Source organism: Leptosomus discolor, unplaced genomic scaffold (assembly GCF_034619465.1).
Source record: "Leptosomus discolor isolate bLepDis1 unplaced genomic scaffold, bLepDis1.hap2 HAP2_SCAFFOLD_27, whole genome shotgun sequence".
Lineage (NCBI taxonomy): Eukaryota > Metazoa > Chordata > Aves > Leptosomiformes > Leptosomidae > Leptosomus > Leptosomus discolor.
The window spans coordinates 3,912,033-3,984,121 of record NW_028237782.1 but is presented as its reverse complement, the minus strand read 5'-3'; positions in this window follow the sequence as shown (position 1 = coordinate 3,984,121).

Genomic DNA, 72,089 nt, shown 5'->3' with positions numbered 1-72,089 from the left:
AAACCCAACATCTAGAGGTAAAGCCCAACGTCTGGAGGTAAAGCCCAGCTTCTAGAGAGAAGCCAAAAATCCAGATGGAAAACCCAAAATCTAGAAGTAAAGCTCAACATCTAGAGGTAAAGCCCAGAATCTAGACGTAAAGCCTAACATCTAGAGGTGAATTCCAAATCCAATGTTAAGACCCAACACCTAAAGATAAGACAGACATCTAGAGGTAAATCCCAAAATCTAGAGGTAAGGCCCAATATCTAGAGGAAAAACCCAACATCTAGAGGTAAATCCCAAAATCTAGAGGTAAAGCCCAACATCTAAATATAAAGCCCCACATATAGAGGAGAAGCCCAACCTCTAGATATGAATCCCACATCTAGAGGAAAAAACAACATCTAGAAGAAAAACCCAACATCTAGAGGTAAAGCCAAATATCTAGAGATGAAGCCCAACATCTAGAGGTAAAAAACAAGCGATGTAAGGCCCAAAGTCTAGAGCTAAAGCAGAAAATCTAGATTTAAAGCCCAATATCTAGAGGTAAAGTAGAATGTATTGACGGAAAGCCAAACATCTAGATGTAAAGCCCAACATCTAGAGGTAAAGCCAAAAATCTAGATGTATAACCCAAAAACTTGAGGTAAAGAAAAACATCAAGAGGTAAAGCAGGACATCTAGAGGTAAAGACGAAGCAGTGCAATGCCCAAAATCTAGAGGTAAACCCCAACGTCTAGATTTAAAGCCCAAAGCCTAGATTTAAAGCCCAACATCTGGAGGTTATGACAAACATCTAGAGGTAAAGAAGAACATGTAGAGCTAAAGCCGAAGCAATGTAAAGCCCAACATCTAGAGTTAAAGCCCTACGTCTAGATTTAAAACCCAAAGTCTAGATATAAAGCCCAACATCTATTTGTAAATCCCAACATCTGGAGGTAAAGCCTAACATCTAGAGGTAAAGCCCAACATCTAGAGCTAAAGCCAAAAATTTAGATTTAAAACTCAAAATCTAGAGGTAAAGCCCAATATCTAGAGGTAAATCCCAAAATCTAGAGGTAAAGCCCAACATCTAGGGGTAAAGCCCAAAATCTAGAGGTAAAGCCCAACTTCGGATGTAAAGCTGAACATCTAGTCGTAAAGCCAAATGTCTATAGGGAAAGCCCAACTTCTAGAGGTAAAGGCAAACATCTAGATATAAAACCCAAAATCGAGAGGTAAAGCCTAACAATTAGAAGTATAGCCCAAATTCTAGAGATAAATTCCGAAGTCTAGATAAAAAGCCCAACATCTAGAGGTTAGAGCCCAACATCTAGAGGTGAAGCAAAACATATAGAGGTATATCCCAACATCTAGAGATAAAGCCCAACATCTAAATGTAAATCAAAACATCTAGATGTAAACCCCTACATCTAGAGGTAAAGTCCAATATCTAGACTTAAAGACCAACATCTAGAGGTAAAGCCCAACGTCCAGAGGTAATGACCAACTTCTAGAGGAAAAGCCAAAAATCTAGATTTAAAACCCAAAATCAAAAGGTAAAGCCCAAAATCTAGTTTTAAAGCCCACAATCTACATGTAAATCCCACCATCTAGAGGTAAAACCCACCATCCAGAGGTAAAACCCAACGTCTAGAGGTAAAACCCAACATCTAGAGGTAAAGCCCAGAATCTAGACGTAAAGCCTAACATCTAGAGGTGAATTCCAAATCCAATGTTAAGACCCAACATCTAAAGTTAAAGACAGACATCTAGATCTAAAACCCAACATCTAGAGGTAAAGCCCAACATCTAGACGTAAAGCCTTACATCTAGAGGTGAATTCCAAAATCTAACTTTAAGGCCCAACATCTAAAGATAAGACAGACATCTAGCGGTAAATCCCAAAATCTAGAGGTAAGGCCCAATATCTAGAGGAAAAACCCAACATCTAGAGGTAAATCCCAAAATCTAGAGGTAAAGCCCAACATCTAAATATAAAGCCCCACATCTAGAGGAGAAGCCCAACCTCTAGATATGAATCCCACATCTAGAGGAAAAAACCCAACATCTAGAAGGAAAACCCAACATCTAGAGGTAAAGCCCAATATCTAGAGATAAAGCCCAACATCTAGAGGTAACAACCAAGTGATGTAAGGCCCAAAGTCTAGAGCTAAAGCAGAAAATCTAGATTTAAAGCCCAACATCTAGAGGTAAAGCAGAATGTATTGAGGGGAAGCCAAACATCTAGATGTAAAGCCCAACATCTAGAGGTAAAGCCAAAAATCTAGATGTAAAACCCAACATCTTGTGGTAAAGACAAACATCTAGAGGTAAAGCAGGACATCTAGAGGTAAAGACGAAGCAATGCAAAGCCCAAAATCTAGAGGTAAATCTCAACATCTAGAGATAAAGCCGAAAATCTAGATGTAATCCCAATTTCTAGATCTAAAGCCAAACATCTAGAGGTAAAGACCAAAATCTAGATGTAAAGCCCAACTTCTAGATCTAAAGCCCAACATCTCGAGGTAAAGGCCAGCATCTAGAGGTAAAGCCTAACAACTAGAGGTGAATTCCAAAATCTAGTGTTAAAGCCCGACACCTACAGTTAAAGCCAAACACCTAGATGTAAAACCCAAACTTCTAGAGGTAAAGCCCAATATCTAAAGTTAAAGCGCATCATTTAGAGTTAAAGCCCAAAGTCTAGAGGTAAAGCTTAAAATCTAGAGGTAAAGCCCAAACATCTAGATGTAAAGCTCAACGTCTAGAGGTAAGGACCAACTTCTAGAGGAAAAGCCAAAGATTTATATTTAAAACCCAAAATCTAAAGGTAAAGCCCAAAATCTAGATTTAAAGCCCAACACCTAGAGTTAGAGCCCAAAATACAGAGGTAAAGCCCAACATCTAGAGGTAAAGACAGATATCTAGAGTTAAAACGCAACATCTAGAGTAAAAGCCAAATATATAGATTTAAAAACCAAAATCTAGAGGTAAAGCCCAACATCTAGAGCTAAAGCCCACAATCTACATGTAAATCCCAAATTCTAGATCTAAAGCCAATATCTAGAGGTATAGCCCAACATCTAGACGTAAAGCCCAATGTCTACATATAAATATCAACTTCTAGAGGTAAAGTCCAACGTCTAGATGTAAAGCCCAACATCTAGAGGTGAAGCCCAAAATCTAAATGTAAAGCAAAACATCTAGATGTAAACCCCTACATCTAGCGGTAAAGTCCAATATCTAGACTTAAAGACCAACATCTAGAGGTAAAGCCCAATGTCCAGAGGTAATGACCAACTTCTAGAGGAAAAGCCAAAATCTAGATTTAAAACCCAAAATCAAAAGGTAAAGCCCAAAATCTAGATTTAAAGCCCACAATCTACATGTAAATCCCACCATCTAGAGGTAAAACCCACCATCCAGAGGTAAAACCCAACGTCTAGAGGTAAAACCCAACATCTAGAGGTAAAGCCCAACGTCTGGAGGTAAAGCCCAGCTTCTAGAGAGAAGCCAAAAATCCAGATGGAAAACCCAAAATCTAGAAGTAAAGCTCAACATCTAGAGGTAAAGCCCAGAATCTAGACGTAAAGCCTAACATCTAGAGGTGAATTCCAAATCCAATGTTAAGACCCAACACCTAAAGATAAGACAGACATCTAGAGGTAAATCCCAAAATCTAGAGGTAAGGCCCAATATCTAGAGGAAAAACCCAACATCTAGAGGTAAATCCCAAAATCTAGAGGTAAAGCCCAACATCTAAATATAAAGCCCCACATCTAGAGGAGAAGCCCAACCTCTAGATATGAATCCCACATCTAGAGGAAAAAACCCAACATCTAGAAGTAAAACCCAACATCTAGAGGTAAAGCCCAATATCTAGAGATAAAGCCCAATATCTAGAGATGAAGCCCAACATCTAGAGGTAACAACCAAGTGATGTAAGGCCCAAAGTCTAGAGCTAAAGCAGAAAATCTAGATTTAAAGCCCAACATCTACAGGTAAAGCAGAATGTATTGAGGGCAAGCCAAACATCTAGATGTAAAGCCCAACATCTAGAGGTAAAGCCAAAAATCTAGATCTAAATCCCAACATCTTGAGGTAAAGACAAACATCTAGAGGTAAAGCAGGACATCTAGAGGTAAAGACGAAGCAATGCAATGCCCAAAATCTAGAGGTAAACCCCAACGTCTAGATTTAAAGCCCAAAGCCTAGATATAAAGCCCAACATCTGGAGGTTATGACAAACACCTAGAGGTAAAGAAGAACATGTAGAGCTACAGCCGAAGCAATGTAAAGCCCAACATCTAGAGTTAAAGCCCTACGTCTAGATTTAAAGCCCAAAGTCTAGATATAAAGCCCAACATCTATTTGTAAATCCCAAAATCTGGAGGTAAAGCCTAACATCTAGAGGTAAAGCCCAACATCTAGAGCTAAAACCAAAAATTTAGATTTAAAACTCAAAATCTAGAGGTAAAGCCCAATATCTAGAGGTAAATCCCAAAATCTAGAGGTAAAGCCCAACATCTAGGGGTAAAGCCCAAAATCTAGAGGTAAAGCCCAACTTCGGATGTAAAGCTGAACATCTAGTCGTAAAGCCAAATGTCTATAGGGAAAGCCCAACTTCTAGAGGTAAAGGCAAACATCTAGATATAAAACCCAAAATCGAGAGGTAAAGCCCAACATATAGAAGTATAGCCCAAATTCTAGAGATAAATTCCGAAGTCTAGATAAAAAGCCCAACATCTAGAGGTTAGAGCCCAACATCTAGAGGTGAAGCAAAACATATAGAGGTATATCCCAACATCTAGAGATAAAGCCCAAAATCTAAATGTAAAGCAAAACATCTAGATGTAAACCCCTACATCTAGAGGTAAAGTCCAATATCTAGACTTAAAGACCAACATCTAGAGGTAAAGCCCAACGTCCAGAGGTAATGACCAACTTCTAGAGGAAAAGCCAAAAATCTAGATTTAAAACCCAAAATCAAAAGGTAAAGCCCAAAATCTAGATTTAAAGCCCACAATCTGCATGTAAATCCCACCATCTAGAGGTAAAACCCACCATCCAGAGGTAAAACCCAACGTCTAGAGGTAAAACCCAACATCTAGAGGTAAAGCCCAACATCTGGAGGTAAAGCCCAGCTTCTAGAGAGAAGCCAAAAATCCAGATGGAAAACCCAAAATCTAGAAGTAAAGCTCAACATCTAGAGGTAAAGCCCAGAATCTAGACGTAAAGCCTAACATCTAGAGGTGAATTCCAAATCCAATGTTAAGACCCAACATCTAAAGTTAAAGACAGACATCTAGATCTAAAACCCAACATCTAGAGGTAAAGCCCAACATCTAGACGTAAAGCCTTACATCTAGAGGTGAATTGCAAAATCTAACTTTAAGGCCCAACATCTAAAGATAAGACAGACATCTAGCGGTAAATCCCCAAATCTAGAGGTAAGGCCCAATATCTAGAGGAAAAACCCAACATCTAGAGGTAAATCCCAAAATCTAGAGGTAAAGCCCAACATCTAAATATAAAGCCCCACATCTAGAGGAGAAGCCCAACCTCTAGATATGAATCCCACATCTAGAGGAAAAAACCCAACATCTAGAAGTAAAACCCAACATCTAGAGGTAAAGCCCAATATCTAGAGATAAAGCCCAATATCTAGAGATGAAGCCCAACATCTAGAGGTAACAACCAAGTGATGTAAGGCCCAAAGTCTAGAGCTAAAGCAGAAAATCTAGATTTAAAGCCCAACATCTACAGGTAAAGCAGAATGTATTGAGGGCAAGCCAAACATCTAGATGTAAAGCCCAACATCTAGAGGTAAAGCCAAAAATCTAGATCTAAATCCCAACATCTTGAGGTAAAGACAAACATCTAGACGTAAAGCAGGACATCTAGAGGTAAAGACGAAGCAATGCAAAGCCCAAAATCTAGAGGTAAATCTCAACATCTAGAGATAAAGCCGAAAATCTAGATGTAATCCCAATTTCTAGATCTAAAGCCAAACATCTACAGGTAAAGCCCAATATCTAGAGGTAAAGCCCAACTTCTAGATCTAAAGCCCAACATCTCGAGGTAAAGACCAGCATCTAGAGGTAAAGCCTAACAACTAGAGGTGAATTCCAAAATCTAGTGTTAAAGCCCGACACCTACAGTTAAAGCCAAACACCTAGATGTAAAACCCAAACTTCTAGAGGTAAAGCCCAATATCTAAAGTTAAAGCGCATCATTTAGAGTTAAAGCCCAAAGTCTAGAGGTAAAGCTTAAAATCTAGTCGTAAAGACCAACATCTAGAGGTAAAGCCCAACGTCCAGAGGTAATGACCAACTTCTAGAGGAAAAGCCAAAATCTAGATTTAAAACCCAAAATCAAAAGGTAAAGCCCAAAATGTAGATTTAAAGCCCACAATCTACATGTAAATCCCACCATCTAGAGGTAAAACCCACCATCCAGAGGTAAAACCCAACGTCTAGAGGTAAAACCCAACATCTAGAGGTAAAGCCCAACGTCTGGAGGTAAAGCCCAGCTTCTAGAGAGAAGCCAAAAATCCAGATGGAAAACCCAAAATCTAGAAGTAAAGCTCAACATCTAGAGGTAAAGCCCAGAATCTAGACGTAAAGCCTAACATCTAGAGGTGAATTCCAAATCCAATGTTAAGACCCAACACCTAAAGATAAGACAGACATCTAGAGGTAAATCCCAAAATCTAGAGGTAAGGCCCAATATCTAGAGGAAAAACCCAACATCTAGAGGTAAATCCCAAAATCTAGAGGTAAAGCCCAACATCTAAATATAAAGCCCCACATATAGAGGAGAAGCCCAACCTCTAGATATGAATCCCACATCTAGAGGAAAAAACAACATCTAGAAGAAAAACCCAACATCTAGAGGTAAAGCCAAATATCTAGAGATGAAGCCCAACATCTAGAGGTAAAAAACAAGCGATGTAAGGCCCAAAGTCTAGAGCTAAAGCAGAAAATCTAGATTTAAAGCCCAATATCTAGAGGTAAAGTAGAATGTATTGACGGAAAGCCAAACATCTAGATGTAAAGCCCAACATCTAGAGGTAAAGCCAAAAATCTAGATGTATAACCCAAAAACTTGAGGTAAAGAAAAACATCAAGAGGTAAAGCAGGACATCTAGAGGTAAAGACGAAGCAGTGCAATGCCCAAAATCTAGAGGTAAACCCCAACGTCTAGATTTAAAGCCCAAAGCCTAGATTTAAAGCCCAACATCTGGAGGTTATGACAAACATCTAGAGGTAAAGAAGAACATGTAGAGCTAAAGCCGAAGCAATGTAAAGCCCAACATCTAGAGTTAAAGCCCTACGTCTAGATTTAAAACCCAAAGTCTAGATATAAAGCCCAACATCTATTTGTAAATCCCAACATCTGGAGGTAAAGCCTAACATCTAGAGGTAAAGCCCAACATCTAGAGCTAAAGCCAAAAATTTAGATTTAAAACTCAAAATCTAGAGGTAAAGCCCAATATCTAGAGGTAAATCCCAAAATCTAGAGGTAAAGCCCAACATCTAGGGGTAAAGCCCAAAATCTAGAGGTAAAGCCCAACTTCGGATGTAAAGCTGAACATCTAGTCGTAAAGCCAAATGTCTATAGGGAAAGCCCAACTTCTAGAGGTAAAGGCAAACATCTAGATATAAAACCCAAAATCGAGAGGTAAAGCCTAACAATTAGAAGTATAGCCCAAATTCTAGAGATAAATTCCGAAGTCTAGATAAAAAGCCCAACATCTAGAGGTTAGAGCCCAACATCTAGAGGTGAAGCAAAACATATAGAGGTATATCCCAACATCTAGAGATAAAGCCCAACATCTAAATGTAAATCAAAACATCTAGATGTAAACCCCTACATCTAGAGGTAAAGTCCAATATCTAGACTTAAAGACCAACATCTAGAGGTAAAGCCCAACGTCCAGAGGTAATGACCAACTTCTAGAGGAAAAGCCAAAAATCTAGATTTAAAACCCAAAATCAAAAGGTAAAGCCCAAAATCTAGTTTTAAAGCCCACAATCTACATGTAAATCCCACCATCTAGAGGTAAAACCCACCATCCAGAGGTAAAACCCAACGTCTAGAGGTAAAACCCAACATCTAGAGGTAAAGCCCAGAATCTAGACGTAAAGCCTAACATCTAGAGGTGAATTCCAAATCCAATGTTAAGACCCAACATCTAAAGTTAAAGACAGACATCTAGATCTAAAACCCAACATCTAGAGGTAAAGCCCAACATCTAGACGTAAAGCCTTACATCTAGAGGTGAATTCCAAAATCTAACTTTAAGGCCCAACATCTAAAGATAAGACAGACATCTAGCGGTAAATCCCAAAATCTAGAGGTAAGGCCCAATATCTAGAGGAAAAACCCAACATCTAGAGGTAAATCCCAAAATCTAGAGGTAAAGCCCAACATCTAAATATAAAGCCCCACATCTAGAGGAGAAGCCCAACCTCTAGATATGAATCCCACATCTAGAGGAAAAAACCCAACATCTAGAAGGAAAACCCAACATCTAGAGGTAAAGCCCAATATCTAGAGATAAAGCCCAACATCTAGAGGTAACAACCAAGTGATGTAAGGCCCAAAGTCTAGAGCTAAAGCAGAAAATCTAGATTTAAAGCCCAACATCTAGAGGTAAAGCAGAATGTATTGAGGGGAAGCCAAACATCTAGATGTAAAGCCCAACATCTAGAGGTAAAGCCAAAAATCTAGATGTAAAACCCAACATCTTGTGGTAAAGACAAACATCTAGAGGTAAAGCAGGACATCTAGAGGTAAAGACGAAGCAATGCAAAGCCCAAAATCTAGAGGTAAATCTCAACATCTAGAGATAAAGCCGAAAATCTAGATGTAATCCCAATTTCTAGATCTAAAGCCAAACATCTAGAGGTAAAGACCAAAATCTAGATGTAAAGCCCAACTTCTAGATCTAAAGCCCAACATCTCGAGGTAAAGGCCAGCATCTAGAGGTAAAGCCTAACAACTAGAGGTGAATTCCAAAATCTAGTGTTAAAGCCCGACACCTACAGTTAAAGCCAAACACCTAGATGTAAAACCCAAACTTCTAGAGGTAAAGCCCAATATCTAAAGTTAAAGCGCATCATTTAGAGTTAAAGCCCAAAGTCTAGAGGTAAAGCTTAAAATCTAGAGGTAAAGCCCAAACATCTAGATGTAAAGCTCAACGTCTAGAGGTAAGGACCAACTTCTAGAGGAAAAGCCAAAGATTTATATTTAAAACCCAAAATCTAAAGGTAAAGCCCAAAATCTAGATTTAAAGCCCAACACCTAGAGTTAGAGCCCAAAATACAGAGGTAAAGCCCAACATCTAGAGGTAAAGACAGATATCTAGAGTTAAAACGCAACATCTAGAGTAAAAGCCAAATATATAGATTTAAAAACCAAAATCTAGAGGTAAAGCCCAACATCTAGAGCTAAAGCCCACAATCTACATGTAAATCCCAAATTCTAGATCTAAAGCCAATATCTAGAGGTATAGCCCAACATCTAGACGTAAAGCCCAATGTCTACATATAAATATCAACTTCTAGAGGTAAAGTCCAACGTCTAGATGTAAAGCCCAACATCTAGAGGTGAAGCCCAAAATCTAAATGTAAAGCAAAACATCTAGATGTAAACCCCTACATCTAGCGGTAAAGTCCAATATCTAGACTTAAAGACCAACATCTAGAGGTAAAGCCCAATGTCCAGAGGTAATGACCAACTTCTAGAGGAAAAGCCAAAATCTAGATTTAAAACCCAAAATCAAAAGGTAAAGCCCAAAATCTAGATTTAAAGCCCACAATCTACATGTAAATCCCACCATCTAGAGGTAAAACCCACCATCCAGAGGTAAAACCCAACGTCTAGAGGTAAAACCCAACATCTAGAGGTAAAGCCCAACGTCTGGAGGTAAAGCCCAGCTTCTAGAGAGAAGCCAAAAATCCAGATGGAAAACCCAAAATCTAGAAGTAAAGCTCAACATCTAGAGGTAAAGCCCAGAATCTAGACGTAAAGCCTAACATCTAGAGGTGAATTCCAAATCCAATGTTAAGACCCAACACCTAAAGATAAGACAGACATCTAGAGGTAAATCCCAAAATCTAGAGGTAAGGCCCAATATCTAGAGGAAAAACCCAACATCTAGAGGTAAATCCCAAAATCTAGAGGTAAAGCCCAACATCTAAATATAAAGCCCCACATCTAGAGGAGAAGCCCAACCTCTAGATATGAATCCCACATCTAGAGGAAAAAACCCAACATCTAGAAGTAAAACCCAACATCTAGAGGTAAAGCCCAATATCTAGAGATAAAGCCCAATATCTAGAGATGAAGCCCAACATCTAGAGGTAACAACCAAGTGATGTAAGGCCCAAAGTCTAGAGCTAAAGCAGAAAATCTAGATTTAAAGCCCAACATCTACAGGTAAAGCAGAATGTATTGAGGGCAAGCCAAACATCTAGATGTAAAGCCCAACATCTAGAGGTAAAGCCAAAAATCTAGATCTAAATCCCAACATCTTGAGGTAAAGACAAACATCTAGACGTAAAGCAGGACATCTAGAGGTAAAGACGAAGCAATGCAAAGCCCAAAATCTAGAGGTAAATCTCAACATCTAGAGATAAAGCCGAAAATCTAGATGTAATCCCAATTTCTAGATCTAAAGCCAAACATCTAGAGGTAAAGACCAAAATCTAGATGTAAAGCCCAACTTCTAGATCTAAAGCCCAACATCTCGAGGTAAAGACCAGCATCTAGAGGTAAAGCCTAACAACTAGAGGTGAATTCCAAAATCTAGTGTTAAAGCCCGACACCTACAGTTAAAGCCAAACACCTAGATGTAAAACCCAAACTTCTAGAGGTAAAGCCCAATATCTAAAGTTAAAGCGCATCATTTAGAGTTAAAGCCCAAAGTCTAGAGGTAAAGCTTAAAATCTAGAGGTAAAGACCAACATCTAGAGGTAAAGCCCAACGTCCAGAGGTAATGACCAACTTCTAGAGGAAAAGCCAAAAATCTGGATTTAAAACCCAAAATCAAAAGGTAAAGCCCAAAATCTAGATTTAAAGCCCACAATCTACATGTAAATCCCACCATCTAGAGGTAAAACCCACCATCCAGAGGTAAAACCCAACGTCTAGAGGTAAAACCCAACATCTAGAGGTAAAGCCCAACGTCTGGAGGTAAAGCCCAGCTTCTAGAGAGAAGCCAAAAATCCAGATGGAAAACCCAAAATCTAGAAGTAAAGCTCAACATCTAGAGGTAAAGCCCAGAATCTAGACGTAAAGCCTAACATCTAGAGGTGAATTCCAAATCCAATGTTAAGACCCAACACCTAAAGATAAGACAGACATCTAGAGGTAAATCCCAAAATCTAGAGGTAAGGCCCAATATCTAGAGGAAAAACCCAACATCTAGAGGTAAATCCCAAAATCTAGAGGTAAAGCCCAACATCTAAATATAAAGCCCCACATCTAGAGGAGAAGCCCAACCTCTAGATATGAATCCCACATCTAGAGGAAAAAAACAACATCTAGAAGAAAAACCCAACATCTAGAGGTAAAGCCAAATATCTAGAGATGAAGCCCAACATCTAGAGGTAAAAAACAAGCGATGTAAGGCCCAAAGTCTAGAGCTAAAGCAGAAAATCTAGATTTAAAGCCCAATATCTAGAGGTAAAGTAGAATGTATTGAGGGAAAGCCAAACATCTAGATGTAAAGCCCAACATCTAGAGGTAAAGCCAAAAATCTAGATGTATAACCCAAAAACTTGAGGTAAAGAAAAACATCAAGAGGTAAAGCAGGACATCTAGAGGTAAAGACGAAGCAGTGCAATGCCCAAAATCTAGAGGTAAACCCGAACGTCTAGATTTAAAGCCCAAAGCCTAGATATAAAGCCCAACATCTGGAGGTTATGACAAACATCTAGAGGTAAAGAAGAACATGTAGAGCTAAAGCCGAAGCAATGTAAAGCCCAACATCTAGAGTTAAAGCCCTACGTCTAGATTTAAAGCCCAAAGTCTAGATATAAAGCCCAACATCTATTTGTAAATCCCAAAATCTGGAGGTAAAGCCTAACATCTAGAGGTAAAGCCCAACATCTAGAGCTAAAACCAAAAATTTAGATTTAAAACTCAAAATCTAGAGGTAAAGCCCAATATCTAGAGGTAAATCCCAAAATCTAGAGGTAAAGCCCAACATCTAGGGGTAAAGCCCAAAATCTAGAGGTAAAGCCCAACTTCGGATGTAAAGCTGAACATCTAGTCGTAAAGCCAAATGTCTATAGGGAAAGCCCAACTTCTAGAGGTAAAGGCAAACATCTAGATATAAAACCCAAAATCGAGAGGTAAAGCCTAACAATTAGAAGTATAGCCCAAATTCTAGAGATAAATTCCGAAGTCTAGATAAAAAGCCCAACATCTAGAGGTTAGAGCCCAACATCTAGAGGTGAAGCAAAACATATAGAGGTATATCCCAACATCTAGAGATAAAGCCCAAAATCTAAATGTAAAGCAAAACATCTAGATGTAAACCCCTACATCTAGAGGTAAAGTCCAATATCTAGACTTAAAGACCAACATCTAGAGGTAAAGCCCAACGTCCAGAGGTAATGACCAACTTCTAGAGGAAAAGCCAAAAATCTAGATTTAAAACCCAAAATCAAAAGGTAAAGCCCAAAATCTAGATTTAAAGCCCACAATCTACATGTAAATCCCACCATCTAGAGGTAAAACCCACCATCCAGAGGTAAAACCCAACGTCTAGAGGTAAAACCCAACATCTAGAGGTAAAGCCCAGAATCTAGACGTAAAGCCTAACATCTAGAGGTGAATTCCAAATCCAATGTTAAGACCCAACATCTAAAGTTAAAGACAGACATCTAGATCTAAAACCCAACATCTAGAGGTAAAGCCCAACATCTAGACGTAAAGCCTTACATCTAGAGGTGAATTCCAAAATCTAACTTTAAGGCCCAACATCTAAAGATAAGACAGACATCTAGCGGTAAATCCCAAAATCTAGAGGTAAGGCCCAATATCTAGAGGAAAAACCCAACATCTAGAGGTAAATCCCAAAATCTAGAGGTAAAGCCCAACATCTAAATATAAAGCCCCACATCTAGAGGAGAAGCCCAACCTCTAGATATGAATCCCACATCTAGAGGAAAAAACCCAACATCTAGAAGGAAAACCCAACATCTAGAGGTAAAGCCCAATATCTAGAGATAAAGCCCAACATCTAGAGGTAACAACCAAGTGATGTAAGGCCCAAAGTCTAGAGCTAAAGCAGAAAATCTAGATTTAAAGCCCAACATCTAGAGGTAAAGCAGAATGTATTGAGGGGAAGCCAAACATCTAGATGTAAAGCCCAACATCTAGAGGTAAAGCCAAATATCTAGATGTAAAACCCAACATCTTGTGGTAAAGACAAACATCTAGAGGTAAAGCAGGACATCTAGAGGTAAAGCCGAAAATCTAGATGTAATCCCAATTTCTAGATCTAAAGCCAAACATCTAGAGGTAAAGACCAAAATCTAGATGTAAAGCCCAACTTCTAGATCTAAAGCCCAACATCTCGAGGTAAAGGCCAGCATCTAGAGGTAAAGCCTAACAACTAGAGGTGAATTCCAAAATCTAGTGTTAAAGCCCGACACCTACAGTTAAAGCCAAACACCTAGATGTAAAACCCAAACTTCTAGAGGTAAAGCCCAATATCTAAAGTTAAAGCGCATCATTTAGAGTTAAAGCCCAAAGTCTAGAGGTAAAGCTTAAAATCTAGAGGTAAAGCCCAAACATCTAGATGTAAAGCTCAACGTCTAGAGGTAAGGACCAACTTCTAGAGGAAAAGCCAAAGATTTATATTTAAAACCCAAAATCTAAAGGTAAAGCCCAAAATCTAGATTTAAAGCCCAACACCTAGAGTTAGAGCCCAAAATACAGAGGTAAAGCCCAACATCTAGAGGTAAAGACAGATATCTAGAGTTAAAACGCAACATCTAGAGTAAAAGCCAAATATATAGATTTAAAAACCAAAATCTAGAGGTAAAGCCCAACATCTAGAGCTAAAGCCCACAATCTACATGTAAATCCCAAATTCTAGATCTAAAGCCAATATCTAGAGGTATAGCCCAACATCTAGACGTAAAGCCTAACATCTAGAGACGAATTCCAAAATCTAGTGTTAAAGCCCGACACCTACAGTTAAAGCCAAACACCTAGATGTAAACCCCAACTTCTAGAGGTAAACCCCAATATCTAGAGTTAAAGCACATCATCTAGAGGTAAAGCCCAAAGTCTAGAGGTAAAGCCCAATGTCTAGAATAAAAGCTTAACATCTAGAGGTAAAGCCCAATATCTAGAGGTAAATCTTAACATCTAGAGGTGAATAGCAAAATCTAGAATTAAACCCTGAGATCTACAGGTAAAACCAAACATCTAAATGTAAAAGTCTACATCTAGAGTTAAAGACAATGTCTAGAGGTAAAGCCCAACATCTAGAGGTAAAGCCCAAAATCTAGACGTAAAGCCCAACTTCTAGATCTAAAGCCCAACATCTCGAGGTAAAGACCAGCATCTATAGGTAAAGCCCAATGTCTACATATAAATATCAACTTCTAGAGGTAAAGTCCAAGGTCTAGATGTAAAGCCCAACATCTAGAGGTGAAGCCCAAAATCTAAATGTAAAGCAAAACATCTAGATGTAAACCCCTACATCTAGAGGTAAAGTCCAATATCTAGACTTAAAGACCAACATCTAGAGGTAAAGCCCAACGTCCAGAGGTAATGACCAACTTCTAGAGGAAAAGCCAAAAATCTAGATTTAAAACCCAAAATCAAAAGGTAAAGCCCAAAATCTAGTTTTAAAGCCCACAATCTACATGTAAATCCCACCATCTAGAGGTAAAACCCACCATCCAGAGGTAAAACCCAACGTCTAGAGGTAAAACCCAACATCTAGAGGTAAAGCCCAACGTCTGGAGGTAAAGCCCAGCTTCTAGAGAGAAGCCAAAAATCCAGATGGAAAACCCAAAATCTAGAAGTAAAGCTCAACATCTAGAGGTAAAGCCCAGAATCTAGACGTAAAGCCTAACATCTAGAGGTGAATTCCAAATCCAATGTTAAGACCCAACATCTAAAGTTAAAGACAGACATCTAGATGTAAAACCCAACATCTAGAGGTAAAGCCCAACATCTAGACGTAAAGCCTTACATCTAGAGGTGAATTCCAAAATCTAACTTTAAGGCCCAACATCTAAAGATAAGACAGACATCTAGCGGTAAATCCCAAAATCTAGATGTAAGGCCCAATATCTAGAGGAAAAACCCAACATCTAGAGGTAAATCCCAAAATCTAGAGGTAAAGCCCAACATCTAAATATAAAGCCCCACATCTAGAGGAGAAGCCCAACCTCTAGATATGAATCCCACATCTAGAGGAAAAAACCCAACATCTAGAAGTAAAACCCAACATCTAGAGGTAAAGCCCAATATCTAGAGATAAAGCCCAATATCTAGAGATGAAGCCCAACATCTAGAGGTAACAACCAAGTGATGTAAGGCCCAAAGTCTAGAGCTAAAGCAGAAAATCTAGATTTAAAGCCCAACATCTACAGGTAAAGCAGAATGTATTGAGGGCAAGCCAAACATCTAGATGTAAAGCCCAACATCTAGAGGTAAAGCCAAAAATCTAGATCTAAATCCCAACATCTTGAGGTAAAGACAAACATCTAGACGTAAAGCAGGACATCTAGAGGTAAAGACGAAGCAATGCAAAGCCCAAAATCTAGAGGTAAATCTCAACATCTAGAGATAAAGCCGAAAATCTAGATGTAATCCCAATTTCTAGATCTAAAGCCAAACATCTAGAGGTAAAGCCCAATATCTAGAGGTAAAGACCAAAATCTAGATGTAAAGCCCAACTTCTAGATCTAAAGCCCAACATCTCGAGGTAAAGACCAGCATCTAGAGGTAAAGCCTAACAACTAGAGGTGAATTCCAAAATCTAGTGTTAAAGCCCGACACCTACAGTTAAAGCCAAACACCTAGATGTAAAACCCAAATTCTTGATGTAAAGACAAACATCTAGAGGTAAAGCAGGACATCTAGAGGTAAAGACGAAGCAATGCAAAGCCCAAAATCTAGAGGTAAATCCCAACATCTAGAGGTAAAGCCCAGAATCTTGATGTAAAGCCTAACATCTAGAGGTGAATTCCAAATTCAATGTTAAGACCCAACATCTAAAGTTAAAGACAGACATCTAGATGTAAAACCCAACATCTAGAGGTAAAGCCCAACATCTAGACGTAAAGCCTTACATCTAGAGGTGAATTCCAAAATCTAAAGTTAAGGCCCAACATCTAAAGATAAGACAGATATCTAGATGTAAAACCCAAAATCTAGAGGTAAGGCCCAATATCTAGAGGAAAAACCCAACATCTAGAGGTAAATCCCAAAATCTAGAGGTAAAGCCCAACATCTAAATATAAAGCCCCACATCTAGAGGAGAAGCCCAACCTCTAGATATGAATCCCACATCTAGAGGAAAAAACCCAACATCTAGAAGTAAAACCCAACATCTAGAGGTAAAGCCCAATATCTAGAGATGAAGCCCAACATCTAGAGGTAACAACCAAGTGATGTAAGGCCCAAAGTCTAGAGCTAAAGCAGAAAATCTAGATTTAAAGCCCAACATCTAGAGGTAAAGCAGAATGTATTGAGGGGAAGCCAAACATCTAGATGTAAAGCCCAACATCTAGAGGTAAAGCCAAAAATCTAGATGTAAAACCCAACATCTTGTGGTAAAGACAAGCATCTAGAGGTAAAGCAGGACATCTAGAGGTAAAGACTAAGCAATGCAAAGCCCAAAATCTAGAGGTAAATCTCAACATCTAGAGATAAAGCCGAAAATCTAGATGTAATCCCAATTTCTAGATCTAAAGCCAAACATCTAGAGGTAAAGACCAAAATCTAGATGTAAAGCCCAACTTCTAGATCTAAAGCCCAACATCTCGAGGTAAAGACCAGCATCTAGAGGTAAAGCCTAACAACTAGAGGTGAATTCCAAAATCTAGTGTTAAAGCCCGACACCTACAGTTAAAGCCAAACACCTAGATGTAAACCCCAAACTTCTAGAGGTAAAGCCCAATATCTAAAGTTAAAGCGCATCATTTAGAGTTAAAGCCCAAAGTCTAGAGGTAAAGCTTAAAATCTAGAGGTAAAGCCCAAACATCTAGATGTAAAGCTCAACGTCTAGAGGTAAGGACCAACTTCTAGAGGAAAAGCCAAAGATTTATATTTAAAACCCAAAATCTAAAGGTAAAGCCCAAAATCTAGATTTAAAGCCCAACACCTAGAGTTAGAGCCCAAAATACAGAGGTAAAGCCCAACATCTAGAGGTAAAGACAGATATCTAGAGTTAAAGCGCAACATCTAGAGGAAAAGCCAAATATATAGATTTAAAAACCAAAATCTAGAGGTAAAGCCCAACATCTAGAGCTAAAGCCCACAATCTACATGTAAATCCCAAATTCTAGATCTAAAGCCAATATCTAGAGGTATAGCCCAACATCTAGACGTAAAGCCCAATGTCTACATATAAATATCAACTTCTAGAGGTAAAGTCCAACGTCTAGATGTAAAGCCCAACATCTAGAGGTAAAGTCCAATATCTAGACTTAAAGCCCAACATCTAGACGTAAAGCCTTACATCTAGAGGTGAATTCCAAAATCTAACTTTAAGGCCCAACATCTAAAGATAAGACAGACATCTAGCGGTAAATCCCAAAATCTAGAGGTAAGGCCCAATATCTAGAGGAAAAACCCAACATCTAGAGGTAAATCCCAAAATCTAGAGGTAAAGCCCAACATCTAAATATAAAGCCCCACATCTAGAGGAGAAGCCCAACCTCTAGATATGAATCCCACATCTAGAGGAAAAAACCCAACATCTAGAAGTAAAACCCAACATCTAGAGGTAAAGCCCAATATCTAGAGATAAAGCCCAATATCTAGAGATGAAGCCCAACATCTAGAGGTAACAACCAAGTGATGTAAGGCCCAAAGTCTAGAGCTAAAGCAGAAAATCTAGATTTAAAGCCCAACATCTACAGGTAAAGCAGAATGTATTGAGGGGAAGCCAAACATCTAGATGTAAAGCCCAACATCTAGAGGTAAAGCCAAAAATCTAGATGTAAATCCCAACATCTTGAGGTAAAGACAAACATCTAGACGTAAAGCAGGACATCTAGAGGTAAAGACGAAGCAATGCAAAGCCCAAAATCTAGAGGTAAATCTCAACATCTAGAGATAAAGCCGAAAATCTAGATGTAATCCCAAATTCTAGATCTAAAGCCAAACATCTAGAGGTAAAGACCAAAATCTAGATGTAAAGCCCAACTTCTAGATCTAAAGCCCAACATCTCGAGGTAAAGACCAGCATCTAGAGGTAAAGCCTAACAACTAGAGGTGAATTCCAAAATCTAGTGTTAAAGCCCGACACCTACAGTTAAAGCCAAACACCTAGATGTAAAACCCAAACTTCTAGAGGTAAAGCCCAATATCTAAAGTTAAAGCGCATCATTTAGAGTTAAAGCCCAAAGTCTAGAGGTAAAGCTTAAAATCTAGAGGTAAAGACCAACATCTAGAGGTAAAGCCCAACGTCCAGAGGTAATGACCAACTTCTAGAGGAAAAGCCAAAAATCTGGATTTAAAACCCAAAATCAAAAGGTAAAGCCCAAAATCTAGATTTAAAGCCCACAATCTACATGTAAATCCCACCATCTAGAGGTAAAACCCACCATCCAGAGGTAAAACCCAACGTCTAGAGGTAAAACCCAACATCTAGAGGTAAAGCCCAACGTCTGGAGGTAAAGCCCAGCTTCTAGAGAGAAGCCAAAAATCCAGATGGAAAACCCAAAATCTAGAAGTAAAGCTCAACATCTAGAGGTAAAGCCCAGAATCTAGACGTAAAGCCTAACATCTAGAGGTGAATTCCAAATCCAATGTTAAGACCCAACACCTAAAGATAAGACAGACATCTAGAGGTAAATCCCAAAATCTAGAGGTAAGGCCCAATATCTAGAGGAAAAACCCAACATCTAGAGGTAAATCCCAAAATCTAGAGGTAAAGCCCAACATCTAAATATAAAGCCCCACATCTAGAGGAGAAGCCCAACCTCTAGATATGAATCCCACATCTAGAGGAAAAAACAACATCTAGAAGAAAAACCCAACATCTAGATGTAAAGCCCAATATCTAGAGATGAAGCCCAACATCTAGAGGTAAAAAACAAGCGATGTAAGGCCCAAAGTCTAGAGCTAAAGCAGAAAATCTAGATTTAAAGCCCAACATCTAGAGGTAAAGTAGAATGTATTGAGGGAAAGCCAAACATCTAGATGTAAAGCCCAACATCTAGAGGTAAAGCCAAAAATCTAGATGTATAACCCAAAAACTTGAGGTAAAGAAAAACATCAAGAGGTAAAGCAGGACATCTAGAGGTAAAGACGAAGCAGTGCAATGCCCAAAATCTAGAGGTAAACCCCAACGTCTAGATTTAAAGCCCAAAGCCTAGATATAAAGCCCAACATCTGGAGGTTATGACAAACACCTAGAGGTAAAGAAGAACATGTAGAGCTAAAGCCGAAGCAATGTAAAGCCCAACATCTAGAGTTAAAGCCCTACGTCTAGATTTAAAGCCCAAAGTCTAGATATAAAGCCCAACATCTATTTGTAAATCCCAACATCTGGAGGTAAAGCCTAACATCTAGAGGTAAAGCCCAACATCTAGAGCTAAAACCAAAAATTTAGATTTAAAACTCAAAATCTAGAGGTAAAGCCCAATATCTAGAGGTAAATCCCAAAATCTAGAGGTAAAGCCCAACATCTAGGGGTAAAGCCCAAAATCTAGAGGTAAAGCCCAACTTCGGATGTAAAGCTGAACATCTAGTCGTAAAGCCAAATGTCTATAGGGAAAGCCCAACTTCTAGAGGTAAAGGCAAACATCTAGATATAAAACCCAAAATCGAGAGGTAAAGCCTAACAATTAGAAGTATAGCCCAAATTCTAGAGATAAATTCCGAAGTCTAGATAAAAAGCCCAACATCTAGAGGTTAGAGCCCAACATCTAGAGGTGAAGCAAAACATATAGAGGTATATCCCAACATCTAGAGATAAAGCCCAAAATCTAAATGTAAAGCAAAACATCTAGATGTAAACCCCTACATCTAGAGGTAAAGTCCAATATCTAGACTTAAAGACCAACATCTAGAGGTAAAGCCCAACGTCCAGAGGTAATGACCAACTTCTAGAGGAAAAGCCAAAAATCTAGATTTAAAACCCAAAATCAAAAGGTAAAGCCCAAAATCTAGATTTAAAGCCCACAATCTACATGTAAATCCCACCATCTAGAGGTAAAACCCACCATCCAGAGGTAAAACCCAACGTCTAGAGGTAAAACCCAACATCTAGAGGTAAAGCCCAAGGTCTGGAGGTAAAGCCCAGCTTCTAGAGAGAAGCCAAAAATCCAGATGGAAAACCCAAAATCTAGAAGTAAAGCTCAACATCTAGAGGTAAAGCCCAGAATCTAGACGTAAAGCCTAACATCTAGAGGTGAATTCCAAATCCAATGTTAAGACCCAACATCTAAAGTTAAAGACAGATATCTAGATCTAAAACCCAACATCTAGAGGTAAAGCCCAACATCTAGACGTAAAGCCTTACATCTAGAGGTGAATTCCAAAATCTAACTTTAAGGCCCAACATCTAAAGATAAGACAGACATCTAGCGGTAAATCCCGAAATCTAGAGGTAAGGCCCAATATCTAGAGGAAAAACCCAACATCTAGAGGTAAATCCCAAAATCTAGAGGTAAAGCCCAACATCTAAATATAAAGCCCCACATCTAGAGGAGAAGCCCAACCTCTAGATATGAATCCCACATCTAGAGGAAAAAACCCAACATCTAGAAGTAAAACCCAACATCTAGAGGTAAAGCCCAATATCTAGAGATAAAGCCCAACATCTAGAGGTAACAACCAAGTGATGTAAGGCCCAAAGTCTAGAGCTAAAGCAGAAAATCTAGATTTAAAGCCCAACATTTAGAGGTAAAGCAGAATGTATTGAGGGGAAGCCAAACATCTAGATGTAAAGCCCAACATCTAGAGTTAAAGCCCAAAGTCTAGATTAAAAGCCCAAAGTCTGATATAAAGCCCAACATCTATTTGTAAATCCCAAAATCTGGAGGTAAAGCCTAACATCTAGGGTTAAAGCCCAACATCTAGAGGTAAAGCCCAACTTCGGATGTAAAGCTGAACATCTAGTCGTAAAGCGAAATGTCTATAGGGAAAGCCCAACTTCTAGAGGTAAAGGCAAACATCTAGATATAAAACCCAAAATCGAGAGGTAAAGCCCAACATATAGAAGTATAGCCCAAATTCTAGAGATAAATTCCGAAGTCTAGATAAAAAGCCAAACATCTAGAGGTTAGAGCCCAACATCTAGAGGTGAAGCAAAACATATAGAGGTATATCCCAACATCTAGAGGTGAAGCCCAAAATCTAAATGTAAAGCAAAACATCTAGATGTAAACCCCTACATCTAGAGGTAAAGTCCAATATCTAGACTTAAAGACCAACATCTAGAGGTAAAGCCCAACGTCCAGAGGTAATGACCAACTTCTAGAGGAAAAGCCAAAAATCTAGATTTAAAACCCAAAATCAAAAGGTAAAGCCCAAAATCTAGTTTTAAAGCCCACAATCTACATGTAAATCCCACCATCTAGAGGTAAAACCCACCATCCAGAGGTAAAACCCAACGTCTAGAGGTAAAACCCAACATCTAGAGGTAAAGCCCAACGTCTGGAGGTAAAGCCCAACATCTAGAGGAAAAGCCAAATATATAGATTTAACCCCAAAATCTAGAGATAAAGCCCAACATCTAAATGTAAAGCAAATCCTCTAGATGTAAAACATCACATCTAGAGGTAAAGTCCAATATCTAGATTTAAAGACCAAAATCTAGAGGTAAAACCCAACATACAGAGGTAAAGCCCACCGTCTAGAGGTAAAACCCACCATCCAGAGGTAAAACCCAATGTCTAGAGGTAAACCCCAACATCTAGAGGTAAAGCCCAACGTCTGGAGGTAAAGCCCAGCTTCTAGAGAGAAGCCAAAAATCCAGATGGAAAACCCAAAATCTAGAAGTAAAGCTCAACATCTAGAGGTAAAGCCCAGAATCTAGATGTAAAGCACAACTTCTAGATCTAAGCCCAACATCTAGAGGTGAAGCCCAAAATCTAGACCTAAATCCTAACATCTAGAGGTGAATTCCAAAATCCAATGTTAAGGCCCAACATCTAAACTTAAAGACAGACATCTAGATGTAAAACCCAACATCTAGAGGTAAAGCCCAACATCTAGACGTAAAGCCTTACATCTAGAGGTGAATTCCAAAATCTAACTTTAAGGCCCAACATCTAAAGATAAGACAGATATCTAGCGGTAAATCCCAAAATCTAGAGGTAAGGCCCAATATCTAGAGGAAAAACCCAACATCTAGAGGTAAATCCCAAAATCTAGAGGTAAAGCCCAACATCTAAATATAAAGCCCCACATCTAGAGGAGAAGCCCAACCTCTAGATATGAATCCCACATCTAGAGGAAAAAACCCAACATCTAGAAGTAAAACCCAACATCCAGAGGTAAAGCCCAATATCTAGAGATAAAGCCCAATATCTAGAGATGAAGCCCAACATCTAGAGGTAACAACCAAGTGATGTAAGGCCCAAAGTCTAGAGCTAAAGCAGAAAATCTAGATTTAAAGCCCAACATCTAGAGGTAAAGCAGAATGTATTGAGGGCAAGCCAAACATCTAGATGTAAAGCCCAACATCTAGAGGTAAAGCCAAAAATCTAGATCTAAATCCCAACATCTTGAGGTAAAGACAAACATCTAGACGTAAAGCAGGACATCTAGAGGTAAAGACGAAGCAATGCAAAGCCCAAAATCTAGAGGTAAATCTCAACATCTAGAGATAAAGCCGAAAATCTAGATGTAATCCCAATTTCTAGATCTAAAGCCAAACATCTACAGGTAAAGCCCAATATCTAGAGGTAAAGAACAAAATCTAGATGTAAAGCCCAACTTCTAGATCTAAAGCCCAACATCTCGAGGTAAAGACCAGCATCTAGAGGTAAAGCCTAACAACTAGAGGTGAATTCCAAAATCTAGTGTTAAAGCCCGACACCTACAGTTAAAGCCAAACACCTAGATGTAAAACCCAAATTCTTGATGTAAAGATAAACATCTAGAGGTAAAGCAGGACATCTAGAGGTAAAGACGAAGCAATGCAAAGCCCAAAATCTAGAGGTAAATCCCAACATCTAGAGGTAAAGCCCAGAATCTTGATGTAAAGCCTAACATCTAGAGGTGAATTCCAAATTCAATGTTAAGACCCAACATCTAAAGTTAAAGACAGACATCTAGATGTAAAACCCAACATCTAGAGGTAAAGCCCAACATCTAGACGTAAAGCCTTACATCTAGAGGTGAATTCCAAAATCTAAAGTTAAGGCCCAACATCTAAAGATAAGACAGATATCTAGATGTAAAACCCAAAATCTAGAGGTAAGGCCCAATATCTAGAGGAAAAACCCAACATCTAGAGGTAAATCCCAAAATCTAGAGGTAAAGCCCAACATCTAAATATAAAGCCCCACATCTAGAGGAGAAGCCCAACCTCTAGATATGAATCCCACATCTAGAGGAAAAAACAACATCTAGAAGGAAAACCCAACATCTAGAGGTAAAGCCCAATATCTAGAGATGAAGCCCAACATCTAGAGGTAACAACCAAGTGATGTAAGGCCCAAAGTCTAGAGCTAAAGCAGAAAATCTAGATTTAAAGCCCAACATCTACAGGTAAAGCAGAATGTATTGAGGGCAAGCCAAACATCTAGATGTAAAGCCCAACATCTAGAGGTAAAGCCAAAATCTAGATCTAAATCCCAACATCTTGAGGTAAAGACAAACATCTAGACGTAAAGCAGGACATCTAGAGGTAAAGACGAAACAATGCAAAGCCCAAAATCTAGAGGTAAATCTCAACATCTAGAGATAAAGCCGAAAATCTAGATGTAATCCCAATTTCTAGATCTAAAGCCAAACATCTAGAGGTAAAGACCAAAATCTAGATGTAAAGCCCAACTTCTAGATCTAAAGCCCAACATCTCGAGGTAAAGGCCAGCATCTAGAGGTAAAGCCTAACAACTAGAGGTGAATTCCAAAATCTAGTGTTAAAGCCCGACACCTACAGTTAAAGCCAAACACCTAGATGTAAAACCCAAACTTCTAGAGGTAAAGCCCAATATCTAAAGTTAAAGCGCATCATTTAGAGTTAAAGCCCAAAGTCTAGAGGTAAAGCTTAAAATCTAGAGGTAAAGCCCAAACATCTAGATGTAAAGCTCAACGTCTAGAGGTAAGGACCAACTTCTAGAGGAAAAGCCAAAGATTTATATTTAAAACCCAAAATCAAAAGGTAAAGCCCAAAATCTAGATTTAAAGCCCAACACCTAGAGTTAGAGCCCAAAATACAGAGGTAAAGCCCAACATCTAGAGGTAAAGACAGATATCTAGAGTTAAAGCGCAACATCTAGAGGAAAAGCCAAATATATAGATTTAAAAACCAAAATCTAGAGGTAAAGCCCAACATCTAGAGCTAAAGCCCACAATCTACATGTAAATCCCAAATTCTAGATCTAAAGCCAATATCTAGAGGTATAGCCCAACATCTAGACGTAAAGCCTAACATCTAGAGACGAATTCCAAAATCTAGTGTTAAAGCCCGACACCTACAGTTAAAGCCAAACACCTAGATGTAAATCCCAACTTCTAGAGGTAAACCCCAATATCTAGAGTTAAAGCACATCATCTAGAGGTAAAGCCCAAAGTCTAGAGGTAAAGCCCAATATCTAGAGGTAAATCTTAACATCTAGAGGTGAATAGCAAAATCTAGAATTAAACCCTGAGATCTACAGGTAAAACCAAACATCTAAATGTAAAAGTCTACATCTAGAGTTAAAGACAATGTCTAGAGGTAAAGCCCAACATCTAGAGGTAAAGCCCAAAATCTAGACGTAAAGCCCAACTTCTAGATCTAAAGCCCAACATCTCGAGGTAAAGACCAGCATCTATAGGTAAAGCCCAATGTCTACATATAAATATCAACTTCTAGAGGTAAAGTCCAAGGTCTAGATGTAAAGCCCAACATCTAGAGGTGAAGCCCAAAATCTAAATGTAAAGCAAAACATCTAGATGTAAACCCCTACATCTAGAGGTAAAGTCCAATATCTAGACTTAAAGACCAACATCTAGAGGTAAAGCCCAACGTCCAGAGGTAATGACCAACTTCTAGAGGAAAAGCCAAAAATCTAGATTTAAAACCCAAAATCAAAAGGTAAAGCCCAAAATCTAGTTTTATAGCCCACAATCTACATGTAAATCCCACCATCTAGAGGTAAAACCCACCATCCAGAGGTAAAACCCAACGTCTAGAGGTAAAACCCAACATCTAGAGGTAAAGCCCAACGTCTGGAGGTAAAGCCCAGCTTCTAGAGAGAAGCCAAAAATCCAGATGGAAAACCCAAAATCTAGAAGTAAAGCTCAACATCTAGAGGTAAAGCCCAGAATCTAGACGTAAAGCCTAACATCTAGAGGTGAATTCCAAATCCAATGTTAAGACCCAACATCTAAAGTTAAAGACAGACAACTAGATGTAAAACCCAACATCTAGAGGTAAAGCCCAACATCTAGTCGTAAAGCCTTACATCTAGAGGTGAATTGCAAAATCTAACTTTAAGGCCCAACATCTAAAGATAAGACAGACATCTAGCGGTAAATCCCCAAATCTAGAGGTAAGGCCCAATATCTAGAGGAAAAACCCAACATCTAGAGGTAAATCCCAAAATCTAGAGGTAAAGCCCAACATCTAAATATAAAGCCCCACATCTAGAGGAGAAGCCCAACCTCTAGATATGAATCCCACATCTAGAGGAAAAAACCCAACATCTAGAAGTAAAACCCAACATCTAGAGGTAAAGCCCAATATCTAGAGATAAAGCCCAATATCTAGAGATGAAGCCCAACATCTAGAGGTAACAACCAAGTGATGTAAGGCCCAAAGTCTAGAGCTAAAGCAGAAAATCTAGATTTAAAGCCCAACATCTACAGGTAAAGCAGAATGTATTGAGGGCAAGCCAAACATCTAGATGTAAAGCCCAACATCTAGAGGTAAAGCCAAAAATCTAGATCTAAATCCCAACATCTTGAGGTAAAGACAAACATCTAGACGTAAAGCAGGACATCTAGAGGTAAAGACGAAGCAATGCAAAGCCCAAAATCTAGAGGTAAATCTCAACATCTAGAGATAAAGCCGAAAATCTAGATGTAATCCCAATTTCTAGATCTAAAGCCAAACATCTAGAGGTAAAGACCAAAATCTAGATGTAAAGCCCAACTTCTAGATCTAAAGCCCAACATCTCGAGGTAAAGACCAGCATCTAGAGGTAAAGCCTAACAACTAGAGGTGAATTCCAAAATCTAGTGTTAAAGCCCGACACCTACAGTTAAAGCCAAACACCTAGATGTAAAACCCAAACTTCTAGAGGTAAAGCCCAATATCTAAAGTTAAAGCGCATCATTTAGAGTTAAAGCCCAAAGTCTAGAGGTAAAGCTTAAAATCTAGAGGTAAAGACCAACATCTAGAGGTAAAGCCCAACGTCCAGAGGTAATGACCAACTTCTAGAGGAAAAGCCAAAAATCTGGATTTAAAACCCAAAATCAAAAGGTAAAGCCCAAAATCTAGATTTAAAGCCCACAATCTACATGTAAATCCCACCATCTAGAGGTAAAACCCACCATCCAGAGGTAAAACCCAACGTCTAGAGGTAAAACCCAACATCTAGAGGTAAAGCCCAACGTCTGGAGGTAAAGCCCAGCTTCTAGAGAGAAGCCAAAAATACAGATGGAAAACCCAAAATCTAGAAGTAAAGCTCAACATCTAGAGGTAAAGCCCAGAATCTAGATGTAAAGCCTAACATCTAGAGGTGAATTCCAAATCCAATGTTAAGACCCAACACCTAAAGATAAGACAGACATCTAGAGGTAAATCCCAAAATCTAGAGGTAAGGCCCAATATCTAGAGGAAAAACCCATCATCTAGAGGTAAATCCCAAAATCTAGAGGTAAAGCCCAACATCTAAATATAAAGCCCCACATCTAGAGGAGAAGCCCAACCTCTAGATATGAATCCCACATCTAGAGGAAAAAACAACATCTAGAAGAAAAACCCAACATCTAGATGTAAAGCCCAATATCTAGAGATAAAGCCCAACATCTAGAGGTAACAACCAAGTGATGTAAGGCCCAAAGTCTAGAGCTAAAGCAGAAAATCTAGATTTAAAGCCCAACATTTAGAGGTAAAGCAGAATGTATTGAGGGGAAGCCAAACATCTAGATGTAAAGCCCAACATCTAGAGGTAAAGCCAAAAATCTAGATGTAAAACCCAACATCTTGTGGTAAAGACAAGCATCTAGAGGTAAAGCAGGACATCTAGAGGTAAAGACTAAGCAATGCAAAGCCCAAAATCTAGAGGTAAATCTCAACATCTAGAGATAAAGCCGAAAATCTAGATGTAATCCCAATTTCTAGATCTAAAGCCAAACATCTAGAGGTAAAGACCAAAATCTAGATGTAAAGCCCAACTTCTAGATCTAAAGCCCAACATCTCGAGGTAAAGACCAGCATCTAGAGGTAAAGCCTAACAACTAGAGGTGAATTCCAAAATCTAGTGTTAAAGCCCGACACCTACAGTTAAAGCCAAACACCTAGATGTAAAACCCAAACTTCTAGAGGTAAAGCCCAATATCTAAAGTTAAAGCGCATCATTTAGAGTTAAAGCCCAAAGTCTAGAGGTAAAGCTTAAAATCTAGAGGTAAAGCCCAAACATCTAGATGTAAAGCTCAACGTCTAGAGGTAAGGACCAACTTCTAGAGGAAAAGCCAAAGATTTATATTTAAAACCCAAAATCTAAAGGTAAAGCCCAAAATCTAGATTTAAAGCCCAACACCTAGAGTTAGAGCCCAAAATACAGAGGTAAAGCCCAACATCTAGAGGTAAAGACAGATATCTAGAGTTAAAGCGCAACATCTAGAGGAAAAGCCAAATATATAGATTTAAAAACCAAAATCTAGAGGTAAAGCCCAACATCTAGAGCTAAAGCCCACAATCTACATGTAAATCCCAAATTCTAGATCTAAAGCCAATATCTAGAGGTATAGCCCAACATCTAGACGTAAAGCCCAATGTCTACATATAAATATCAACTTCTAGAGGTAAAGTCCAACGTCTAGATGTAAAGCCCAACATCTAGAGGTGAAGCCCAAAATCTAAATGTAAAGCAAAACATCTAGATGTAAACCCCTACATCTAGAGGTAAAGTCCAATATCTAGACTTAAAGCCCAACATCTAGACGTAAAGCCTTACATCTAGAGGTGAATTCCAAAATCTAACTTTAAGGCCCAACATCTAAAGATAAGACAGACATCTAGCGGTAAATCCCAAAATCTAGATGTAAGGCCCAATATCTAGAGGAAAAACCCAACATCTAGAGGTAAATCCCAAAATCTAGAGGTAAAGCCCAACATCTAAATATAAAGCCCCACATCTAGAGGAGAAGCCCAACCTCTAGATATGAATCCCACATCTAGAGGAAAAAACCCAACATCTAGAAGTAAAACCCAACTTCCAGAGGTAAAGCCCAATATCTAGAGATAAAGCCCAATATCTAGAGATGAAGCCCAACATCTAGAGGTAACAACCAAGTGATGTAAGGCCCAAAGTCTAGAGCTAAAGCAGAAAATCTAGATTTAAAGCCCAACATCTACAGGTAAAGCAGAATGTATTGAGGGCAAGCCAAACATCTAGATGTAAAGCCCAACATCTAGAGGTAAAGCCAAAAATCTAGATCTAAATCCCAACATCTTGAGGTAAAGACAAACATCTAGACGTAAAGCAGGACATCTAGAGGTAAAGACGAAGCAATGCAAAGCCCAAAATCTAGAGGTAAATCTCAACATCTAGAGATAAAGCCGAAAATCTAGATGTAATCCCAATTTCTAGATCTAAAGCCAAACATCTAGAGGTAAAGACCAAAATCTAGATGTAAAGCCCAACTTCTAGATCTAAAGCCCAACATCTCGAGGTAAAGACCAGCATCTAGAGGTAAAGCCTAACAACTAGAGGTGAATTCCAAAATCTAGTGTTAAAGCCCGACACCTACAGTTAAAGCCAAACACCTAGATGTAAAACCCAAACTTCTAGAGGTAAAGCCCAATATCTAAAGTTAAAGCGCATCATTTAGAGTTAAAGCCCAAAGTCTAGAGGTAAAGCTTAAAATCTAGAGGTAAAGACCAACATCTAGAGGTAAAGCCCAACGTCCAGAGGTAATGACCAACTTCTAGAGGAAAAGCCAAAAATCTGGATTTAAAACCCAAAATCAAAAGGTAAAGCCCAAAATCTAGATTTAAAGCCCACAATCTACATGTAAATCCCACCATCTAGAGGTAAAACCCACCATCCAGAGGTAAAACCCAACGTCTAGAGGTAAAACCCAACATCTAGAGGTAAAGCCCAACGTCTGGAGGTAAAGCCCAGCTTCTAGAGAGAAGCCAAAAATCCAGATGGAAAACCCAAAATCTAGAAGTAAAGCTCAACATCTAGAGGTAAAGCCCAGAATCTAGACGTAAAGCCTAACATCTAGAGGTGAATTCCAAATCCAATGTTAAGACCCAACACCTAAAGATAAGACAGACATCTAGAGGTAAATCCCAAAATCTAGAGGTAAGGCCCAATATCTAGAGGAAAAACCCATCATCTAGAGGTAAATCCCAAAATCTAGAGGTAAAGCCCAACATCTAAATATAAAGCCCCACATCTAGAGGAGAAGCCCAACCTCTAGATATGAATCCCACATCTAGAGGAAAAAACAACATCTAGAAGAAAAACCCAACATCTAGATGTAAAGCCCAATATCTAGAGATAAAGCCCAACATCTAGAGGTAACAACCAAGTGATGTAAGGCCCAAAGTCTAGAGCTAAAGCAGAAAATCTAGATTTAAAGCCCAACATTTAGAGGTAAAGCAGAATGTATTGAGGGGAAGCCAAACATCTAGATGTAAAGCCCAACATCTAGAGGTAAAGCCAAAAATCTAGATGTAAAACCCAACATCTTGTGGTAAAGACAAGCATCTAGAGGTAAAGCAGGACATCTAGAGGTAAAGACTAAGCAATGCAAAGCCCAAAATCTAGAGGTAAATCTCAACATCTAGAGATAAAGCCGAAAATCTAGATGTAATCCCAATTTCTAGATCTAAAGCCAAACATCTAGAGGTAAAGACCAAAATCTAGATGTAAAGCCCAACTTCTAGATCTAAAGCCCAACATCTCGAGGTAAAGACCAGCATCTAGAGGTAAAGCCTAACAACTAGAGGTGAATTCCAAAATCTAGTGTTAAAGCCCGACACCTACAGTTAAAGCCAAACACCTAGATGTAAAACCCAAACTTCTAGAGGTAAAGCCCAATATCTAAAGTTAAAGCGCATCATTTAGAGTTAAAGCCCAAAGTCTAGAGGTAAAGCTTAAAATCTAGAGGTAAAGCCCAAACATCTAGATGTAAAGCTCAACGTCTAGAGGTAAGGACCAACTTCTAGAGGAAAAGCCAAAGATTTATATTTAAAACCCAAAATCTAAAGGTAAAGCCCAAAATCTAGATTTAAAGCCCAACACCTAGAGTTAGAGCCCAAAATACAGAGGTAAAGCCCAACATCTAGAGGTAAAGACAGATATCTAGAGTTAAAGCGCAACATCTAGAGGAAAAGCCAAATATATAGATTTAAAAACCAAAATCTAGAGGTAAAGCCCAACATCTAGAGCTAAAGCCCACAATCTACATGTAAATCCCAAATTCTAGATCTAAAGCCAATATCTAGAGGTATAGCCCAACATCTAGACGTAAAGCCCAATGTCTACATATAAATATCAACTTCTAGAGGTAAAGTCCAACGTCTAGATGTAAAGCCCAACATCTAGAGGTGAAGCCCAAAATCTAAATGTAAAGCAAAACATCTAGATGTAAACCCCTACATCTAGAGGTAAAGTCCAATATCTAGACTTAAAGCCCAACATCTAGACGTAAAGCCTTACATCTAGAGGTGAATTCCAAAATCTAACTTTAAGGCCCAACATCTAAAGATAAGACAGACATCTAGCGGTAAATCCCAAAATCTAGATGTAAGGCCCAATATCTAGAGGAAAAACCCAACATCTAGAGGTAAATCCCAAAATCTAGAGGTAAAGCCCAACATCTAAATATAAAGCCCCACATCTAGAGGAGAAGCCCAACCTCTAGATATGAATCCCACATCTAGAGGAAAAAACCCAACATCTAGAAGTAAAACCCAACTTCCAGAGGTAAAGCCCAATATCTAGAGATAAAGCCCAATATCTAGAGATGAAGCCCAACATCTAGAGGTAACAACCAAGTGATGTAAGGCCCAAAGTCTAGAGCTAAAGCAGAAAATCTAGATTTAAAGCCCAACATCTACAGGTAAAGCAGAATGTATTGAGGGGAAGCCAAACATCTAGATGTAAAGCCCAACATCTAGAGGTAAAGCCAAAAATCTAGATGTAAATCCCAACATCTTGAGGTAAAGACAAACATCTAGACGTAAAGCAGGACATCTAGAGGTAAAGACGAAGCAAAGCAAAGCCCAAAATCTAGAGGTAAATCTCAACATCTAGAGATAAAGCCGAAAATCTAGATGTAATCCCAAATTCTAGATCTAAAGCCAAACATCTAGAGGTAAAGACCAAAATCTAGATGTAAAGCCCAACTTCTAGATCTAAAGCCCAACATCTCGAGGTAAAGACCAGCATCTAGAGGTAAAGCCTAACATCTAGAAGTGAATTCCAAAATCTAGTGTTAAAGCCCGACACCTACAGTTAAAGCCAAACACCTAGATGTAAAACCCAAACTTCTAGAGGTAAAGCCCAATATCTAAAGTTAAAGCGCATCATTTAGAGTTAAAGCCCAAAGTCTAGAGGTAAAGCTTAAAATCTAGAGGTAAAGACCAACATCTAGAGGTAAAGCCCAAAATCTAGAGGTAAAGCCCAACATCTAAATATAAAGCCCCACATCTAGAGGAGAAGCCCAACCTCTAGATATGAATCCCACATCTAGAGGAAAAAACAACATCTAGAAGAAAAACCCAACATCTAGATGTAAAGCCCAATATCTAGAGATGAAGCCCAACATCTAGAGGTAAAAAACAAGCGATGTAAGGCCCAAAGTCTAGAGCTAAAGCAGAAAATCTAGATTTAAAGCCCAATATCTAGAGGTAAAGTAGAATGTATTGAGGGAAAGCCAAACATCTAGATGTAAAGCCCAACATCTAGAGGTAAAGCCAAAAATCTAGATGTATAACCCAAAAACTTGAGGTAAAGAAAAACATCAAGAGGTAAAGCAGGACATCTAGAGGTAAAGACGAAGCAGTGCAATGCCCAAAATCTAGAGGTAAACCCCAACGTCTAGATTTAAAGCCCAAAGCCTAGATATAAAGCCCAACATCTGGAGGTTATGACAAACATCTAGAGGTAAAGAAGAACATGTAGAGCTAAAGCCGAAGCAATGTAAAGCCCAACATCTAGAGTTAAAGCCCTACGTCTAGATTTAAAGCCCAAAGTCTAGATATAAAGCCCAACATCTATTTGTAAATCCCAAAATCTGGAGGTAAAGCCTAACATCTAGAGGTAAAGCCCAACATCTAGAGTTAAAACCAAAAATTTAGATTTAAAACTCAAAATCTAGAGGTAAAGCCCAATATCTAGAGGTAAATCCCAAAATCTAGAGGTAAAGCCCAACATCTAGGGGTAAAGCCCAAAATCTAGAGGTAAAGCCCAACTTCGGATGTAAAGCTGAACATCTAGTCGTAAAGCCAAATGTCTATAGGGAAAGCCCAACTTCTAGAGGTAAAGGCAAACATCTAGATATAAAACCCAAAATCGAGAGGTAAAGCCTAACAATTAGAAGTATAGCCCAAATTCTAGAGATAAATTCCGAAGTCTAGATAAAAAGCCCAACATCTAGAGGTTAGAGCCCAACATCTAGAGGTGAAGCAAAACATCTAGAGGTATATCCCAACATCTAGAGATAAAGCCCAAAATCTAAATGTAAAGCAAAACATCTAGATGTAAACCCCTACATCTAGAGGTAAAGTCCAATATCTAGACTTAAAGACCAACATCTAGAGGTAAAGCCCAACGTCCAGAGGTAATGACCAACTTCTAGAGGAAAAGCCAAAAATCTAGATTTAAAACCCAAAATCAAAAGGTAAAGCCCAAAATCTAGATTTAAAGCCCACAATCTACATGTAAATCCCACCATCTAGAGGTAAAACCCACCATCCAGAGGTAAAACCCAACGTCTAGAGGTAAAACCCAACATCTAGAGGTAAAGCCCAAGGTCTGGAGGTAAAGCCCAGCTTCTAGAGAGAAGCCAAAAATCCAGATGGAAAACCCAAAATCTAGAAGTAAAGCTCAACATCTAGAGGTAAAGCCCAGAATCTAGACGTAAAGCCTAACATCTAGAGGTGAATTCCAAATCCAATGTTAAGACCCAACATCTAAAGTTAAAGACAGACATCTAGATCTAAAACCCAACATCTAGAGGTAAAGCCCAACATCTAGACGTAAAGCCTTACATCTAGAGGTGAATTGCAAAATCTAACTTTAAGGCCCAACATCTAAAGATAAGACAGACATCTAGCGGTAAATCCCAAAATCTAGAGGTAAGGCCCAATATCTAGAGGAAAAACCCAACATCTAGAGGTAAATCCCAAAATCTAGAGGTAAAGCCCAACATCTAAATATAAAGCCCCACATCTAGAGGAGAAGCCCAACCTCTAGATATGAATCCCACATCTAGAGGAAAAAACCCAACATCTAGAAGTAAAACCCAACATCTAGAGGTAAAGCCCAATATCTAGAGATAAAGCCCAACATCTAGAGGTAACAACCAAGTGATGTAAGGCCCAAAGTCTAGAGCTAAAGCAGAAAATCTAGATTTAAAGCCCAACATTTAGAGGTAAAGCAGAATGTATTGAGGGGAAGCCAAACATCTAGATGTAAAGCCCAACATCTAGAGGTAAAGCCAAAAATCTAGATGTAAAACCCAACATCTTGTGGTAAAGACAAACATCTAGAGGTAAAGCAGGACATCTAGAGGTAAAGACTAAGCAATGCAAAGCCCAAAATCTAGAGGTAAATCTCAACATCTAGAGACAAAGCCGAAAATCTAGATGTAATCCCAATTTCTAGATCTAAAGCCAAACATCTAGAGGTAAAGACCAAAATCTAGATGTAAAGCCCAACTTCTAGATCTAAAGCCCAACATCTCGAGGTAAAGACCAGCATCTAGAGGTAAAGCCTAACAACTAGAGGTGAATTCCAAAATCTAGTGTTAAAGCCCGACACCTACAGTTAAAGCCAAACACCTAGATGTAAAACCCAAACTTCTAGAGGTAAAGCCCAATATCTAAAGTTAAAGCGCATCATTTAGAGTTAAAGCCCAAAGTCTAGAGGTAAAGCTTAAAATCTAGAGGTAAAGCCCAAACATCTAGATGTAAAGCTCAACGTCTAGAGGTAAGGACCAACTTCTAGAGGAAAAGCCAAAGATTTATATTTAAAACCCAAAATCTAAAGGTAAAGCCCAAAATCTAGATTTAAAGCCCAACACCTAGAGTTAGAGCCCAAAATACAGAGGTAAAGCCCAACATCTAGAGGTAAAGACAGATATCTAGAGTTAAAACGCAACATCTAGAGTAAAAGCCAAATATATAGATTTAAAAACCAAAATCTAGAGGTAAAGCCCAACATCTAGAGCTAAAGCCCACAATCTACATGTAAATCCCAAATTCTAGATCTAAAGCCAATATCTAGAGGTATAGCCCAACATCTAAACGTAAAGCCCAATGTCTACATATAAATATCAACTTCTAGAGGTAAAGTCCAACGTCTAGATGTAAAGCCCAACATCTAGAGGTGAAGCCCAAAATCTAAATGTAAAGCAAAACATCTAGATGTAAACCCCTACATCTAGAGTTAAAGTCCAATATCTAGACTTAAAGACCAACATCTAGAGGTAAAGCCCAATGTCCAGAGGTAATGACCAACTTCTAGAGGAAAAGCCAAAATCTAGATTTAAAACCCAAAATCAAAAGGTAAAGCCCAAAATCTAGATTTAAAGCCCACAATCTACATGTAAATCCCACCATCTAGAGGTAAAACCCACCATCCAGAGGTAAAACCCAACGTCTAGAGGTAAAACCCAACATCTAGAGGTAAAGCCCAACGTCTGGAGGTAAAGCCCAGCTTCTAGAGAGAAGCCAAAAATCCAGATGGAAAACCCAAAATCTAGAAGTAAAGCTCAACATCTAGAGGTAAAGCCCAGAATCTAGACGTAAAGCCTAACATCTAGAGGTGAATTCCAAATCCAATGTTAAGACCCAACACCTAAAGATAAGACAGACATCTAGAGGTAAATCCCAAAATCTAGAGGTAAGGCCCAATATCTAGAGGAAAAACCCAACATCTAGAGGTAAATCCCAAAATCTAGAGGTAAAGCCCAACATCTAAATATAAAGCCCCACATCTAGAGGAGAAGCCCAACCTCTAGATATGAATCCCACATCTAGAGGAAAAAACAACATCTAGAAGTAAAACCCAACATCTAGAGGTAAAGCCCAATATCTAGAGATAAAGCCCAACATCTAGAGGTAAAAAACAAGCGATGTAAGGCCCAAAGTCTAGAGCTAAAGCAGAAAATCTAGATTTAAATCCCAACATCTAGAGGTAAAGTAGAATGTATTGAGGGAAAGCCAAACATCTAGATGTAAAGCCCAACATCTAGAGGTAAAGCCAAAAATCTAGATGTATAACCCAAAATCTTGAGGTAAAGAAAAACATCAAGAGGTAAAGCAGGACATCTAGAGGTAAAGAAGAAGCAGTGCAATGCCCAAAATCTAGAGGTAAACCCCAACGTCTAGATTTAAAGACCAAAGCCTAGATATAAAGCCCAACATCGTGAGGTTATGACAAACATCTAGAGGTAAAGAAGAACATGTAGAGCTAAAGCCGAAGCAATGTAAAGCCCAACATCTAGAGTTAAAGCCCAAAGTCTAGATTAAAAGCCCAAAGTCTAGATATAAAGCCCAACATCTATTTGTAAATCCCAAAATCTGGAGGTAAAGCCTAACATCTAGGGTTAAAGCCCAACATCTAGAGGTAAAGCCCAACTTCGGATGTAAAGCTGAACATCTAGTCGTAAAGCGAAATGTCTATAGGGAAAGCCCAACTTCTAGAGGTAAAGGCAAACATCTAGATATAAAACCCAAAATCGAGAGGTAAAGCCCAACATATAGAAGTATAGCCCAAATTCTAGAGATAAATTCCGAAGTCTAGATAAAAAGCCAAACATCTAGAGGTTAGAGCCCAACATCTAGAGGTGAAGCAAAACATATAGAGGTATATCCCAACATCTAGAGGTGAAGCCCAACATCTAAATGTAAAGCAAAACATCTAGATGTAAACCCCTACATCTAGAGGTAAAGTCCAATATCTAGACTTAAAGACCAACATCTAGAGGTAAAGCCCAACGTCCAGAGGTAATGACCAACTTCTAGAGGAAAAGCCAAAAATCTAGATTTAAAACCCAAAATCAAAAGGTAAAGCCCAAAATCTAGTTTTAAAGCCCACAATCTACATGTAAATCCCACCATCTAGAGGTAAAACCCACCATCCAGAGGTAAAACCCAACGTCTAGAGGTAAAACCCAACATCTAGAGGTAAAGCCCAACGTCTGGAGGTAAAGCCCAACATCTAGAGGAAAAGCCAAATATATAGATTTAACCCCAAAATCTAGAGATAAAGCCCAACATCTAAATGTAAAGCAAATCCTCTAGATGTAAAACATCACATCTAGAGGTAAAGTCCAATATCTAGATTTAAAGACCAAAATCTAGAGGTAAAACCCAACATACAGAGGTAAAGCCCACCGTCTAGAGGTAAAACCCACCATCCAGAGGTAAAACCCAATGTCTAGAGGTAAACCCCAACATCTAGAGGTAAAGCCCAACGTCTGGAGGTAAAGCCCAGCTTCTAGAGAGAAGCCAAAAATCCAGATGGAAAACCCAAAATCTAGAAGTAAAGCTCAACATCTAGAGGTAAAGCCCAGAATCTAGATGTAAAGCACAACTTCTAGATCTAAGCCAAACATCTAGAGGTGAAGCCCAAAATCTAGACCTAAATCCTAACATCTAGAGGTGAATTCCAAAATCCAATGTTAAGGCCCAACATCTAAACTTAAAGACAGACATCTAGATGTAAAACCCAACATCTAGAGGTAAAGCCCAACATCTAGACGTAAAGCCTTACATCTAGAGGTGAATTCCAAAATCTAACTTTAAGGCCCAACATCTAAAGATAAGACAGACATCTAGCGGTAAATCCCAAAATCTAGAGGTAAGGCCCAATATCTAGAGGAAAAACCCAACATCTAGAGGTAAATCCCAAAATCTAGAGGTAAAGCCCAACATCTAAATATAAAGCCCCACATCTAGAGGAGAAGCCCAACCTCTAGATATGAATCCCACATCTAGAGGAAAAAACCCAACATCTAGAAGTAAAACCCAACATCCAGAGGTAAAGCCCAATATCTAGAGATAAAGCCCAATATCTAGAGATGAAGCCCAACATCTAGAGGTAACAACCAAGTGATGTAAGGCCCAAAGTCTAGAGCTAAAGCAGAAAATCTAGATTTAAAGCCCAACATCTACAGGTAAAGCAGAATGTATTGAGGGCAAGCCAAACATCTAGATGTAAAGCCCAACATCTAGAGGTAAAGCCAAAAATCTAGATCTAAATCCCAACATCTTGAGGTAAAGACAAACATCTAGACGTAAAGCAGGACATCTAGAGGTAAAGACGAAGCAATGCAAAGCCCAAAATCTAGAGGTAAATCTCAACATCTAGAGATAAAGCCGAAAATCTAGATGTAATCCCAATTTCTAGATCTAAAGCCAAACATCTAGAGGTAAAGACCAAAATCTAGATGTAAAGCCCAACTTCTAGATCTAAAGCCCAACATCTCGAGGTAAAGACCAGCATCTAGAGGTAAAGCCTAACAACTAGAGGTGAATTCCAAAATCTAGTGTTAAAGCCCGACACCTACAGTTAAAGCCAAACACCTAGATGTAAAACCCAAATTCTTGATGTAAAGACAAACATCTAGAGGTAAAGCAGGACATCTAGAGGTAAAGACGAAGCAATGCAAAGCCCAAAATCTAGAGGTAAATCCCAACATCTAGAGGTAAAGCCCAGAATCTTGATGTAAAGCCTAACATCTAGAGGTGAATTCCAAATTCAATGTTAAGACCCAACATCTAAAGTTAAAGACAGACATCTAGATGTAAAACCCAACATCTAGAGGTAAAGCCCAACATCTAGACGTAAAGCCTTACATCTAGAGGTGAATTCCAAAATCTAAAGTTAAGGCCCAACATCTAAAGATAAGACAGATATCTAGATGTAAAACCCAAAATCTAGAGGTAAGGCCCAATATCTAGAGGAAAAACCCAACATCTAGAGGTAAATCCCAACATCTAGAGGTAAATCCCAAAATCTAGAGGTAAAGCCCAACATCTAAATATAAAGCCCCACATCTAGAGGAGAAGCCCAACCTCTAGATATGAATCCCACATCTAGAGGAAAAAACAACATCTAGAAGGAAAACCCAACATCTAGAGGTAAAGCCCAATATCTAGAGATGAAGCCCAACATCTAGAGGTAACAACCAAGTGATGTAAGGCCCAAAGTCTAGAGCTAAAGCAGAAAATCTAGATTTAAAGCCCAACATCTACAGGTAAAGCAGAATGTATTGAGGGCAAGCCAAACATCTAGATGTAAAGCCCAACATCTAGAGGTAAAGCCAAAAATCTAGATCTAAATCCCAACATCTTGAGGTAAAGACAAACATCTAGACGTAAAGCAGGACATCTAGAGGTAAAGACGAAGCAATGCAAAGCCCAAAATCTAGAGGTAAATCTCAACATCTAGAGATAAAGCCGAAAATCTAGATGTAATCCCAATTTCTAGATCTAAAGCCAAACATCTAGAGGTAAAGACCAAAATCTAGATGTAAAGCCCAACTTCTAGATCTAAAGCCCAACATCTCGAGGTAAAGACCAGCATCTAGAGGTAAAGCCTAACAACTAGAGGTGAATTCCAAAATCTAGTGTTAAAGCCCGACACCTACAGTTAAAGCCAAACACCTAGATGTAAAACCCAAACTTCTAGAGGTAAAGCCCAATATCTAAAGTTAAAGCGCATCATTTAGAGTTAAAGCCCAAAGTCTAGAGGTAAAGCTTAAAATCTAGAGGTAAAGCCCAAACATCTAGATGTAAAGCTCAACGTCTAGAGGTAAGGACCAACTTCTAGAGGAAAAGCCAAAGATTTATATTTAAAACCCAAAATCTAAAGGTAAAGCCCAAAATCTAGATTTAAAGCCCAACACCTAGAGTTAGAGCCCAAAATACAGAGGTAAAGCCCAACATCTAGAGGTAAAGACAGATATCTAGAGTTAAAGCGCAACATCTAGAGGAAAAGCCAAATATATAGATTTAAAAACCAAAATCTAGAGGTAAAGCCCAACATCTAGAGCTAAAGCCCACAATCTACATGTAAATCCCAAATTCTAGATCTAAAGCCAATATCTAGAGGTATAGCCCAACATCTAGACGTAAAGCCTAACATCTAGAGACGAATTCCAAAATCTAGTGTTAAAGCCCGACACCTACAGTTAAAGCCAAACACCTAGATGTAAATCCCAACTTCTAGAGGTAAACCCCAATATCTAGAGTTAAAGCACATCATCTAGAGGTAAAGCCCAAAGTCTAGAGGTAAAGCCCAATGTCTAGAATAAAAGCTTAACATCTAGAGGTAAAGCCCAATATCTAGAGGTAAATCTTAACATCTAGAGGTGAATAGCAAAATCTAGAATTAAACCCTGAGATCTACAGGTAAAACCAAACATCTAAATGTAAAAGTCTACATCTAGAGTTAAAGACTATGTCTAGAGGTAAAGCCCAACATCTAGAGGTAAAGCCCAAAATCTAGACGTAAAGCCCAACTTCTAGATCTAAAGCCCAACATCTCGAGGTAAAGACCAGCATCTATAGGTAAAGCCCAATGTCTACATATAAATATCAACTTCTAGAGGTAAAGTCCAAGGTCTAGATGTAAAGCCCAACATCTAGAGGTGAAGCCCAAAATCTAAATGTAAAGCAAAACATCTAGATGTAAACCCCTACATCTAGAGGTAAAGTCCAATATCTAGACTTAAAGACCAACATCTAGAGGTAAAGCCCAACGTCCAGAGGTAATGACCAACTTCTAGAGGAAAAGCCAAAAATCTAGATTTAAAACCCAAAATCAAAAGGTAAAGCCCAAAATCTAGATTTAAAGCCCACAATCTACATGTAAATCCCACCATCTAGAGGTAAAACCCACCATCCAGAGGTAAAACCCAACGTCTAGAGGTAAAACCCAACATCTAGAGGTAAAGCCCAACGTCTGGAGGTAAAGCCCAGCTTCTAGAGAGAAGCCAAAAATCCAGATGGAAAACCCAAAATCTAGAAGTAAAGCTCAACATCTAGAGGTAAAGCCCAGAATCTAGACGTAAAGCCTAACATCTAGAGGTGAATTCCAAATCCAATGTTAAGACCCAACATCTAAAGTTAAAGACAGACATCTAGATGTAAAACCCAACATCTAGAGGTAAAGCCCAACATCTAGACGTAAAGCCTTACATCTAGAGGTGAATTCCAAAATCTAACTTTAAGGCCCAACATCTAAAGATAAGACAGACATCTAGCGGTAAATCCCCAAATCTAGAGGTAAGGCCCAATATCTAGAGGAAAAACCCAACATCTAGAGGTAAATCCCAAAATCTAGAGGTAAAGCCCAACATCTAAATATAAAGCCCCACATCTAGAGGAGAAGCCCAACCTCTAGATATGAATCCCACATCTAGAGGAAAAAACCCAACATCTAGAAGTAAAACCCAACATCTAGAGGTAAAGCCCAATATCTAGAGATAAAGCCCAACATCTAGAGGTAACAACCAAGTGATGTAAGGCCCAAAGTCTAGAGCTAAAGCAGAAAATCTAGATTTAAAGCCCAACATTTAGAGGTAAAGCAGAATGTATTGAGGGGAAGCCAAACATCTAGATGTAAAGCCCAACATCTAGAGGTAAAGCCAAAAATCTAGATGTAAAACCCAACATCTTGTGGTAAAGACAAACATCTAGAGGTAAAGCAGGACATCTAGAGGTAAAGACTAAGCAATGCAAAGCCCAAAATCTAGAGGTAAATCTCAACATCTAGAGACAAAGCCGAAAATCTAGATGTAATCCCAATTTCTAGATCTAAAGCCAAACATCTAGAGGTAAAGAACAAAATCTAGATGTAAAGCCCAACTTCTAGATCTAAAGCCCAACATCTCGAGGTAAAGACCAGCATCTAGAGGTAAAGCCTAACAACTAGAGGTGAATTCCAAATTCTAGTGTTAAAGCCCGACACCTACAGTTAAAGCCAAACACCTAGATGTAAAACCCAAACTTCTAGAGGTAAAGCCCAATATCTAAAGTTAAAGCGCATCATTTAGAGTTAAAGCCCAAAGTCTAGAGGTAAAGCTTAAAATCTAGAGGTAAAGCCCAAACATCTAGATGTAAAGCTCAACGTCTAGAGGTAAGGACCAACTTCTAGAGGAAAAGCCAAAGATTTATATTTAAAACCCAAAATCTAAAGGTAAAGCCCAAAATCTAGATTTAAAGCCCAACACCTAGAGTTAGAGCCCAAAATACAGAGGTAAAGCCCAACATCTAGAGGTAAAGACAGATATCTAGAGTTAAAACGCAACATCTAGAGTAAAAGCCAAATATATAGATTTAAAAACCAAAATCTAGAGGTAAAGCCCAACATCTAGAGCTAAAGCCCACAATCTACATGTAAATCCCAAATTCTAGATCTAAAGCCAATATCTAGAGGTATAGCCCAACATCTAAACGTAAAGCCCAATGTCTACATATAAATATCAACTTCTAGATGTAAAGTCCAACGTCTAGATGTAAAGCCCAACATCTAGAGGTGAAGCCCAAAATCTAAATGTAAAGCAAAACATCTAGATGTAAACCCCTACATCTAGAGTTAAAGTCCAATATCTAGACTTAAAGACCAACATCTAGAGGTAAAGCCCAATGTCCAGAGGTAATGACCAACTTCTAGAGGAAAAGCCAAAATCTAGATTTAAAACCCAAAATCAAAAGGTAAAGCCCAAAATCTAGATTTAAAGCCCACAATCTACATGTAAATCCCACCATCTAGAGGTAAAACCCACCATCCAGAGGTAAAACCCAACGTCTAGAGGTAAAACCCAACATCTAGAGGTAAAGCCCAACGTCTGGAGGTAAAGCCCAGCTTCTAGAGAGAAGCCAAAAATCCAGATGGAAAACCCAAAATCTAGAAGTAAAGCTCAACATCTAGAGGTAAAGCCCAGAATCTAGACGTAAAGCCTAACATCTAGAGGTGAATTCCAAATCCAATGTTAAGACCCAACACCTAAAGATAAGACAGACATCTAGAGGTAAATCCCAAAATCTAGAGGTAAGGCCCAATATCTAGAGGAAAAACCCAACATCTAGAGGTAAATCCCAAAATCTAGAGGTAAAGCCCAACATCTAAATATAAAGCCCCACATCTAGAGGAGAAGCCCAACCTCTAGATATGAATCCCACATCTAGAGGAAAAAACAACATCTAGAAGTAAAACCCAACATCTAGAGGTAAAGCCCAATATCTAGAGATAAAGCCCAACATCTAGAGGTAAAAAACAAGCGATGTAAGGCCCAAAGTCTAGAGCTAAAGCAGAAAATCTAGATTTAAATCCCAACATCTAGAGGTAAAGTAGAATGTATTGAGGGAAAGCCAAACATCTAGATGTAAAGCCCAACATCTAGAGGTAAAGCCAAAAATCTAGATGTATAACCCAAAATCTTGAGGTAAAGAAAAACATCAAGAGGTAAAGCAGGACATCTAGAGGTAAAGAAGAAGCAGTGCAATGCCCAAAATCTAGAGGTAAACCCCAACGTCTAGATTTAAAGACCAAAGCCTAGATATAAAGCCCAACATCTGGAGGTTATGACAAACATCTAGAGGTAAAGAAGAACATGTAGAGCTAAAGCCGAAGCAATGTAAAGCCCAACATCTAGAGTTAAAGCCCAAAGTCTAGATTAAAAGCCCAAAGTCTAGATATAAAGCCCAACATCTATTTGTAAATCCCAAAATCTGGAGGTAAAGCCTAACATCTAGGGTTAAAGCCCAACATCTAGAGGTAAAGCCCAACTTCGGATGTAAAGCTGAACATCTAGTCGTAAAGCGAAATGTCTATAGGGAAAGCCCAACTTCTAGAGGTAAAGGCAAACATCTAGATATAAAACCCAAAATCGAGAGGTAAAGCCCAACATATAGAAGTATAGCCCAAATTCTAGAGATAAATTCCGAAGTCTAGATAAAAAGCCCAACATCTAGAGGTTAGAGCCCAACATCTAGAGGTGAAGCAAAACATATAGAGGTATATCCCAACATCTAGAGGTGAAGCCCAACATCTAAATGTAAAGCAAAACATCTAGATGTAAACCCCTACATCTAGAGGTAAAGTCCAATATCTAGACTTAAAGACCAACATCTAGAGGTAAAGCCCAACGTCCAGAGGTAATGACCAACTTCTAGAGGAAAAGCCAAAAATCTAGATTTAAAACCCAAAATCAAAAGGTAAAGCCCAAAATCTAGTTTTAAAGCCCACAATCTACATGTAAATCCCACCATCTAGAGGTAAAACCCACCATCCAGAGGTAAAACCCAACGTCTAGAGGTAAAACCCAACATCTAGAGGTAAAGCCCAACGTCTGGAGGTAAAGCCCAACATCTAGAGGAAAAGCCAAATATATAGATTTAACCCCAAAATCTAGAGATAAAGCCCAACATCTAAATGTAAAGCAAATCCTCTAGATGTAAAACATCACATCTAGAGGTAAAGTCCAATATCTAGATTTAAAGACCAAAATCTAGAGGTAAAACCCAACATACAGAGGTAAAGCCCACCGTCTAGAGGTAAAACCCACCATCCAGAGGTAAAACCCAATGTCTAGAGGTAAACCCCAACATCTAGAGGTAAAGCCCAACGTCTGGAGGTAAAGCCCAGCTTCTAGAGAGAAGCCAAAAATCCAGATGGAAAACCCAAAATCTAGAAGTAAAGCTCAACATCTAGAGGTAAAGCCCAGAATCTAGATGTAAAGCACAACTTCTAGATCTAAGCCAAACATCTAGAGGTGAAGCCCAAAATCTAGACCTAAATCCTAACATCTAGAGGTGAATTCCAAAATCCAATGTTAAGGCCCAACATCTAAACTTAAAGACAGACATCTAGATGTAAAACCCAACATCTAGAGGTAAAGCCCAACATCTAGACGTAAAGCCTTACATCTAGAGGTGAATTCCAAAATCTAACTTTAAGGCCCAACATCTAAAGATAAGACAGACATCTAGCGGTAAATCCCAAAATCTAGAGGTAAGGCCCAATATCTAGAGGAAAAACCCAACATCTAGAGGTAAATCCCAAAATCTAGAGGTAAAGCCCAACATCTAAATATAAAGCCCCACATCTAGAGGAGAAGCCCAACCTCTAGATATGAATCCCACATCTAGAGGAAAAAACCCAACATCTAGAAGTAAAACCCAACATCCAGAGGTAAAGCCCAATATCTAGAGATAAAGCCCAATATCTAGAGATGAAGCCCAACATCTAGAGGTAACAACCAAGTGATGTAAGGCCCAAAGTCTAGAGCTAAAGCAGAAAATCTAGATTTAAAGCCCAACATCTACAGGTAAAGCAGAATGTATTGAGGGCAAGCCAAACATCTAGATGTAAAGCCCAACATCTAGAGGTAAAGCCAAAAATCTAGATCTAAATCCCAACATCTTGAGGTAAAGACAAACATCTAGACGTAAAGCAGGACATCTAGAGGTAAAGACGAAGCAATGCAAAGCCCAAAATCTAGAGGTAAATCTCAACATCTAGAGATAAAGCCGAAAATCTAGATGTAATCCCAATTTCTAGATCTAAAGCCAAACATCTAGAGGTAAAGACCAAAATCTAGATGTAAAGCCCAACTTCTAGATCTAAAGCCCAACATCTCGAGGTAAAGACCAGCATCTAGAGGTAAAGCCTAACAACTAGAGGTGAATTCCAAAATCTAGTGTTAAAGCCCGACACCTACAGTTAAAGCCAAACACCTAGATGTAAAACCCAAATTCTTGATGTAAAGACAAACATCTAGAGGTAAAGCAGGACATCTAGAGGTAAAGACGAAGCAATGCAAAGCCCAAAATCTAGAGGTAAATCCCAACATCTAGAGGTAAAGCCCAGAATCTTGATGTAAAGCCTAACATCTAGAGGTGAATTCCAAATTCAATGTTAAGACCCAACATCTAAAGTTAAAGACAGACATCTAGATGTAAAACCCAACATCTAGAGGTAAAGCCCAACATCTAGACGTAAAGCCTTACATCTAGAGGTGAATTCCAAAATCTAAAGTTAAGGCCCAACATCTAAAGATAAGACAGATATCTAGATGTAAAACCCAAAATCTAGAGGTAAGGCCCAATATCTAGAGGAAAAACCCAACATCTAGAGGTAAATCCCAACATCTAGAGGTAAATCCCAAAATCTAGAGGTAAAGCCCAACATCTAAATATAAAGCCCCACATCTAGAGGAGAAGCCCAACCTCTAGATATGAATCCCACATCTAGAGGAAAAAACAACATCTAGAAGGAAAACCCAACATCTAGAGGTAAAGCCCAATATCTAGAGATGAAGCCCAACATCTAGAGGTAACAACCAAGTGATGTAAGGCCCAAAGTCTAGAGCTAAAGCAGAAAATCTAGATTTAAAGCCCAACATCTACAGGTAAAGCAGAATGTATTGAGGGCAAGCCAAACATCTAGATGTAAAGCCCAACATCTAGAGGTAAAGCCAAAAATCTAGATCTAAATCCCAACATCTTGAGGTAAAGACAAACATCTAGACGTAAAGCAGGACATCTAGAGGTAAAGACGAAGCAATGCAAAGCCCAAAATCTAGAGGTAAATCTCAACATCTAGAGATAAAGCCGAAAATCTAGATGTAATCCCAATTTCTAGATCTAAAGCCAAACATCTAGAGGTAAAGACCAAAATCTAGATGTAAAGCCCAACTTCTAGATCTAAAGCCCAACATCTCGAGGTAAAGACCAGCATCTAGAGGTAAAGCCTAACAACTAGAGGTGAATTCCAAAATCTAGTGTTAAAGCCCGACACCTACAGTTAAAGCCAAACACCTAGATGTAAAACCCAAACTTCTAGAGGTAAAGCCCAATATCTAAAGTTAAAGCGCATCATTTAGAGTTAAAGCCCAAAGTCTAGAGGTAAAGCTTAAAATCTAGAGGTAAAGCCCAAACATCTAGATGTAAAGCTCAACGTCTAGAGGTAAGGACCAACTTCTAGAGGAAAAGCCAAAGATTTATATTTAAAACCCAAAATCTAAAGGTAAAGCCCAAAATCTAGATTTAAAGCCCAACACCTAGAGTTAGAGCCCAAAATACAGAGGTAAAGCCCAACATCTAGAGGTAAAGACAGATATCTAGAGTTAAAGCGCAACATCTAGAGGAAAAGCCAAATATATAGATTTAAAAACCAAAATCTAGAGGTAAAGCCCAACATCTAGAGCTAAAGCCCACAATCTACATGTAAATCCCAAATTCTAGATCTAAAGCCAATATCTAGAGGTATAGCCCAACATCTAGACGTAAAGCCTAACATCTAGAGACGAATTCCAAAATCTAGTGTTAAAGCCCGACACCTACAGTTAAAGCCAAACACCTAGATGTAAATCCCAACTTCTAGAGGTAAACCCCAATATCTAGAGTTAAAGCACATCATCTAGAGGTAAAGCCCAAAGTCTAGAGGTAAAGCCCAACGTCTAGAATAAAAGCTTAACATCTAGAGGTAAAGCCCAATATCTAGAGGTAAATCTTAACATCTAGAGGTGAATAGCAAAATCTGGAATTAAACCCTGAGATCTACAGTTAAAACCAAACATCTAGATGTAAAAGGCTACATCTAGAGTTAAAGACAATGTCTAGAGGTAAAGCCCAACATCTAGAGGTAAAGCCCAAAATCTAGACGTAAAGCCCAACTTCTAGAGGTAAAGCCCAACATCTAGTCGTAAAGCCCAATGTCTACATATAAATATCAACTTCTAGAGGTAAAGTACAACGTCTAGATGTAAAGCCCAACATCTAGAGGTGAAGCCCAAAATCTAAATGTAAAGCAAAACATCTAGATGTAAACCCCTACATCTAGAGGTAAAGTCCAATATCTAGACTTAAAGACCAACATCTAGAGGTAAAGCCCAACGTCCAGAGGTAATGACCAACTTCTAGAGGAAAAGCCAAAAATCTAGATTTAAAACCCAAAATCAAAAGGTAAAGCCCAAAATCTAGATTTAAAGCCCACAATCTACATGTAAATCCCACCATCTAGAGGTAAAACCCACCATCCAGAGGTAAAACCCAACGTCTAGAGGTAAAACCCAACATCTAGAGGTAAAGCCCAACGTCTGGAGGTAAAGCCCAGCTTCTAGAGAGAAGCCAAAAATCCAGATGGAAAACCCAAAATCTAGAAGTAAAGCTCAACATCTAGAGGTAAAGCCCAGAATCTAGACGTAAAGCCTAACATCTAGAGGTGAATTCCAAATCCAATGTTAAGACCCAACATCTAAAGTTAAAGACAGACATCTAGATGTAAAACCCAACATCTAGAGGTAAAGCCCAACATCTAGACGTAAAGCCTTACATCTAGAGGTGAATTCCAAAATCTAACTTTAAGGCCCAACATCTAAAGATAAGACAGACATCTAGCGGTAAATCCCCAAATCTAGAGGTAAGGCCCAATATCTAGAGGAAAAACCCAACATCTAGAGGTAAATCCCAAAATCTAGAGGTAAAGCCCAACATCTAAATATAAAGCCCCACATCTAGAGGAGAAGCCCAACCTCTAGATATGAATCCCACATCTAGAGGAAAAAACCCAACATCTAGAAGTAAAACCCAACATCTAGAGGTAAAGCCCAATATCTAGAGATAAAGCCCAATATCTAGAGATGAAGCCCAACATCTAGAGGTAACAACCAAGTGATGTAAGGCCCAAAGTCTAGAGCTAAAGCAGAAAATCTAGATTTAAAGCCCAACATCTACAGGTAAAGCAGAATGTATTGAGGGGAAGCCAAACATCTAGATGTAAAGCCCAACATCTAGAGGTAAAGCCAAAAATCTAGATCTAAATCCCAACATCTTGAGGTAAAGACAAACATCTAGACGTAAAGCAGGACATCTAGAGGTAAAGACGAAGCAATGCAAAGCCCAAAATCTAGAGGTAAATCTCAACATCTAGAGATAAAGCCGAAAATCTTGATGTAATCCCAATTTCTAGATCTAAAGCCAAACATCTAGAGGTAAAGACCAAAATCTAGATGTAAAGCCCAACTTCTAGATCTAAAGCCCAACATCTCGAGGTAAAGACCAGCATCTAGAGGTAAAGCCTAACAACTAGAGGTGAATTCCAAAATCTAGTGTTAAAGCCCGACACCTACAGTTAAAGCCAAACACCTAGATGTAAAACCCAAACTTCTAGAGGTAAAGCCCAATATCTAAAGTTAAAGCGCATCATTTAGAGTTAAAGCCCAAAGTCTAGAGGTAAAGCTTAAAATCTAGAGGTAAAGACCAACATCTAGAGGTAAAGCCCAACGTCCAGAGGTAATGACCAACTTCTAGAGGAAAAGCCAAAAATCTGGATTTAAAACCCAAAATCAAAAGGTAAAGCCCAAAATCTAGATTTAAAGCCCACAATCTACATGTAAATCCCACCATCTAGAGGTAAAACCCATCATCCAGAGGTAAAACCCAACGTCTAGAGGTAAAACCCAACATCTAGAGGTAAAGCCCAACGTCTGGAGGTAAAGCCCAGCTTCTAGAGAGAAGCCAAAAATCCAGATGGAAAACCCAAAATCTAGAAGTAAAGCTCAACATCTAGAGGTAAAGCCCAGAATCTAGACGTAAAGCCTAACATCTAGAGGTGAATTCCAAATCCAATGTTAAGACCCAACACCTAAAGATAAGACAGACATCTAGAGGTAAATCCCAAAATCTAGAGGTAAGGCCCAATATCTAGAGGAAAAACCCATCATCTAGAGGTAAATCCCAAAATCTAGAGGTAAAGCCCAACATCTAAATATAAAGCCCCACATCTAGAGGAGAAGCCCAACCTCTAGATATGAATCCCACATCTAGAGGAAAAAACAACATCTAGAAGAAAAACCCAACATCTAGATGTAAAGCCAAATATCTAGAGATGAAGCCCAACATCTAGAGGTAAAAAACAAGCGATGTAAGGCCCAAAGTCTAGAGCTAAAGCAGAAAATCTAGATTTAAAGCCCAATATCTAGAGGTAAAGTAGAATGTATTGAGGGAAAGCCAAACATCTAGATGTAAAGCCCAACATCTAGAGGTAAAGCCAAAAATCTAGATGTATAACCCAAAAACTTGAGGTAAAGAAAAACATCAAGAGGTAAAGCAGGACATCTAGAGGTAAAGACGAAGCAGTGCAATGCCCAAAATCTAGAGGTAAACCCCAACGTCTAGATTTAAAGCCCAAAGCCTAGATATAAAGCCCAACATCTGGAGGTTATGACAAACATCTAGAGGTAAAGAAGAACATGTAGAGCTAAAGCCGAAGCAATGTAAAGCCCAACATCTAGAGTTAAAGCCCTACGTCTAGATTTAAAGCCCAAAGTCTAGATATAAAGCCCAACATCTATTTGTAAATCCCAAAATCTGGAGGTAAAGCCTAACATCTAGAGGTAAAGCCCAACATCTAGAGCTAAAACCAAAAATTTAGATTTAAAACTCAAAATCTAGAGGTAAAGCCCAATATCTAGAGGTAAATCCCAAAATCTAGAGGTAAAGCCCAACATCTAGGGGTAAAGTCCAAAATCTAGAGGTAAAGCCCAACTTCGGATGTAAAGCTGAACATCTAGTCGTAAAGCCAAATGTCTATAGGTAAAGCCCAACTTCTAGAGGTAAAGGCAAACATCTAGATATAAAACCCAAAATCGAGAGGTAAAGCCTAACAATTAGAAGTATAGCCCAAATTCTAGAGATAAATTCCGAAGTCTACATAAGAAGCCCAACATCTAGAGGTTAGAGCCCAACATCTAGAGGTGAAGCAAAACATCTAGAGGTATATCCCAACATCTAGAGATAAAGCCCAACATCTAAATGTAAAGCAAAACATCTAGATGTAAACCCCTACATCTAGAGGTAAAGTCCAATATCTAGACTTAAAGACCAACATCTAGAGGTAAAGCCCAACGTCCAGAGGTAATGACCAACTTCTAGAGGAAAAGCCAAAAATCTAGATTTAAAACCCAAAATCAAAAGGTAAAGCCCAAAATCTAGATTTAAAGCCCACAATCTACATGTAAATCCCACCATCTAGAGGTAAAACCCACCATCCAGAGGTAAAACCCAACGTCTAGAGGTAAAACCCAACATCTAGAGGTAAAGCCCAAGGTCTGGAGGTAAAGCCCAGCTTCTAGAGAGAAGCCAAAAATCCAGATGGAAAACCCAAAATCTAGAAGTAAAGCTCAACATCTAGAGGTAAAGCCCAGAATCTAGACGTAAAGCCTAACATCTAGAGGTGAATTCCAAATCCAATGTTAAGACCCAACATCTAAAGTTAAAGACAGACATCTAGATCTAAAACCCAACATCTAGAGGTAAAGCCCAACATCTAGACGTAAAGCCTTACATCTAGAGGTGAATTGCAAAATCTAACTTTAAGGCCAAACATCTAAAGATAAGACAGACATCTAGCGGTAAATCCCGAAATCTAGAGGTAAGGCCCAATATCTAGAGGAAAAACCCAACATCTAGAGGTAAATCCCAAAATCTAGAGGTAAAGCCCAACATCTAAATATAAAGCCCCACATCTAGAGGAGAAGCCCAACCTCTAGATATGAATCCCACATCTAGAGGAAAAAACCCAACATCTAGAAGTAAAACCCAACATCTAGAGGTAAAGCCCAATATCTAGAGATAAAGCCCAACATCTAGAGGTAACAATCAAGTGATGTAAGGCCCAAAGTCTAGAGCTAAAGCAGAAAATCTAGATTTAAAGCCCAACATTTAGAGGTAAAGCAGAATGTATTGAGGGGAAGCCAAACATCTAGATGTAAAGCCCAACATCTAGAGGTAAAGCCAAAAATCTAGATGTAAAACCCAACATCTTGTGGTAAAGAGAAACATCTAGAGGTAAAGCAGGACATCTAGAGGTAAAGACTAAGCAATGCAAAGCCCAAAATCTAGAGGTAAATCTCAACATCTAGAGATAAAGCCGAAAATCTAGATGTAATCCCAATTTCTAGATCTAAAGCCAAACATCTAGAGGTAAAGACCAAAATCTAGATGTAAAGCCCAACTTCTAGATCTAAAGCCCAACATCTCGAGGTAAAGACCAGCATCTAGAGGTAAAGCCTAACAACTAGAGGTGAATTCCAAAATCTAGTGTTAAAGCCCGACACCTACAGTTAAAGCCAAACACCTAGATGTAAAACCCAAACTTCTAGAGGTAAAGCCCAATATCTAAAGTTAAAGCGCATCATTTAGAGTTAAAGCCCAAAGTCTAGAGGTAAAGCTTAAAATCTAGAGGTAAAGCCCAAACATCTAGATGTAAAGCTCAACGTCTAGAGGTAAGGACCAACTTCTAGAGGAAAAGCCAAAGATTTATATTTAAAACCCAAAATCTAAAGGTAAAGCCCAAAATCTAGATTTAAAGCCCAACACCTAGAGTTAGAGCCCAAAATACAGAGGTAAAGCCCAACATCTAGAGGTAAAGACAGATATCTAGAGTTAAAGCGCAACATCTAGAGGAAAAGCCAAATATATAGATTTAAAAACCAAAATCTAGAGGTAAAGCACAACATCTAGAGCTAAAGCCCACAATCTACATGTAAATCCCAAATTCTAGATCTAAAGCCAATATCTAGAGGTATAGCCCAACATCTAAACGTAAAGCCCAATGTCTACATATAAATATCAACTTCTAGAGGTAAAGTCCAACGTCTAGATGTAAAGCCCAACATCTAGAGGTGAAGCCCAAAATCTAAATGTAAAGCAAAACATCTAGATGTAAACCCCTACATCTAGAGGTAAAGTCCAATATCTAGACTTAAAGACCAACATCTAGAGGTAAAGCCCAATGTCCAGAGGTAATGACCAACTTCTAGAGGAAAAGCCAAAATCTAGATTTAAAACCCAAAATCAAAAGGTAAAGCCCAAAATCTAGATTTAAAGCCCACAATCTACATGTAAATCCCACCATCTAGAGGTAAAACCCACCATCCAGAGGTAAAACCCAACGTCTAGAGGTAAAACCCAACATCTAGAGGTAAAGCCCAACGTCTGGAGGTAAAGCCCAGCTTCTAGAGAGAAGCCAAAAATCCAGATGGAAAACCCAAAATCTAGAAGTAAAGCTCAACATCTAGAGGTAAAGCCCAGAATCTAGACGTAAAGCCTAACATCTAGAGGTGAATTCCAAATCCAATGTTAAGACCCAACACCTAAAGATAAGACAGACATCTAGAGGTAAATCCCAAAATCTAGAGGTAAGGCCCAATATCTAGAGGAAAAACCCAACATCTAGAGGTAAATCCCAAAATCTAGAGGTAAAGCCCAACATCTAAATATAAAGCCCCACATCTAGAGGAGAAGCCCAACCTCTAGATATGAATCCCACATCTAGAGGAAAAAACAACATCTAGAAGTAAAACCCAACATCTAGAGGTAAAGCCCAATATCTAGAGATAAAGCCCAACATCTAGAGGTAAAAAACAAGCGATGTAAGGCCCAAAGTCTAGAGCTAAAGCAGAAAATCTAGATTTAAATCCCAACATCTAGAGGTAAAGTAGAATGTATTGAGGGAAAGCCAAACATCTAGATGTAAAGCCCAACATCTAGAGGTAAAGCCAAAAATCTAGATGTATAACCCAAAATCTTGAGGTAAAGAAAAACATCAAGAGGTAAAGCAGGACATCTAGAGGTAAAGAAGAAGCAGTGCAATGCCCAAAATCTAGAGGTAAACCCCAACGTCTAGATTTAAAGACCAAAGCCTAGATATAAAGCCCAACATCTGGAGGTTATGACAAACATCTAGAGGTAAAGAAGAACATGTAGAGCTAAAGCCGAAGCAATGTAAAGCCCAACATCTAGAGTTAAAGCCCAAAGTCTAGATTAAAAGCCCAAAGTCTAGATATAAAGCCCAACATCTATTTGTAAATCCCAAAATCTGGAGGTAAAGCCTAACATCTAGGGTTAAAGCCCAACATCTAGAGGTTAAGCCCAACTTCGGATGTAAAGCTGAACATCTAGTCGTAAAGCGAAATGTCTATAGGGAAAGCCCAACTTCTAGAGGTAAAGGCAAACATCTAGATATAAAACCCAAAATCGAGAGGTAAAGCCCAACATATAGAAGTATAGCCCAAATTCTAGAGATAAATTCCGAAGTCTAGATAAAAAGCCCAACATCTAGAGGTTAGAGCCCAACATCTAGAGGTGAAGCAAAACATATAGAGGTATATCCCAACATCCAGAGGTGAAGCCCAAAATCTAAATGTAAAGCAAAACATCTAGATGTAAACCCCTACATCTAGAGGTAAAGTCCAATATCTAGACTTAAAGACCAACATCTAGAGGTAAAGCCCAACGTCCAGAGGTAATGACCAACTTCTAGAGGAAAAGCCAAAAATCTAGATTTAAAACCCAAAATCAAAAGGTAAAGCGCAAAATCTAGATTTAAAGCCCACAATCTACATGTAAATCCCACCATCTAGAGGTAAAACCCACCATCCAGAGGTAAAACCCAACGTCTAGAGGTAAAACCCAACATCTAGAGGTAAAGCCCAACGTCTGGAGGTAAAGCCCAGCTTCTAGAGAGAAGCCAAAAATCCAGATGGAAAACCCAAAATCTAGAAGTAAAGCTCAACATCTAGAGGTAAAGCCCAGAATCTAGACGTAAATCCTAACATCTAGAGGTGAATTCCAAAATCCAATGTTAAGGCCCAACATCTAAAGTTAAAGACAGACATCTAGATGTAAAACCCAACATCTAGAGGTAAAGCCCAACATCTAGACGTAAAGCCTTACATCTAGAGGTGAATTCCAAAATCTAACTTTAAGGCCCAACATCTAAAGATAAGACAGACATCTAGCGGTAAATCCCAAAATCTAGAGGTAAGGCCCAATATCTAGAGGAAAAACCCAACATCTAGAGGTAAATCCCAAAATCTAGAGGTAAAGCCCAACATCTAAATATAAAGCCCCACATCTAGAGGAGAAGCCCAACCTCTAGATATGAATCCCACATCTAGAGGAAAAAACCCAACATCTAGAAGTAAAACCCAACATCCAGAGGTAAAGCCCAATATCTAGAGATAAAGCCCAATATCTAGAGATGAAGCCCAACATCTAGAGGTAACAACCAAGTGATGTAAGGCCCAAAGTCTAGAGCTAAAGCAGAAAATCTAGATTTAAAGCCCAACATCTACAGGTAAAGCAGAATGTATTGAGGGCAAGCCAAACATCTAGATGTAAAGCCCAACATCTAGAGGTAAAGCCAAAAATCTAGATCTAAATCCCAACATCTTGAGGTAAAGACAAACATCTAGACGTAAAGCAGGACATCTAGAGGTAAAGACGAAGCAATGCAAAGCCCAAAATCTAGAGGTAAATCTCAACATCTAGAGATAAAGCCGAAAATCTAGATGTAATCCCAATTTCTAGATCTAAAGCCAAACATCTAGAGGTAAAGAACAAAATCTAGATGTAAACCCCAACTTCTAGATCTAAAGCCCAACTTCTAGATCTAAAGCCCAACATCTCGAGGTAAAGACCAGCATCTAGAGGTAAAGCCTAACAACTAGAGGTGAATTCCAAAATCTAGTGTTAAAGCCCGACACCTACAGTTAAAGCCAAACACCTAGATGTAAAACCCAAATTCTTGATGTAAAGACAAACATCTAGAGGTAAAGCAGGACATCTAGAGGTAAAGACGAAGCAATGCAAAGCCCAAAATCTAGAGGTAAATCCCAACATCTAGAGGTAAAGCCCAGAATCTTGATGTAAAGCCTAACATCTAGAGGTGAATTCCAAATTCAATGTTAAGACCCAACATCTAAAGTTAAAGACAGACATCTAGATGTAAAACCCAACATCTAGAGGTAAAGCCCAACATCTAGACGTAAAGCCTTACATCTAGAGGTGAATTCCAAAATCTAAAGTTAAGGCCCAACATCTAAAGATAAGACAGATATCTAGATGTAAAACCCAAAATCTAGAGGTAAGGCCCAATATCTAGAGGAAAAACCCAACATCTAGAGGTAAATCCCAAAATCTAGAGGTAAAGCCCAACATCTAAATATAAAGCCCCACATCTAGAGGAGAAGCCCAACCTCTAGATATGAATCCCACATCTAGAGGAAAAAACAACATCTAGAAGGAAAACCCAACATCTAGAGGTAAAGCCCAATATCTAGAGATGAAGCCCAACATCTAGAGGTAACAACCAAGTGATGTAAGGCCCAAAGTCTAGAGCTAAAGCAGAAAATCTAGATTTAAAGCCCAACATCTACAGGTAAAGCAGAATGTATTGAGGGGAAGCCAAACATCTAGATGTAAAGCCCAACATCTAGAGGTAAAGCCAAAAATCTAGATCTAAATCCCAACATCTTGTGGTAAAGACAAACATCTAGACGTAAAGCAGGACATCTAGAGGTAAAGACGAAGCAATGCAAAGCCCAAAATCTAGAGGTAAATCTCAACATCTAGAGATAAAGCCGAAAATCTAGATGTAATCCCAATTTCTAGATCTAAAGCCAAACATCTAGAGGTAAAGACCAAAATCTAGATGTAAAGCCCAACTTCTAGATCTAAAGCCCAACATCTCGAGGTAAAGACCAGCATCTAGAGGTAAAGCCTAACAACTAGAGGTGAATTCCAAAATCTAGTGTTAAAGCCCGACACCTACAGTTAAAGCCAAACACCTAGATGTAAAACCCAAACTTCTAGAGGTAAAGCCCAATATCTAAAGTTAAAGCGCATCATTTAGAGTTAAAGCCCAAAGTCTAGAGGTAAAGCTTAAAATCTAGAGGTAAAGCCCAAACATCTAGATGTAAAGCTCAACGTCTAGAGGTAAGGACCAACTTCTAGAGGAAAAGCCAAAGATTTATATTTAAAACCCAAAATCTAAAGGTAAAGCCCAAAATCTAGATTTAAAGCCCAACACCTAGAGTTAGAGCCCAAAATACAGAGGTAAAGCCCAACATCTAGAGGTAAAGACAGATATCTAGAGTTAAAGCGCAACATCTAGAGGAAAAGCCAAATATATAGATTTAAAAACCAAAATCTAGAGGTAAAGCCCAACATCTAGAGCTAAAGCCCACAATCTACATGTAAATCCCAAATTCTAGATCTAAAGCCAATATCTAGAGGTATAGCCCAACATCTAGACGTAAAGCCTAACATCTAGAGACGAATTCCAAAATCTAGTGTTAAAGCCCGACACCTACAGTTAAAGCCAAACACCTAGATGTAAACCCCAACTTCTAGAGGTAAACCCCAATATCTAGAGTTAAAGCACATATCTAGAGGTAAAGCCCAAAGTCTAGAGGTAAAGCCCAATGTCTAGAATAAAAGCTTAACATCTAGAGGTAAAGCCCAATATCTAGAGGTAAATCTTAACATCTAGAGGTGAATAGCAAAATCTAGAATTAAACCCTGAGATCTACAGGTAAAACCAAACATCTAAATGTAAAAGTCTACATCTAGAGTTAAAGACAATGTCTAGAGGTAAAGCCCAACATCTAGAGGTAAAGACAGATATCTAGAGTTAAAACGCAACATCTAGAGTAAAAGCCAAATATATAGATTTAAAAACCAAAATCTAGAGGTAAAGCCCAACATCTAGAGCTAAAGCCCACAATCTACATGTAAATCCCAAATTCTAGATCTAAAGCCAATATCTAGAGGTATAGCCCAACATCTAAACATAAAGCCCAATGTCTACATATAAATATCAACTTCTAGAGGTAAAGTCCAACGTCTAGATGTAAAGCCCAACATCTAGAGGTGAAGCCCAAAATCTAAATGTAAAGCAAAACATCTAGATGTAAACCCCTACATCTAGAGGTAAAGTCCAATATCTAGACTTAAAGACCAACATCTAGAGGTAAAGCCCAATGTCCAGAGGTAATGACCAACTTCTAGAGGAAAAGCCAAAATCTAGATTTAAAACCCAAAATCAAAAGGTAAAGCCCAAAATCTAGATTTAAAGCCCATAATCTACATGTAAATCCCACCATCTAGAGGTAAAACCCACCATCCAGAGGTAAAACCCAACGTCTAGAGGTAAAACCCAACATCTAGAGGTAAAGCCCAACGTCTGGAGGTAAAGCCCAGCTTCTAGAGAGAAGCCAAAAATCCAGATGGAAAACCCAAAATCTAGAAGTAAAGCTCAACATCTAGAGGTAAAGCCCAGAATCTAGACGTAAAGCCTAACATCTAGAGGTGAATTCCAAATCCAATGTTAAGACCCAACATCTAAAGTTAAAGACAGACATCTAGATGTAAAACCCAACATCTAGAGGTAAAGCCCAACATCTAGACGTAAAGCCTTACATCTAGAGGTGAATTCCAAAATCTAACTTTAAGGCCCAACATCTAAAGATAAGACAGACATCTAGCGGTAAATCCCAAAATCTAGAGGTAAGGCCCAATATCTAGAGGAAAAACCCAACATCTAGAGGTAACTCCCAAAATCTAGAGGTAAAGCCCAACATCTAAATATAAAGCCCCACATCTAGAGGAGAAGCCCAACCTCTAGATATGAATCCCACATCTAGAGGAAAAAACCCAACATCTAGAAGTAAAACCCAACATCTAGAGGTAAAGCCCAATATCTAGAGATAAAGCCCAATATCTAGAGATGAAGCCCAACATCTAGAGGTAACAACCAAGTGATGTAAGGCCCAAAGTCTAGAGCTAAAGCAGAAAATCTAGATTTAAAGCCCAACATCTACAGGTAAAGCAGAATGTATTGAGGGCAAGCCAAACATCTAGATGTAAAGCCCAACATCTAGAGGTAAAGCCAAAAATCTAGATCTAAATCCCAACATCTTGAGGTAAAGACAAACATCTAGACGTAAAGCAGGACATCTAGAGGTAAAGACGAAGCAATGCAAAGCCCAAAATCTAGAGGTAAATCTCAACATCTAGAGATAAAGCCGAAAATCTAGATGTAATCCCAATTTCTAGATCTAAAGCCAAACATCTAGAGGTAAAGACCAAAATCTAGATGTAAAGCCCAACTTCTAGATCTAAAGCCCAACATCTCGAGGTAAAGACCAGCATCTAGAGGTAAAGCCTAACAACTAGAGGTGAATTCCAAAATCTAGTGTTAAAGCCCGACACCTACAGTTAAAGCCAAACACCTAGATGTAAAACCCAAACTTCTAGAGGTAAAGCCCAATATCTAAAGTTAAAGCGCATCATTTAGAGTTAAAGCCCAAAGTCTAGAGGTAAAGCTTAAAATCTAGAGGTAAAGACCAACATCTAGAGGTAAAGCCCAACGTCCAGAGGTAATGACCAACTTCTAGAGGAAAAGCCAAAAATCTGGATTTAAAACCCAAAATCAAAAGGTAAAGCCCAAAATCTAGATTTAAAGCCCACAATCTACATGTAAATCCCACCATCTAGAGGTAAAACCCATCATCCAGAGGTAAAACCCAACGTCTAGAGGTAAACCCCAACATCTAGAGGTAAAGCCCAACGTCTGGAGGTAAAGCCCAGCTTCTAGAGAGAAGCCAAAAATCCAGATGGAAAACCCAAAATCTAGAAGTAAAGCTCAACATCTAGAGGTAAAGCCCAGAATCTAGACGTAAAGCCTAACATCTAGAGGTGAATTCCAAATCCAATGTTAAGACCCAACACCTAAAGATAAGACAGACATCTAGAGGTAAATCCCAAAATCTAGAGGTAAGGCCCAATATCTAGAGGAAAAACCCATCATCTAGAGGTAAATCCCAAAATCTAGAGGTAAAGCCCAACATCTAAATATAAAGCCCCACATCTAGAGGAGAAGCCCAACCTCTAGATATGAATCCCACATCTAGAGGAAAAAACAACATCTAGAAGAAAAACCCAACATCTAGATGTAAAGCCAAATATCTAGAGATGAAGCCCAACATCTAGAGGTAAAAAACAAGCGATGTAAGGCCCAAAGTCTAGAGCTAAAGCAGAAAATCTAGATTTAAAGCCCAATATCTAGAGGTAAAGTAGAATGTATTGAGGGAAAGCCAAACATCTAGATGTAAAGCCCAACATCTAGAGGTAAAGCCAAAAATCTAGATGTATAACCCAAAAACTTGAGGTAAAGAAAAACATCAAGAGGTAAAGCAGGACATCTAGAGGTAAAGACGAAGCAGTGCAATGCCCAAAATCTAGAGGTAAACCCCAACGTCTAGATTTAAAGCCCAAAGCCTAGATTTAAAGCCCAACATCTGGAGGTTATGACAAACATCTAGAGGTAAAGAAGAACATGTAGAGCTAAAGCCGAAGCAATGTAAAGCCCAACATCTAGAGTTAAAGCCCTACGTCTAGATTTAAAACCCAAAGTCTAGATATAAAGCCCAACATCTATTTGTAAATCCCAACATCTGGAGGTAAAGCCTAACATCTAGAGGTAAAGCCCAACATCTAGAGCTAAAGCCAAAAATTTAGATTTAAAACTCAAAATCTAGAGGTAAAGCCCAATATCTAGAGGTAAATCCCAAAATCTAGAGGTAAAGCCCAACATCTAGGGGTAAAGCCCAAAATCTAGAGGTAAAGCCCAACTTCGGATGTAAAGCTGAACATCTAGTCGTAAAGCCAAATGTCTATAGGTAAAGCCCAACTTCTAGAGGTAAAGGCAAACATCTAGATATAAAACCCAAAATCGAGAGGTAAAGCCTAACAATTAGAAGTATAGCCCAAATTCTAGAGATAAATTCCGAAGTCTACATAAGAAGCCCAACATCTAGAGGTTAGAGCCCAACATCTAGAGGTGAAGCAAAACATCTAGAGGTATATCCCAACATCTAGAGATAAAGCCCAAAATCTAAATGTAAAGCAAAACATCTAGATGTAAACCCCTACATCTAGAGGTAAAGTCCAATATCTAGACTTAAAGACCAACATCTAGAGGTAAAGCCCAACGTCCAGAGGTAATGACCAACTTCTAGAGGAAAAGCCAAAAATCTAGATTTAAAACCCAAAATCAAAAGGTAAAGCCCAAAATCTAGATTTAAAGCCCACAATCTACATGTAAATCCCACCATCTAGAGGTAAAACCCACCATCCAGAGGTAAAACCCAACGTCTAGAGGTAAAACCCAACATCTAGAGGTAAAGCCCAACATCTGGAGGTAAAGCCCAGCTTCTAGAGAGAAGCCAAAAATCCAGATGGAAAACCCAAAATCTAGAAGTAAAGCTCAACATCTAGAGGTAAAGCCCAGAATCTAGACGTAAAGCCTAACATCTAGAGGTGAATTCCAAATCCAATGTTAAGACCCAACATCTAAAGTTAAAGACAGACATCTAGATCTAAAACCCAACATCTAGAGGTAAAGCCCAACATCTAGACGTAAAGCCTTACATCTAGAGGTGAATTGCAAAATCTAACTTTAAGGCCAAACATCTAAAGATAAGACAGACATCTAGCGGTAAATCCCAAAATCTAGAGGTAAGGCCCAATATCTAGAGGAAAAACCCAACATCTAGAGGTAAATCCCAAAATCTAGAGGTAAAGCCCAACATCTAAATATAAAGCCCCACATCTAGAGGAGAAGCCCAACCTCTAGATATGAATCCCACATCTAGAGGAAAAAACCCAACATCTAGAAGTAAAACCCAACATCTAGAGGTAAAGCCCAATATCTAGAGATAAAGCCCAACATCTAGAGGTAACAATCAAGTGATGTAAGGCCCAAAGTCTAGAGCTAAAGCAGAAAATCTAGATTTAAAGCCCAACATTTAGAGGTAAAGCAGAATGTATTGAGGGGAAGCCAAACATCTAGATGTAAAGCCCAACATCTAGAGGTAAAGCCAAAAATCTAGATGTAAAACCCAACATCTTGTGGTAAAGAGAAACATCTAGAGGTAAAGCAGGACATCTAGAGGTAAAGACTAAGCAATGCAAAGCCCAAAATCTAGAGGTAAATCTCAACATCTAGAGATAAAGCCGAAAATCTAGATGTAATCCCAATTTCTAGATCTAAAGCCAAACATCTAGAGGTAAAGACCAAAATCTAGATGTAAAGCCCAACTTCTAGATCTAAAGCCCAACATCTCGAGGTAAAGACCAGCATCTAGAGGTAAAGCCTAACAACTAGAGGTGAATTCCAAAATCTAGTGTTAAAGCCCGACACCTACAGTTAAAGCCAAACACCTAGATGTAAAACCCAAACTTCTAGAGGTAAAGCCCAATATCTAAAGTTAAAGCGCATCATTTAGAGTTAAAGCCCAAAGTCTAGAGGTAAAGCTTAAAATCTAGAGGTAAAGCCCAAACATCTAGATGTAAAGCTCAACGTCTAGAGGTAAGGACCAACTTCTAGAGGAAAAGCCAAAGATTTATATTTAAAACCCAAAATCTAAAGGTAAAGCCCAAAATCTAGATTTAAAGCCCAATACCTAGAGTTAGAGCCCAAAATACAGAGGTAAAGCCCAACATCTAGAGGTAAAGACAGATATCTAGAGTTAAAACGCAACATCTAGAGTAAAAGCCAAATATATAGATTTAAAAACCAAAATCTAGAGGTAAAGCCCAACATCTAGAGCTAAAGCCCACAATCTACATGTAAATCCCAAATTCTAGATCTAAAGCCAATATCTAGAGGTATAGCCCAACATCTAAACATAAAGCCCAATGTCTACATATAAATATCAACTTCTAGAGGTAAAGTCCAACGTCTAGATGTAAAGCCCAACATCTAGAGGTGAAGCCCAAAATCTAAATGTAAAGCAAAACATCTAGATGTAAACCCCTACATCTAGAGGTAAAGTCCAATATCTAGACTTAAAGACCAACATCTAGAGGTAAAGCCCAATGTCCAGAGGTAATGACCAACTTCTAGAGGAAAAGCCAAAATCTAGATTTAAAACCCAAAATCAAAAGGTAAAGCCCAAAATCTAGATTTAAAGCCCACAATCTACATGTAAATCCCACCATCTAGAGGTAAAACCCACCATCCAGAGGTAAAACCCAACGTCTAGAGGTAAAACCCAACATCTAGAGGTAAAGCCCAACGTCTGGAGGTAAAGCCCAGCTTCTAGAGAGAAGCCAAAAATCCAGATGGAAAACCCAAAATCTAGAAGTAAAGCTCAACATCTAGAGGTAAAGCCCAGAATCTAGACGTAAAGCCTAACATCTAGAGGTGAATTCCAAATCCAATGTTAAGACCCAACACCTAAAGATAAGACAGACATCTAGAGGTAAATCCCAAAATCTAGAGGTAAGGCCCAATATCTAGAGGAAAAACCCAACATCTAGAGGTAAATCCCAAAATCTAGAGGTAAAGCCCAACATCTAAATATAAAGCCCCACATCTAGAGGAGAAGCCCAACCTCTAGATATGAATCCCACATCTAGAGGAAAAAACAACATCTAGAAGTAAAACCCAACATCTAGAGGTAAAGCCCAATATCTAGAGATAAAGCCCAACATCTAGAGGTAAAAAACAAGCGATGTAAGGCCCAAAGTCTAGAGCTAAAGCAGAAAATCTAGATTTAAATCCCAACATCTAGAGGTAAAGTAGAATGTATTGAGGGAAAGCCAAACATCTAGATGTAAAGCCCAACATCTAGAGGTAAAGCCAAAAATCTAGATGTATAACCCAAAATCTTGAGGTAAAGAAAAACATCAAGAGGTAAAGCAGGACATCTAGAGGTAAAGAAGAAGCAGTGCAATGCCCAAAATCTAGAGGTAAACCCCAACGTCTAGATTTAAAGACCAAAGCCTAGATATAAAGCCCAACATCTGGAGGTTATGACAAACATCTAGAGGTAAAGAAGAACATGTAGAGCTAAAGCCGAAGCAATGTAAAGCCCAACATCTAGAGTTAAAGCCCAAAGTCTAGATTAAAAGCCCAAAGTCTAGATATAAAGCCCAACATCTATTTGTAAATCCCAAAATCTGGAGGTAAAGCCTAACATCTAGGGTTAAAGCCCAACATCTAGAGGTAAAGCCCAACTTCGGATGTAAAGCTGAACATCTAGTCGTAAAGCGAAATGTCTATAGGGAAAGCCCAACTTCTAGAGGTAAAGGCAAACATCTAGATATAAAACCCAAAATCGAGAGGTAAAGCCCAACATATAGAAGTATAGCCCAAATTCTAGAGATAAATTCCGAAGTCTAGATAAAAAGCCCAACATCTAGAGGTTAGAGCCCAACATCTAGAGGTGAAGCAAAACATCTAGAGGTATATCCCAACATCTAGATATAAAGCCCAAAATCTAAATGTAAAGCAAAACATCTAGATGTAAACCCCTACATCTAGAGGTAAAGTCCAATATCTAGACTTAAAGACCAACATCTAGAGGTAAAGCCCAACGTCCAGAGGTAATGACCAACTTCTAGAGGAAAAGCCAAAAATCTAGATTTAAAACCCAAAATCAAAAGGTAAAGCCCAAAATCTAGATTTAAAGCCCACAATCTACATGTAAATCCCACCATCTAGAGGTAAAACCCACCATCCAGAGGTAAAACCCAACGTCTAGAGGTAAAACCCAACATCTAGAGGTAAAGCCCAACGTCTGGAGGTAAAGCCCAGCTTCTAGAGAGAAGCCAAAAATCCAGATGGAAAACCCAAAATCTAGAAGTAAAGCTCAACATCTAGAGGTAAAGCCCAGAATCTAGATGTAAAGCACAACTTCTAGATCTAAGCCCAACATCTAGAGGTGAAGCCCAAAATCTAGACCTAAATCCTAATATCTAGAGGTGAATTCCAAAATCCAATGTTAAGGCCCAACATCTAAAGTTAAAGACAGACATCTAGATGTAAAACCCAACATCTAGAGGTAAAGCCCAACATCTAGACGTAAAGCCTTACATCTAGAGGTGAATTCCAAAATCTAACTTTAAGGCCCAACATCTAAAGATAAGACAGACATCTAGCGGTAAATCCCAAAATCTAGAGGTAAGGCCCAATATCTAGAGGAAAAACCCAACATCTAGAGGTAAATCCCAAAATCTAGAGGTAAAGCCCAACATCTAAATATAAAGCCCCACATCTAGAGGAGAAGCCCAACCTCTAGATATGAATCCCACATCTAGAGGAAAAAACCCAACATCTAGAAGTAAAACCCAACATCCAGAGGTAAAGCCCAATATCTAGAGATAAAGCCCAATATCTAGAGATGAAGCCCAACATCTAGAGGTAACAACCAAGTGATGTAAGGCCCAAAGTCTAGAGCTAAAGCAGAAAATCTAGATTTAAAGCCCAACATCTACAGGTAAAGCAGAATGTATTGAGGGGAAGCCAAACATCTAGATGTAAAGCCCAACATCTAGAGGTAAAGCCAAAAATCTAGATCTAAATCCCAACATCTTGAGGTAAAGACAAACATCTAGACGTAAAGCAGGACATCTAGAGGTAAAGACGAAGCAATGCAAAGCCCAAAATCTAGAGGTAAATCTCAACATCTAGAGATAAAGCCGAAAATCTAGATGTAATCCCAATTTCTAGATCTAAAGCCAAACATCTAGAGGTAAAGAACAAAATCTAGAGGTAAAGACCAAAATCTAGATGTAAAGCCCAACTTCTAGATCTAAAGCCCAACATCTCGAGGTAAAGACCAGCATCTAGAGGTAAAGCCTAACAACTAGAGGTGAATTCCAAAATCTAGTGTTAAAGCCCAACACCTACAGTTAAAGCCAAACACCTAGATGTAAAACCCAAATTCTTGATGTAAAGACAAACATCTAGAGGTAAAGCAGGACATCTAGAGGTAAAGACGAAGCAATGCAAAGCCCAAAATCTAGAGGTAAATCCCAACATCTAGAGGTAAAGCCCAGAATCTTGATGTAAAGCCTAACATCTAGAGGTGAATTCCAAATTCAATGTTAAGACCCAACATCTAAAGTTAAAGACAGACATCTAGATGTAAAACCCAACATCTAGAGGTAAAGCCCAACATCTAGACGTAAAGCCTTACATCTAGAGGTGAATTCCAAAATCTAAAGTTAAGGCCCAACATCTAAAGATAAGACAGATATCTAGATGTAAAACCCAAAATCTAGAGGTAAGGCCCAATATCTAGAGGAAAAACCCAACATCTAGAGGTAAATCCCAAAATCTAGAGGTAAAGCCCAACATCTAAATATAAAGCCCCACATCTAGAGGAGAAGCCCAACCTCTAGATATGAATCCCACATCTAGAGGAAAAAACCCAACATCTAGAAGTAAAACCCAACATCTAGAGGTAAAGCCCAATATCTAGAGATGAAGCCCAACATCTAGAGGTAACAACCAAGTGATGTAAGGCCCAAAGTCTAGAGCTAAAGCAGAAAATCTAGATTTAAAGCCCAACATCTACAGGTAAAGCAGAATGTATTGAGGGGAAGCCAAACATCTAGATGTAAAGCCCAACATCTAGAGGTAAAGCCAAAAATCTAGATGTAAAACCCAACAACTTGAGGTAAAGACAAACATCTAGAGGTAAAGCAGGACATCTAGAGGTAAAGACTAAGCAATGCAAAGCCCAAAATCTAGAGGTAAATCTCAACATCTAGAGATAAAGCCGAAAATCTAGATGTAATCCCAATTTCTAGATCTAAAGGCAAATATCTAGAGGTAAAGACCAAAATCTAGATGTAAAGCCCAACTTCTAGATCTAAAGCCCAACATCTCGAGGTAAAGACCAGCATCTAGAGGTAAAGCCTAACAACTAGAGGTGAATTCCAAAATCTAGTGTTAAAGCCCGACACCTACAGTTAAAGCCAAACACCTAGATGTAAAACCCAAACTTCTAGAGGTAAAGCCCAATATCTAAAGTTAAAGCGCATCATTTAGAGTTAAAGCCCAAAGTCTAGAGGTAAAGCTTAAAATCTAGAGGTAAAGCCCAAACATCTAGATGTAAAGCTCAACGTCTAGAGGTAAGGACCAACTTCTAGAGGAAAAGCCAAAGATTTATATTTAAAACCCAAAATCTAAAGGTAAAGCCCAAAATCTAGATTTAAAGCCCAACACCTAGAGTTAGAGCCCAAAATACAGAGGTAAAGCCCAACATCTAGAGGTAAAGACAGATATCTAGAGTTAAAGCGCAACATCTAGAGGAAAAGCCAAATATATAGATTTAAAAACCAAAATCTAGAGGTAAAGCCCAACATCTAGAGCTAAAGCCCACAATCTACATGTAAATCCCAAATTCTAGATCTAAAGCCAATATCTAGAGGTATAGCCCAACATCTAGACGTAAAGCCTAACATCTAGAGACGAATTCCAAAATCTAGTGTTAAAGCCCGACACCTACAGTTAAAGCCAAACACCTAGATGTAAACCCCAACTTCTAGAGGTAAACCCCAATATCTAGAGTTAAAGCACATCATCTAGAGGTAAAGCCCAAAGTCTAGAGGTAAAGCCCAATGTCTAGAATAAAAGCTTAACATCTAGAGGTAAAGCCCAATATCTAGAGGTAAATCTTAACATCTAGAGGTGAATAGCAAAATCTAGAATTAAACCCTGAGATCTACAGGTAAAACCAAACATCTAAATGTAAAAGTCTACATCTAGAGTTAAAGACAATGTCTAGAGGTAAAGCCCAACATCTAGAGGTAAAGACAGATATCTAGAGTTAAAACGCAACATCTAGAGTAAAAGCCAAATATATAGATTTAAAAACCAAAATCTAGAGGTAAAGCCCAACATCTAGAGCTAAAGCCCACAATCTACATGTAAATCCCAAATTCTAGATCTAAAGCCAATATCTAGAGGTATAGCCCAACATCTAAACGTAAAGCCCAATGTCTACATATAAATATCAACTTCTAGAGGTAAAGTCCAACGTCTAGATGTAAAGCCCAACATCTAGAGGTGAAGCCCAAAATCTAAATGTAACGCAAAACATCTAGATGTAAACCCCTACATCTAGAGGTAAAGTCCAATATCTAGACTTAAAGACCAACATCTAGAGGTAAAGCCCAATGTCCAGAGGTAATGACCAACTTCTAGAGGAAAAGCCAAAATCTAGATTTAAAACCCAAAATCAAAAGGTAAAGCCCAAAATCTAGATTTAAAGCCCACAATCTACATGTAAATCCCACCATCTAGAGGTAAAACCCACCATCCAGAGGTAAAACCCAACGTCTAGAGGTAAAACCCAACATCTAGAGGTAAAGCCCAACGTCTGGAGGTAAAGCCCAGCTTCTAGAGAGAAGCCAAAAATCCAGATGGAAAACCCAAAATCTAGAAGTAAAGCTCAACATCTAGAGGTAAAGCCCAGAATCTAGACGTAAAGCCTAACATCTAGAGGTGAATTCCAAATCCAATGTTAAGACCCAACACCTAAAGATAAGACAGACATCTAGAGGTAAATCCCAAAATCTAGAGGTAAGGCCCAATATCTAGAGGAAAAACCCAACATCTAGAGGTAAATCCCAAAATCTAGAGGTAAAGCCCAACATCTAAATATAAAGCCCCACATCTAGAGGAGAAGCCCAACCTCTAGATATGAATCCCACATCTAGAGGAAAAAACAACATCTAGAAGTAAAACCCAACATCTAGAGGTAAAGCCCAATATCTAGAGATAAAGCCCAACATCTAGAGGTAAAAAACAAGCGATGTAAGGCCCAAAGTCTAGAGCTAAAGCAGAAAATCTAGATTTAAATCCCAACATCTAGAGGTAAAGTAGAATGTATTGAGGGAAAGCCAAACATCTAGATGTAAAGCCCAACATCTAGAGGTAAAGCCAAAAATCTAGATGTATAACCCAAAAACTTGAGGTAAAGAAAAACATCAAGAGGTAAAGCAGGACATCTAGAGGTAAAGAAGAAGCAGTGCAATGCCCAAAATCTAGAGGTAAACCCCAACGTCTAGATTTAAAGACCAAAGCCTAGATATAAAGCCCAACATCTGGAGGTTATGACAAACATCTAGAGGTAAAGAAGAACATGTAGAGCTAAAGCCGAAGCAATGTAAAGCCCAACATCTAGAGTTAAAGCCCAAAGTCTAGATTAAAAGCCCAAAGTCTAGATATAAAGCCCAACATCTATTTGTAAATCCCAAAATCTGGAGGTAAAGCCTAACATCTAGGGTTAAAGCCCAACATCTAGAGTTTAAGCCCAACTTCGGATGTAAAGCTGAACATCTAGTCGTAAAGCGAAATGTCTATAGGGAAAGCCCAACTTCTAGAGGTAAAGGCAAACATCTAGATATAAAACCCAAAATCGAGAGGTAAAGCCCAACATATAGAAGTATAGCCCAAATTCTAGAGATAAATTCCGAAGTCTAGATAAAAAGCCCAACATCTAGAGGTTAGAGCCCAACATCTAGAGGTGAAGCAAAACATCTAGAGGTATATCCCAACATCTAGAGATAAAGCCCAAAATCTAAATGTAAAGCAAAACATCTAGATGTAAACCCCTACATCTAGAGGTAAAGTCCAATATCTAGACTTAAAGACCAACATCTAGAGGTAAAGCCCAACGTCCAGAGGTAATGACCAACTTCTAGAGGAAAAGCCAAAAATCTAGATTTAAAACCCAAAATCAAAAGGTAAAGCCCAAAATCTAGATTTAAAGCCCACAATCTACATGTAAATCCCACCATCTAGAGGTAAAACCCACCATCCAGAGGTAAAACCCAACGTCTAGAGGTAAAACCCAACATCTAGAGGTAAAGCCCAACGTCTGGAGGTAAAGCCCAGCTTCTAGAGAGAAGCCAAAAATCCAGATGGAAAACCCAAAATCTAGAAGTAAAGCTCAACATCTAGAGGTAAAGCCCAGAATCTAGACGTAAATCCTAACATCTAGAGGTGAATTCCAAAATCCAATGTTAAGGCCCAACATCTAAAGTTAAAGACAGACATCTAGATGTAAAACCCAACATCTAGAGGTAAAGCCCAACATCTAGACGTAAAGCCTTACATCTAGAGGTGAATTCCAAAATCTAACTTTAAGGCCCAACATCTAAAGATAAGACAGACATCTAGCGGTAAATCCCAAAATCTAGAGGTAAGGCCCAATATCTAGAGGAAAAACCCAACATCTAGAGGTAAATCCCAAAATCTAGAGGTAAAGCCCAACATCTAAATATAAAGCCCCACATCTAGAGGAGAAGCCCAACCTCTAGATATGAATCCCACATCTAGAGGAAAAAACCCAACATCTAGAAGTAAAACCCAACATCCAGAGGTAAAGCCCAATATCTAGAGATAAAGCCCAATATCTAGAGATGAAGCCCAACATCTAGAGGTAACAACCAAGTGATGTAAGGCCCAAAGTCTAGAGCTAAAGCAGAAAATCTAGATTTAAAGCCCAACATCTACAGGTAAAGCAGAATGTATTGAGGGCAAGCCAAACATCTAGATGTAAAGCCCAACATCTAGAGGTAAAGCCAAAAATCTAGATCTAAATCCCAACATCTTGAGGTAAAGACAAACATCTAGACGTAAAGCAGGACATCTAGAGGTAAAGACGAAGCAATGCAAAGCCCAAAATCTAGAGGTAAATCTCAACATCTAGAGATAAAGCCGAAAATCTAGATGTAATCCCAATTTCTAGATCTAAAGCCAAACATCTAGAGGTAAAGAACAAAATCTAGATGTAAACCCCAACTTCTAGATCTAAAGCCCAACTTCTAGATCTAAAGCCCAACATCTCGAGGTAAAGACCAGCATCTAGAGGTAAAGCCTAACAACTAGAGGTGAATTCCAAAATCTAGTGTTAAAGCCCGACACCTACAGTTAAAGCCAAACACCTAGATGTAAAACCCAAATTCTTGATGTAAAGACAAACATCTAGAGGTAAAGCAGGACATCTAGAGGTAAAGACGAAGCAATGCAAAGCCCAAAATCTAGAGGTAAATCCCAACATCTAGAGGTAAAGCCCAGAATCTTGATGTAAAGCCTAACATCTAGAGGTGAATTCCAAATTCAATGTTAAGACCCAACATCTAAAGTTAAAGACAGACATCTAGATGTAAAACCCAACATCTAGAGGTAAAGCCCAACATCTAGACGTAAAGCCTTACATCTAGAGGTGAATTCCAAAATCTAAAGTTAAGGCCCAACATCTAAAGATAAGACAGATATCTAGATGTAAAACCCAAAATCTAGAGGTAAGGCCCAATATCTAGAGGAAAAACCCAACATCTAGAGGTAAATCCCAAAATCTAGAGGTAAAGCCCAACATCTAAATATAAAGCCCCACATCTAGAGGAGAAGCCCAACCTCTAGATATGAATCCCACATCTAGAGGAAAAAACCCAACATCTAGAAGTAAAACCCAACATCTAGAGGTAAAGCCCAATATCTAGAGATGAAGCCCAACATCTAGAGGTAACAACCAAGTGATGTAAGGCCCAAAGTCTAGAGCTAAAGCAGAAAATCTAGATTTAAAGCCCAACATCTACAGGTAAAGCAGAATGTATTGAGGGGAAGCCAAACATCTAGATGTAAAGCCCAACATCTAGAGGTAAAGCCAAAAATCTAGATGTAAAACCCAACATCTTGAGGTAAAGACAAACATCTAGACGTAAAGCAGGACATCTAGAGGTAAAGACGAAGCAATGCAAAGCCCAAAATCTAGAGGTAAATCTCAACATCTAGAGATAAAGCCGAAAATCTAGATGTAATCCCAATTTCTAGATCTAAAGGCAAATATCTAGAGGTAAAGACCAAAATCTAGATGTAAAGCCCAACTTCTAGATCTAAAGCCCAACATCTCGAGGTAAAGACCAGCATCTAGAGGTAAAGCCTAACAACTAGAGGTGAATTCCAAAATCTAGTGTTAAAGCCCGACACCTACAGTTAAAGCCAAACACCTAGATGTAAAACCCAAACTTCTAGAGGTAAAGCCCAATATCTAAAGTTAAAGCGCATCATTTAGAGTTAAAGCCCAAAGTCTAGAGGTAAAGCTTAAAATCTAGAGGTAAAGCCCAAACATCTAGATGTAAAGCTCAACGTCTAGAGGTAAGGACCAACTTCTAGAGGAAAAGCCAAAGATTTATATTTAAAACCCAAAATCTAAAGGTAAAGCCCAAAATCTAGATTTAAAGCCCAACACCTAGAGTTAGAGCCCAAAATACAGAGGTAAAGCCCAACATCTAGAGGTAAAGACAGATATCTAGAGTTAAAGCGCAACATCTAGAGGAAAAGCCAAATATATAGATTTAAAAACCAAAATCTAGAGGTAAAGCCCAACATCTAGAGCTAAAGCCCACAATCTACATGTAAATCCCAAATTCTAGATCTAAAGCCAATATCTAGAGGTATAGCCCAACATCTAGACGTAAAGCCTAACATCTAGAGACGAATTCCAAAATCTAGTGTTAAAGCCCGACACCTACAGTTAAAGCCAAACACCTAGATGTAAACCCCAACTTCTAGAGGTAAACCCCAATATCTAGAGTTAAAGCACATCATCTAGAGGTAAAGCCCAAAGTCTAGAGGTAAAGCCCAATGTCTAGAATAAAAGCTTAACATCTAGAGGTA